The sequence below is a fragment of the Erpetoichthys calabaricus genome, chromosome 5 (assembly GCF_900747795.2).
Source record: "Erpetoichthys calabaricus chromosome 5, fErpCal1.3, whole genome shotgun sequence".
In the NCBI taxonomy this organism is placed as follows: domain Eukaryota; kingdom Metazoa; phylum Chordata; class Cladistia; order Polypteriformes; family Polypteridae; genus Erpetoichthys; species Erpetoichthys calabaricus.
In genome coordinates this window covers 28,812,461-28,884,549 of record NC_041398.2, presented here as the reverse complement: position 1 = coordinate 28,884,549, position 72,089 = coordinate 28,812,461, and the positions used below count along the sequence as shown (strand labels likewise).

The following is a 72,089-nucleotide window of genomic DNA, read 5'->3' as shown; positions in this document are numbered from 1 at the left end:
TGCAGTTTGCATGTTCTCCCCATGTTGTTTTTATTATGTGGTAAGTGTATCGGTGACTCACATGAAAATGTCCTATTTTGTTGTCTTTTCACACAGTCCATCCGGAGACCACTTTTCATGCTGCAAATGGCAGGACTCACTTCGGACTGAGACGTTCAGATTTGGGTGGTGTAAACGTACAGTCTGGCGCAGATCCCGGCTTTAAAACAGAAGAGGAAGACTCTGAGTTGGTTTTGCGTAATACTGTCCAAGAGGATACTCCAGTGGACATCGATGTGGTTTCAGACAATGACGTGGAACAGAAAGCCACCAGCATTAATAAAGAATGTGTGAATGTGAAAGAAGAGAGCTCAGAGGTAGAACTTTCATCAAGGCCAAAAGTTGCTGTGGATTGCATAGTGAAAGATACATTTCCTGTGAGTGCTGTTAAAGAAAGGCATCAGCTTTTGGCCCGACAGAACTGTGGACCTGTTGAAGAGAATTCCCCCTTTAAAATCAGAAAGGACTGTATGCAGATGGGAGGTGTGGAAAGGCTACAACAAGTTCATTTTCTTGACATGCAGCATACCTCTGATGATTGCTCAGACACTATGGGTAATGTATATCTCATCAGGAAACACAGGAGAAGTCACTCAATAGATGAACCATACCAGTGTACTGAATGTGGGAAAATGTTCAGGTGGACTGGCAGCCTTAAAATCCACCAGAGAATTCACACAGGAGAAAAACCGTATAAGTGCGCTGAATGTGGAAAAACGTTTAATCAAGCTGGGCACCTTAGAAGTCACCAGAAAATTCACACTAGGGACAAGCCATTCAATTGCACCGAATGTGGAAAGACTTTCAAGTGGGCTTGTAGCCTTAAAATTCACCAAAGAATTCACACGGGAGAAAAACCGTACCAGTGTATAGAATGTGGCAAGACATTTAACCAGGCTGGGCACCTCAGTAGTCACCAGAAAATTCACACTAGAGACAAGCCATTCAATTGCAGTGAATGTGGAAAGACTTTCAAATGGGCTTGCAGCCTTAAAATGCACCAAAGAATCCACACACAGGAGAAACCTTACCAGTGTACAGAATGTGGGAAGGCATTCAACCAAAACGTGAACCTTAAACACCACCAGAGAGTACACGCGGGGGACAAGCAATACCAGTGCGTTGAATGTGGAGACACTTTCAGAATGTTTCAGCATCTTCGATATCACCAGAAAATTCACATGGGAGAACAACGGTATTAGGAAAGTAAATTTACAAAGACAATGCTCAGACTGAGAAGCCTAAATTTCATTAGACACTACTGCTACTATAAGAGATGCCCCTTTGGTCTCAGCTTTTTAAATCCCGGCTGAAGACTCACTACTTCAGTTTAGCACACCCTGACTAGAGCTGCTGATTAACTGTGCAGACTGCATCTCTGTTGTTAGTTATTAACACTAAAACAAAAGTAATGTGATAGTTAGAATTTGTTACTAACCCTCAACTTTTCTGTTTCTTTTCTTGGTACTCAAATGTGGCACTTGGTGCCACGGCCCACCTGCCAAGTTGTTTTGCCTGCCTAAGGTAAAGTCATCCCTGATGGAGGATCGCAGGAATCGTCGGGTAGAGAGGTCCTTTCATCGGATTGGTTGGCCCAGCGCTGATTCAGCTGTGGAATGGCCAAATGGGGGAGGCAGCTTGATGGCCGAGGTCTCCATGACTCTAAACAATTCCAAATCCTATTCTGTGATATCATCTCCTGTTGAATTCTGCTCTGTGCTTGTAATATTTCTATTGCACTATTATATTGTATTGAGGATTACTTGTGTTCTGTTCTGTGTATTGTATTGTATTGTATTGACCCTCTTTTTTTGACTCCCACTGCATACCCAACCTACCTCTTTGAACTACCTTTACTAAGGTTTCTTACATTTTTTCCCCCTACTAGGGTTTTTTTTTTTGGGAGGCTTTCCTTGTCTTCTTAGAGAGTCAAGGCTGGGTGGCTGTCAAAAGGCAGGGCCTGTTAAAACCCATTGCGACACTCCTTGTGTGATTTTCGGCTATAGAAAAATACATTGTATTGTAAAAAGGAGAAAGAAATTGTAGACATGTCACAACAAATGCAGTCTCACTGATGGGAAACTTTACAAATGTATTGCAGTGTTTCATCAAGAAAGTGATGCTTATTGGCGGGGTGGGGGGTGTTCATTACTTCTTGTTTGGAAGGGTCCTGGAGTTCCTTATTAGAAAACTGGCACAGATAAATAATTTAATATTAGTAGTAGTAAAAATAATTAAACAATAATTAAACAATCTCTTTACAACAAACACATGCACATTTTTAAATGAAGTGTACCCATAGAGAAGGCAGGCATACATACTTTTAATTATATTCACTTCATCAAGGGGTACATACTGTCACCTATTTAGCCTGCCTGAGACAAGTACATACAGGACATAAATATATAAATACAGAATACAGTCACAGCTTTGAAACTTAAAATGGCCTCATAGTGATTTTGTGTATGGAACAGTTTATTGTGTATGGAATAGTTTTGAATTCCATACAATACAATTTATTTTTATACAGCCCAAAATCACACAAGAAGTGCTACAATGGGCTTTAACAGGCCCTGCCTTTTGACAGCCCCCCCAGCCTTGACTCTCTAAAAAGAATAGAAAAACAATGGAAGAAACCTTAGGAAAGTCAGTTCAGTGAAAGACCCCTTTCCAGGTAGGTCGGGGTGTCAAAAAAAGGGGGTCAATACAATATAATACACAGAACAGAACACAAGTAACCCTCAATACAATATACAAATACTGCAAGTACCAAGCAGAATTCAACAGTAAATGATATTACATATTTATAATAATAATAGTAATTCTATTATTTTAACAGAATGGCATTTAAAAAACATGTGCAGCATTTCATATGCTCTATTAATACATGCAGTGCATTCTGTTGTTACTGTTATTTAAAAAAATAAGTTAATGTTACAGAAATATTTAACACAAAAAATGTCTTCACTCTTTAATGACGTAAATACAAATGAAAAATACACCTACTTTCAGAATAGCTACAGTGCCTATAAAAACAACACTGAATGACAGCGGACTGAATTTGGCTTTTTTGACGCTTTCAATCGAAAAAGACTCAATAATGTCAAAGTGAAAACAGATCTCTAGTGTCTAAATTAATTACAAATATAAAACCCAAAATAAATGAGCTCATAAGTGTTCACCCCTTTGGAAATTTTCACATTTTATTGTTAATATAACTCAAAATCATAATGGATTTCTCTACATAGAGTTATTTAAGGTTTGTGGGAAAAAATAACAGAATTATCAGAAGGTAACTGCACTCAGAATAACCATCTAAAGCAATAATGAAGCTAGACTTGTTAAGCAAATATAAGACCAACATATAAAAAAAGGATTTTTTCCTGTTCATATAAAGTGCCTATAAAAAGTATTTATTTCCTTAGAAGTTTTGCCATTTGATATTTGACACTGATCAAGAGAGGAAGACTGTTTAATGTCAACGTAAAAACTGACCTCTACAAAGTGAAGTAAATACAGTAATCCCTCCTCCATCGCGGGGGTTGCGTTCCAGAGCCACCCGCGAAATAAGAAAATCCGCGAAGTAGAAGCCATATGTTTATATGGTTATTTTTATATTGTCATGCTTGGGTCACAGATTTGCGCAGAAACACAGGAGGTTGTAGAGAGACAGGAACGTTATTCAAACACTGCAAACAAACATTTGTCTCTTTTTCAAAAGTTTAAACTGTGCTCCATGACAAGACAGAGATGACAGTTCAGTCTCACAATTAAAAGAATGCAAACATATCTTCCTCTTCAAAGGAGTGCGTGTCAGGAGCAGTGACTGTCGCAGAGATAGAGAGAAAAGCAAACAAATCAATAGGGCTGTTTGGCTTTTAAGTATGTGAAGCACCGCGGCACAAAACTGTTGAAGGCGGCAGCTCACACCCCCTCCGTCAGGATCAGACAAAGTGAGACAGAGTTTGTTTTTCAATCAAAAATCAATACGTGCCCTTCGAGCTTTTAAGTATGCGAAGCACCGTGCAGCATGTCGTTTCAGGAAGCAGCTGCACAAAAGATAGCAACGTGAAGATAATCTTTCAGCATTTTTAGACGAGCGTCCGTATCGTCTAGGTGTGCGAACAGCCCCCCTGCTCAATCCCCCTACGTCAGGATCAGAGAAAGTCAGCGCAAGAGAGGGAGAAAAGTAAGCTGGGTAGCTTCTCAGCCATCTGCCAATAGCGTCCCTTGTATGAAATCAACTGGGCAAACCAACTGAGGAAGCATGTACCAGAAATTAAAAGACCCATTGTCCGCAGAAACCCGCGAAGCAGCGAAAAATCCGCGATATATATTTAAATATGCTTACATATAAAATCCGCGATGGAGTGAAGCCGTGAAAGGCGAAGCGCGATATAGCGAGGGATTACTGTAATTCCAAATATTAAACACAAAATAAATGATTACATACATATTCACCCCCTTCAAATCAGCGTTAATGTTGCATTTTATTTGATGTGGGAAGTTAGAATTTTCAACTGGAGCAGCACCTTAAGTCAGATTTCCAACTAAGAAACTTGGGTCTGTATGTCCATCCATCCATCCATCCGTCCATTATCCAACCCGCTATATCCTAACTACAGGGTCACGGGGGTCTGCTGCAGCCAGTCCCAGCAAACACAGGGCGCAAGGCAGGAAACAAACCCTGGGCAGGGCGCCAGTCCACTGCAGGGTCTGTATGTCAAGTCTGAATTTGTCCAACTTCAGATCATGATGTCAATCCAAAATGGCGACATACACGGCAAACTTTCATGAGAGCTGTAGCATTAAAAGTGTTTATTAGCACTTCTGTCTGTTTGAGTCTGGGTCAATCTGTTGTACACACAGTATTGTCCAACTATTGTCCATCAACTGCTATTTAATTTGATGTAACAAGCACAACAAAGGGTTTTCCTGGACACATCCACATTGGTTTTCCAAATGTTATACTGGAACATGGTTCAACTTGGGTGTGACGTCATTCCCAAATCCAATTTCTGAGGTAAATGGAAAGCAGCATAAGTATTTGCCAGCCATGTCTGTCTTGAGTCTGTTCTCACAGGTCTATCTCTCTCTCCCTCAGCTTGACCGTTTTCCCCCCTATACTTGTTTGTAGAACTGCTCAAGCTCTGTCGGGTGTCATGTTCATCGTGAGTACACAGCCTTTTGCAAGACCTGTCATAAATTCTCCATTGGGACTCCGACTCGTCCACTCTTCACGTTTTCTTTTAAAGCCATTCCTTTGTATTATTTGCTTCATGTTTGGGGTCGTGGTCTTGATGGTAAACAAATCTTCTTCCAAAGTGCAAGTTTCTTGCAGATTGCATCTGGTTGTCCTCCATGATTTCCCCATATTTTGCTGCATTCATTTTACCCTCACAAGCCTTACAGGGCTTTCTCCAGAGAAATATCCCCGCTGCCTGATGTTGCCACCACCATGCTTCACAGTGTGGATGGTATGTTTGTGATAATGCAAAGTGTTCAAACATTGTGTTTAGACCAATGGCCAAAAAGATCAATTTTGGTCTCATCAAACCACAAAACCATCTTCCAGTTTATTTCAGAGTCTCCCATGTGCCTTCTGTCAAGATATACTGTGCATTGTTTTTCTTTGCTACTCTGCTATAAAGCGGTGACTGTTGAAGCACCTGAGCACAGTCCCTTCAGTCTAAGCCAACTCCTTCAAAGTTCTCAGAGGTCTCTCAGTGATACAAATATAATAGAAATCTTCAATAGTGGATATAAAATGCTCCACAGGTAAGTTTCAACAATATTTTTTCCACAGATTATTTCAGAACGTTCTGTTCAAATTCAACTGGTTCCTTTACTGACATTAATTGGTGCAATTGTACTGATTTATCAACAATGATATGTCTTTGCTTGTACATTTGGAGTGTCACTTTAAACAAACAAAAGCCACAATAATCCAGTGGTGCTCTGTGACAAATCTGGAGCTGCAGTTCTCGTTTCTTCCATAACTAATTGTAATTGAGTATTTCATTAATTAAAGGGGTTGAAAGAGCTGAGCCTTTTCAGTTTAAACAAAAGGAGATTTAGAGGAGACATGATTGAAGTGTTTAAAAGTATGAAGGGAATTAGTGCAGTGGATCGAGACGGTGACTTTAAAATGAGTTCATCAAGAACATGGCGGGGTCAAAGTTGGAAACCGGTTAAGGGGAAATTCTGCACAAACATTAGAAAATTTTTGTTCCCACAGTGAACCACAGACACTTGGAATGAGTTTCCAAGTAGTGTAATAGATAGATAGATAGATAGATAGATAGATAGATAGATAGATAGATAGATAGATAGATAGATAGATAGATAGATAGATAGATAGATAGACTAGAAAGTCACTATACAGAATAAAGATAGATAGATAGATAGATAGATAGATAGATAGATAGATAGATAGATAGATAGATAGATAGATAGATAGATAGATAGATAGATAGATAGATAGATAGATAGATAGATAGATAGACTAGAAAGTCACTATACAGAATAAAGATAGATAGATAGATAGATAGATAGATAGATAGATAGATAGATAGATAGATAGATAGATAGATAGATAGACTAGAAAGTCACTATACAGAATAAAGATAGATAGATAGATAGATAGATAGATAGATAGATAGATAGATAGATAGATAGATAGATAGATAGATAGATAGATAGATAGACTAGAAAGTCACTATACAGAATAAAGATAGATAGATAGATAGATAGATAGATAGATAGATAGATAGATAGATAGATAGATAGATAGATAGATAGATAGACAAGAAAGTAACTAAACAGAATAAAGATAGATAGATAGATAGATAGATAGATAGATAGATAGATAGATAGATAGATAGATAGATAGATAGATAGATAGATAGATAGATAGACTAGAAAGTCACTATACAGAATAAAGATAGATAGATAGATAGATAGATAGATAGATAGATAGATAGATAGATAGATAGATAGATAGATAGATAGATAGATAGATAGATAGACTAGAAAGTCACTATACAGAATAAAGATAGATAGATAGATAGATAGATAGATAGATAGATAGATAGATAGATAGATAGATAGATAGATAGATAGATAGATAGATAGATAGATAATTTATTCATTCCCTCAGGGAAATTCAGGTGACCTACATGCAAGCTTTGTGTGGCTGGGTCTTTCAGAAATTTTTTTTCAAAAAAATTAACTGATCCATATGCTCTGGAAACAGAACACTTCGTTGTGAATTCAAAATGTCCCCTGCAGTGCTGAATACCCACTCTGAGGGCACACTTGTTCCAGGAATACAAAGATATGTTTTGGCTAGCTTGGCCAGCAGTGGGAAATCAGACTGGTGGCCTTTCCACCAGTACAGTGCATTACCATCCAGAATCAGAGATTTGGTCTCTCTATACTTTAGAACCTCTGCATGGGCCATTTGCCTGCAGGACATGATAGACTGGTAGGGGTCAGCAGTACAGAAATCATCACCAAAGAGGTCTGCTAGTGTCTTTGTCTTCTTTGGAGGAGAAACATATTCTAAAATGAGTAAAAAAAAAATTAATTGTTAAAATGCAGAATGGCTTTTCACCCTTTGGAACACCTCTGAAATCCGGCCATATCCAAAAAATAACAATCCAATCCAATTAAATGATAATTGTCCAGTGGCCCTCATATCACACTTGGTAAAATGCTAGGAGCGGCAGGTTCTTATTCACCTTATTTTAGAGGTCAGCTCTTCTTTGGAACCATTGCAGTTTGCATACAGACCGCACCATACACTGGAGGATATGGTTGTTACTGATCTGCATACTGGTTATATACATTTGGGGAACCCCCCAATCTTTTTGTGAGAATATTGTTTATTGATTTTACTTCAGCCTTAACTGCATGAACCCTGATATCCTTAATAATAAACTGCAGGTGTTACAGGTGGACCCCCATCCCATCTCACACTATGGATTATGGGTTTTTTTCTCCTTAACGGGGAGCAGGTTCTTAAGATAATTACATTTCTACAGTCCACTGTAAGTTGATAGCAGCTCCACAAGGCACAGTGATCACCCCTATGCTCTTCACTATCTATAACTTCTATAACCTGAGAGGATCTAACAGCAATTATTTAGCTGCCAAGTCTGCAGATGGTACAGCACTGACTGACACCTCTAACAATGAGGGCATTTATACACACAAATCTGGGTTACGTGGAGTAACCTGGTTATGACCAAAACCTGTTTCCCTAAAAACATCCATTTACATGTGCATGAACATGTAATAATAAAAATTATTATTCTTTGCATTTATATAGCGCTTTTCTCACTACTCAAACTGCACAGCAATTGCAGGTTAAGGGCCTTGCTCAAGGGCCCAAAAGAGCAGAATCTCTTTTGGCATTTACATGTATGGAGTTCTTCAGCAAAATGCTCGGATGTCATTAAACTGCACAAAATAAATAAATAAATAAAAAGTTAATATTATCATCTGCCGCCATGAATCTGAAAACAAACGTGTTTTTTTATAAATATGTTTAGTCCTTCATGTACTATGAAATAAATAACATCCATCCCTGTGTCCAGCAGGGGGCACATGCTTCCTGGAATTGTGTTCGTTTATGCAACTCATGCTTTGAACATGTACAGTACATATAACCCTTCAGCAACCACACCAGGGAAGATAAGGGAAATATCGTACAAAAGAAAGGATATATTTAAATTGCTTTAAAATGCAGCTTTCACTCCTAATAGATAGATAGAGATAGATAGATACTTTATTAATCCCAAGGGGAAATTCACATTTTTTTTTTTTAGATAGATTTTTAAATTTGCTCAATACTTTGTCGATGCACCTTTGGCAACAATTACAGCCTCAATTCTTTTTGAATATGATGCCACAAGCTTGGCACACCTGTCCTTGGCCGGTTTCGCCCATTCCTTTTTGCAGCACCTCTCAAGCTCCATCAGGTTGGATGGGAAGTGTCGGTGCACAGCCATTTTAAGATCTCTCCAGAGATGTTGAATCGGATTCAAGTCTGGGCTCTGGCTGGGCCACTCAAGGACATTCACAGAGTTGTCCTGAAGCCACTCCTTCAATATCTTGGCTGTGTGCTTAGGGTCGTTGTCCTGCTGAAAGATGAATCGTCACCCCAGTCTGAGGTCAAGCACGCTCTGGAGCAGGTTTTCATCCAGGATGTCTCTGTACATTGCTGCAGTCATCTTTCCCTTTATCCTGACTAGTCTCCCAGTCCCTGCCGCTGAAAAACATCCCCACAGCATGATGCTGCCACCACCATGCTTCACTGTAGGGTTGGTATTGGCCTGGTGACGAGCGGTGCCTGGTTTCCTCCAAACGTGATGCCTGGCATTCACACCAAAGAGTTCAAACTTTGTCTCATCACACCAGAGAATTTTCTTTCTCATGGTCTGAGAGTCCTTCAGGTGCCTTTTGGCAAACTCCAGGTGGGCTGCCATGTGTCTTTTACTAAGGAGTGGCTTTGGTCTGGCCACTCTACCATACAAGCCTGATTGGTGGATTGCTGCAGAGATGGTTGTCCTTCTGGAAGGTTGGTCACCTCCCTGACTAAGGCCCTTCTCCCCCGATCGCTCAGTTTAGATGGCCGGCCAGCTCTAGGAAGAGTCCTGGTGGTTTCGAACTTCTTCCACTTATGGATGATGGAGACCACTGTGCTCATTGGGACCTTCAAAGCAGCAGAATTTTTTCTGTAACCTTCCCCAGATATGTGCCTTGAGACAATCCTTTCTCAGAGGTCTACAGACAATTCCTTTGACTTCATGCTTGGTTTGTGCTCTGACATGAACTGTCAACCGTGGGACCTTATATAGACAGGTGTGTGCCTTTCCAAATCCTGTCCAGTCAACTGAATTTACCACAGGTGGACTCCAATTAAGCTGCAGAAACATCTCAAGGATGATCAGGAGAAACAGGATGCACCTGAGCTCAATTTTTAGCTTCATGGCAAAGGCTGTGAATACTTATGTACATGTGCTTTCTCAATTTTTTTATTTTTAATAAATTTGCAAAAACCTCAAGTAAACTTTTTTCACGTCATTATGGGGTGTATACTGAGGAAAAAAATAAATTTAATCCATTTTGGAATAAGGCTGTAACATAACAAAATGTGGAAAAAGTGATGCGATGTGAATACTTTCTGGATGCACACTATATATATATATATATATATATATATATATATATATATATATATATATATATATATATATATATATATATTTACATACAGTCATATGAAAAAGTTTGTGAACCCCTCTCAGCCTGCATAATAATTGACTCTTCTTTCAACAAAAAAGATAACAGTGGTATGTCTTTCATTTCCTAGGAGCATCCGAGTACTGGGGTGTTTTCCAAACAAAGATTTTAGTGAAGCAGTATTTAGTTGTATGAAATTAAATCAAATGTGATAAACTGGCTGTGCAAAAATGTGGGTCCCCTTGTAATTTTGCTGATTTGAATGCCTGTCACTGCTCAATGCTGATTACTTGTGACACCAAATTGGTTGGATTAGCTCGTTAAGCCTTGAACTTCATAGACAGGTGTGTCCAATCATGAGATATAAAGGTATTTAAGGAGGTCAAATGCAAGTTGTGCTTCCATCCCTTTGACTCTCCTCTGAAGAGTGACAGCATGGGATCCTCAAAGCAACTCTCCAAAGATCTGAAAACAAAGATTGTTCACTCTCATGGTTTAGGGGAAGGCTACAAAAAGCCATCTCAGAGGTTTAAACTGTCAGTTTCATCTGTAAGGAATGGAATCAGGAAATGGAAGGCCACAGGCACAGTTGCTGTTAAACCCAACAGGTCTGGCAGGCCAAGAAAAATACAGGAGTGGCATACGCGCAGGATTGTGAGAATGGTTACAGACAACCCACAGATCACCTCCAAAGACCTGCAAGAACATCTTGCTGCAGATGGTGTATCTGTACATTGTTCAGCGCAATTTGCATAAAGAACATCTGTATGGCAGGGTGATGAGAACGAAGTCCTTTCTGCACTCAGGCCACAAACAGAGTCGCTTGTTGTATGCAAATGCTCATTTAGACAAGCCAGATTCATTTTGGAACAAAGTGCTTGGGACTAATGAGACAAAAATTGAGTTACTTGGTCAGAACAAAAAGCGCTTTGCATGGAGGAAGAAGAACATCGCATTCCAAGAAAAACACCTGCTACCTACTGTCAAATTTGGTGGAGGTTCCATCATGCTGTGGGGCTGTGTGGCTAGTTCAGGGACTGGGGCTCTTGTTAAAGTCGAGGGTCAGATGAATTCAACTCATTATCAACAAATTCTTCAGGATAATGTTCAAGCATCAGTCACAAACTTGAAGTTATGCAGGGGTTGGATATTTCAACCAGACAATGACCCAAAACACAGTTCAGAATCTACAAAGGCATTCAAGGCATCTACAAAGGCAGAGGGAGGAGTACAATGTTCTGGAATGGCTGTCACAGTCCCCTGACTTGAATATCATCGAAAATCTATGGGATGATTTGAAGCAGGCTGTCCATGCTCAGCAGCCATCAAATTGAACTGAACTGGAGATTTTGTATAAAGAATGGTCAACAATACCTCCATCCAGAATCCAGACACTCATCAGAGGCTATAGGAGGACAGCATCTAGAGGCTGTTAGATTTGCAAAAGGAGGCTCAACTAAGTATTGATGTCATATCTCTGTTGGGGTGCCCACATTTATGCACCTGTCTAATTTTGTTATGATGCATATTGCATATTTTCTGTTAATCCAATAAACTTAATGTCATTGCTGAAATACTACTGCTTCCATAAGGCATGTCATATACTAAAAGGAAGTTTGTATTTTGAAAGCTCAGCCAATGATAAACAAAAATTAAAAGAATTAGGAGGGGTTCCCAAACTTTTTCATATGACTGTATATATATCTTGCGACAAGACGTGATCTTTTAAAGAGAGACAGAGAGATGGACAAGTCACATCAGACTTACAACCTTTGGAAGCAAGTCCCATGATACATATGCAGAGTTAGTGATAATGGGAGTAGGAAAATTCGAGTAAAGATTGCATTAGCACAAACAAACGGAAAATATTACTCGGTGAAATAACGGAACAGCAATAAGAGATAAAATACTGTTTGAGGATGTTTGGGGGACAAGACAGACAAGGCAGTACAGGCGTTTAAATGTTTGATAATTTATACGCTTCTTATATGTTGTTCAAATTCTTTTATCAAAATACCACTGACAGCGCAATGCACGATAACATGGAGTGAATACACCATACCCATCCGCCCACGGCTGCCCTGCTGTGCGCAGATAGGAGTTGATTCTACAATAAAATAAAATAAAGATAAAAAGACTAAAACAATTATCACCCATAAAGCGGATAGTAGACGTGACGTACTATATGTGTACCACATTTCAAGTGTATAGGTGAAACGGTTTGCGAGCTACAGGTCATTTTAAATCCTGGACAGACACACAAATTGCCACGGTAGCAAATTACAGAAGAAGATTTTACTGTTTAATAATTTATATTTATATGAAATGTGCTTCTTATATATTACTTCATATTCTCATATGATAATGATGTTAATGTTTATATTGATTTCTGTGTTATTAAAACTGCATGTATGTGTGTATATGTATATATATATATATATATATATATATATATATATATATATATATATATATATATACTAGCAAAATACCCGCGCTTCGCAGCGGAGAAGTAGTGTGTTAAAGAGGTTATGAAAAAAAAAGGAAACATTTTAAAAATAACGTAACATGATTGTCAATGAAAGCCCGTTTCACTCAGTAAGTCTTATGTGTGTGTTTATGTATGTGTGTATATATATGTAGATGTGTATATGTAGATATGTATATATATGTATATGTATATAAATGTTTATGTGTGTGTGTATATTATATATATAATATATATATATATATATATATATATATATATATATATATATATATATATATATATATATAAAACAGCAACAGTTATAACAATGACAACACAATTACATTGACAATCATGTTACGTTATTTTTAAAATGTTTCCTTTTTTTTTCATAACCTCTTTAACACACTACTTCTCCGCTGCGAAGCACGGGTATTTTGCTAGTTTATTATAATAGTAAAGTGTACAAAGCACCCTCCACTCCACAATACTCCAATAATAATTCAATAAACACAATAATCAATCAATACACAATCCTCCACTCCCAGCAGCTCAGTCACTCTTCCTCCCAACTCGGCTCACTGCTGGGATCTCCCAGAGTCCTTTTATATTCTCTGACCCGGAAGTGCTTCTGATCCCCCAGTCCATGTGATTTCCCAGCGCTTCTGGATCAGATGAAAACTCCTTCTTTTCTTTAACCTGGACGTACTTTATTTCTTCCGTCCTTGTACTTCTGGGTTATAGTGAAAATATAAATCATTGAGCCTCCCTGCAGCGTTCCCTGGAGTCCCCCATGGTATCCAGCAGGGCTGTGATGTAAAACTCCACTGTCCATGATGCACTGCTGGAACTTGGGGCACCTCCATGTTGCAAGAAGGGCTCCACCTGGCGGCATGGGGGTATTGGCCTGGATAAACTGCTAGCCATATACCACAATATATATATATATATATATATATATATATATATATATATATATATATATATATATATATATACTTATACAGTATACTGTGCACACACACTACTGTAGGAGCAATTAAATTATATATCGACCACAAGATTTTATTTGCCAGCGTCTAATCATCTTAGCTTAAAATTGAATCAAATTAATAAAAAAATCGATTCACTCAAACGGGTAGTTCGAAAGAATCGATTCACTGTCCGCGAAATACACATCCTGATTTGCTTCTGCTACTTCTGTGTACTCACCTGAATGGATAAGAGTGTTGCTCTCTTCACCGCACTAACCTAATACGTTGGCTAACGATTGCCTAATGAAAAGTACATTAAGTCGAACGTGGAGATGCGGAAGCTTTCAGCAGAGGGCGCCGTTAGCAGATGTCCGCAGCTACACACAGATAATCCAACACCTGAGTACCACAGGAATTTATACATTTGCATTCTTAAACAAATTCTGACAAACACATAATTTTAAACAATTAAATGTATTTATTGGATATAAAAGTAAGTATTCACTTTCAAGTAAATGTTGATTCTAAGTTTTTATGAGGTGGGACAATGCCGTAGCGACCGTAGTAGATTAAAAACTACGTGGGTGGTTTAATACTGGTTTAATTTTAGAATACATTTGTCTTTTAAATGTCAGATTTACATACGTTTGTTGAAATCAGCTGAAAGTGAAGTGAGCGCAGACAGAATTATATAGTACGTCATAGTTTGCAGGCGGCTGACTCGTCTAGAATTTCAACGCAGATTTCTATTGACAAGACGAGCTGTTCATCCATTGCGTTCGCTAGCTTTCCTATGTTTGGCAATTCGATACATAACGAGACGATACACAGAGTGTCTGATAACTTCTTATACAACCACGTAGAATGTTTACGTAAATGCGCAAGATTGAATTATTTTTCATTTAAAAATGCCGAACGATTTACTCCTGTAAGCCGATTGACTCGTTTCCAAATGTCTTTGGAAGATAACGCCGTAGCTCGCCACATTCAACTTTAAACGTATATCTGTTTCTTAGAATATCTGAGTTTATGAGCTTTTAACATTGTTGTTTGTTTCAGGTTTTTGGGATGAATCTTGCCAATATGCAGGAGCAAAAAGATTCTTGGATTAGGTGTAGGACTGAAGTCTGCAATTACCAGCCCTCTGAAACGTTAAAGCGATTGATGGTTTGTTTATTTATTTATTTTAACTTAAACTGACGACACCATGTAAAGTGTCCAGTGGGAGAGACGCACACTGATGACGTAACATAACACATCAAACAGAGTAGGGAAATATAACAGGACCACAACAGAAAACATACAACACAATGAATGTTAGCAGGATTTGGTGAAGCTCCAAACTAAACTTTTTATGTTATACACCTGTTACACCTCTTCGCTGAGATTGGTGGGACATTCGCAATAGCTCTCTCATAGACTTCTCGAACAGTGTCTGAATCTGTATCACTTTCAACAAGTCTCAAGTAATCAAACTAGGCATCGTAATTGTGAGGATTTGCCTTAACTTCCTCTTCATACTGAAAGCGTCTCTTGCTAACTATTACATCTTCAATTCCCCTCCTGTCTCCAAATTTCTTCTCAAATATCGTATAGTTCTTGAAGAGCTCCTGAGCTTGTTGTTTAGGAATCTTGTCCAAAGCATATTTGTAGATTACTCTGACTCTTTCAGACTCCTTTTGTTTTTCCTCAAACTTTGCAAACAAATTTCTCGTAAATATTGCGGGCTTTTTCCACTTCTTTGTATCTTAATTCAAAATTGATGTAGGAGTGCCAGGCCTGCTCATCTGGCTGCCATTCCATTCATTGCTCAAACACCTGGTGACAACCAGCAACATTTCTTCCATATATGTATACTGTACTTGTACCAAAACTGGTTGACCCAAGGGAGGATAGTGATAGCTCTGTCCCATATATTTCTGGCATGGTTCACCTGTCGATTCTTCATTTTCATCTCTGCATACTTGAGCCAAAGAGCAACATTTCTGTGATCTATATCTAATGCACGTTCATAAATTGAACGTGCCCTTTGTACTTTATTCAAACTTTTCTCCCATTGTGCATACTTTATCCAATTACTAATAACCGTACGATTTTTTCGGATATCATCTTCAAATCCTTTTCTTTTTCTCAGCGTGTAATTGTTTAATTCTTGTCCTTCTATTATCTTCTGCTTTGGGGAGGAGGCAGCTGAAGTTTCCTTTCCTTAGTCTCCTTCAATAGCTACTTTGTTGTTTTTTGTACTTCTGTTGGTGATTTGTTCTTCACTTTAGCAGCCTTAAGTGTTCTCTGTTTTCCAGCAGCAGTCGAAGCTGTCTTTGTCGTTATATACAAATATACAACACCTAGCAACCATAACTCTTTTAAAAACGTGTTTATGTTTTAGTTAGTAATATGGATATTATGTCCCTGCCAGGTAAGTATGAGTTTTGCACCCCGGCGGTCAACCTCCCTCTTTTTCGGCTTCATCGCTCGCCGGCGGGAGGCATTCCCCACAGTCCTAGGTCCTTCGGGGTACTTCGGGCTCCTTCGGCCTCCGAACGCCCGTGTGCTCCGTGACCCGGATGATGGGGTTGCACGGACCTCACCACCTTGATTAGACAGATTTCGCCAGCAAACCCAAGGTGCATCTCGCTCTTATGCAAACCAGCCACCCATCGCTGGAGCTTATTGGCTGGAAGAGAAACAGAAGGGATAGGCATGGGCGGGACGCTGAATGAGAAACTGTCGCCCAACAACTTAGACAGGCTGCAAGTGGCAAAGCTGCGAAAGAGGAAAGCGACCCTGCGCTCCGGAGAGAGAGACAGAACCCCTCGGTGAGGGCGCTCGTAATTAGTCATCGCATTTTGATGGCGATTCTAAGTGGGGATGATTCCTGAACAGATCTCTTATGCGATCCTTCCACAGTATCTCTCAAAATTATTTAGTTCAAATTGGTTATAAAGATTTCACTCCAGATCCTTTTTTTATTTTTAATAATTCTGATGAGTCTTTAATTCGGATCGAACTCAGGCTAGTACTATGCTCAGAATTTGAAAAGCAACCACCTTAGTTAGTTGAGCCACTGACGGCATCTTTTCTTTGTAGAGAATTCGTTACTTTTGTGCTCCACAAAATATTGTAAAGTATTAATAAATGAAATATTTCAATACTTGATCGAATAATAACATCTGTGATTTAAGGATTTCACCTTTTCTTTCTCAAAATGTGCTTATCTATATCATGGCATAGTACAGGGATAAACCTTTATTTTCCGTCTAATCCGTTTTAATTAAGTCAGACCAACATTTAAGGCTATTAAATGTGATCTCACGTAAGGATGAGGGTTAATTCTAATACTAATAACAGGAGCGATTATAATGATACAGTGCAAAAGTAAATACTAATTGAAAGAGCCGGGAATCCATGAGTGAGGCGTCGAAAGACATCAATCGTTTGCAGTTAGTGCAGAATGCAGCTGCTAGAATCCTTACCAGGAAAAGAAAATCCGAACACATTTCTCCAGTTTTGATGTCACTACACTGGTTACCTGTGTCATTCAGAATTGACTTTAAAATTCTGCTTATGGTTTATAAAGCTTTAAATAATCTCGCCCCGTCTTATATATCGGAATGTCTGACACCTTATATTCCAAATCGCAACCTCAGATCCTCAACTGAGTGTCTCCTTAGAATTCCAAGAGCAAAACTGAAAAGAAGTGGTGAGGCGGCCTTCTGCTGTTATGCACCTAAAATCTGGAATAGCCTGCCAGTAGGAATTCGCCAGGCTAATACAGTGGAGCACTTTAAAAAACTACTGAAAACACATTACTTTAACATGGCCTTCTCATAACTTCACTGTAATTTAATCCTGACACTCTGTATATCCAATTCATTATAATAACTATTCATTCAAAATTTGTACTAACCCCTACTCTCTCTTCTGTTTTCTTTTCCGGTGTCCTATTGGTGGTGGCTTGTGCCACCACCATCTACCCAAAGCACCATGATGTTCCAACAATGATGGATGGATTAAAAGCCAGAAGTCTGTATAACCATCAGCATCAAGTGACTCCGTGAGAACCCTAACTACAAAGAGGACTATTTCATTTATGTGAGGTAGAATGCCCAAAGGGGACTGGGCGATCTCGTGGCCTGGAACCCCTACAGATTTTATTTTTTCTCCAGCCTTCTGGAGTTTTTTTTTGTTTTTTTCTGTCCACCCTGGCCATCGGACCTTACTCCTTTCTATGTTAACTAATGTTGTCTTATTTTAATTTCTTATTTGTCTTTTATTCTTCTTTTCTTCATTATGTAAAGCACTTTGAGCTACTTTTTGTATGAAAATGTGCTATATAAATAAATGTTGTTGTTGTTGTTGTTGTTTTGTTTAACTCTTGCTATCGTATAGTGCATTCTGCCTGTCGGCGTTAGTTGGAAATCTGTTTACAGGAGTTGCCTATGGGATAGATGCAAATGTCCCTTTCGGCTGGCGTTTCGCCATCTCCTCCGACAAAAATCGCTGCAATGTCGGGGCATTGTATCGTCGTAAATCCTGCCCAGGGTTTTCCATGAAATCCATTCGTACAGATGGTGTTGGATTGGACTGAGCGATTTCATGCATGTGTTTGTATGATTTAGCGAAGGGGTTGATAGTTCTGAGCATGGAATCTAGCTGGAGAAGTACATTTTCGCTGCACGCAGAGTTTGCTTTATTTTGTAAGACTATCTCAGTAGCTTGCGCTGTGTCAAAAACATACAACTGCCCATATCAAGGAGAGGTAGAAGTGTTATCGTATAGTGGAGAGATCTGGTGATAAATTTGCCCGTGTATTTTAAAACAGTATGGTCCGTGGCCAGGAGGTTGAGTTATTTGTGCGCCCATGAAAGCAAACGCTAGAGAAGAGTTGTATTCTCAAATGTGTTCACGATCATTTTTAGCTTCTGATGTTTGCTGTGTAAGAAGCTGTTGTAAAGGCACAGGTGGCTCCCGCAAAGGTGGTAAAGCTACTTTATCGTTGTGGCAGCACCTCGAGTACTTGTTGGATGTATTACGCTCAGCAGGCCAGTATAGTGCATGACATGGAAGACGACGAATAGGAATCGAGAACTGCGTGTGGGCTGGACCGGTTTTGAAGTGGAAGCAGGACGAACCAGAAGAGAAATATATATAAGAGATTGCTTCAAACGTTTTGATGCTTCGTGAGGCTTCACTCCGCCCATCACTAGACAGTTACTGCCAGGCTGCTATTGTTCTCTTGGTGATCTGCCTGACAAGCTAACTCTGTGAATGGCCATCAATTCTAGAGGGATATTGCAACTTTCCAATGTTGCTGGCTTCACCTCTGACAGCTCTATTCAGTCAACTTCTTTAAAATGCAACTTTCCTATGTCCCATGGAACCCAAAAACTTTATTCATGGTTCATTTATGGTTTAGAAATCTCCAAATTGTGTTTCCTATTTTGTGTGACGGTAGTAGAACCGTTGGTTTCGTTGAGGGGAACCGGAAGAACCAGCAGAAGCCAATATTTAACAAAATAAGGTATGGTAAAGAGCTGACAGGAGCAGTGCTGAAAGGTTCGTAAAGTGAAGACGTCCCCCCTAAGACACTTAATGTTGGCACATCATTCCGATAGATATCAGATTTTTATTTTGATTTTAGATAATGCCTTCACTTACCGGCTTGGTGGACTCCTCCTCTTAAGCGGACTAGCCGCTATAGTGGTCAGCTGACGAGCAGTTTTCATTCTAAGCGCGCGTGGCTGCGCACTCTCATTATGCTGCTAAAAGCTGGCAAGCTGCTGATTTCGCAACATTCGGGAAGCACAAAACAGGAAAGGAGGAAGGCATTTGCATTTGCAGTAAAGGTATAGTGATAGTTTTACTTCATTCATTCATGTATATTATGTCTTCTTCTTGTTTAAGAATTTAGATGTAATCCCTGGGGATATGTAAGATGGTATTTATGTAGGCGTAAAATATGGATAAGGAGGTGTTCCTCCCCCTCTATCTCATTGCCTTTCAGCGACTAAGAAATACTTAAAAGGACTCAGTGCCATTATTAAGGAGGGTTGGCGAGGATAGGTGTCGCTATTCTGCGTATTACAATGGTTCATTTTCCCCCATGCTCAAGGTTGTCTTAAAAGTATTTTTCCAACCTTTTTTAACCAGTAAGTCTCCTAGATTTTGGGGAGAACTTCAGCACATGGGGAGAGATACAGAGCCACTGGAACAGTTATTCGACCCTTTCTTTCTACGGTTTTATTTTCTTTGGCAGCTTTGGACTACAAACACTTTATGAGCCCTTGCCTAGAACTACAATACACAATTTTTTTCAGTAATTTATTGAACTCGTCCTGTTTGTTGGATACAACTGTTTTTGTTCTGCTGGATTGTTTATATATATATATATATATATATATATATATATATATATATATATATATATATATATATATATATAGGCCTATATATATTGTAGCGATTCCCGTGCCAGGCTCGAAATGAAGTAAAAAAAAAACCAGACAGATGTAGTAAAGTCTCACCAAAAAGTTTTTACTTGAACAATTAAGAAAAAGAACACTGAACTTGTAACCCCAAACAACCCCCCTTTTTAAGCACCCTCTCCAATCCCTCCTCCCATCCCGGGTCGGGTCCCACCCCGCCTCCCCTTACCGCCTCAATTAATACCCCTCTGTCAGCTTTCCATGCTGTACTCCACCCTCCCTCAATCAGATGTAACGGTTAGTCAAAAAAGAAAAAAAAAAAAGGCTTCAACCTGCAGCTGAGATGCTACACTTTATATCTATACTTATAAAAGGCAAAGCCCTCACTGACTCACTCACTCATCACTAATTCTCCAACTTCCCGTGTAGGTGGAAGGCTGAAATTTGGCAGGCTCATTCCTTACAGCTTATTTACAAAAGTTAGGCAGGTTTCATTTCGAAATTCTACGCGTAATGGTCATAACTAAAACCTCTTTTTTGTCCATATACTGTAATGGAGGAGGCGGAGTTGCATATCGCGTCATCACGCCTCCTACGTAATCACGTGAACTGAAAACAAGGAAGAGCCCCAAAGAGCGCTGAAGAAAACATTCATTACACAATTGAGAAGGCACAAGAGAGCGGCTCACGTGAATTGACTGAATGCAGCACGAGTGATCACTTCGATACTGCGGAAACAAAGCACAGTGTAAAACGTAAGTTTAAATTAAGTTTATAGAAACACTACCGCTGCCGTTTGCAATACCATATTCGCAAGATACAAGTTTAATGAGAAGACACGAGGTATAAACGAGACTTTGGATGACTTTGTAACGGATTAAAAATTGCTGTAGCAAGAAACTTTTAAGTGCCGGGTCTTAGGTAACATTAAATAAAGCCGTGGACATCGCAACATCACACAAGACAGCGGCTCACGAGAACTGACTGAACGCAGCACGTCGGAAACAAAGCGCCGTGTAAACCTAAAGTTTAAATTAAGTTCATAGACCTACAAAAGGTTGCCATTGATTTGAGGCAACATTGCTTTTCACCTGTACAACTATACGTTGCATTCTCAAGAATGTGCTTGCACAGCTTGGTCATATTACAACCGGAGTGCTGAACTGAAAACGTGGTATACAAACAGAACTATAACAATCATAATAAACGAACAAAAAAACAGCGGACAACCCGTGGATTAAATAAAAAGGCTGCTTCCGTTGGCGAAGCAACGAAAAAGGAAGACCTTATATGGCGTTCGTTTATAAAACAGTGGAGAGGCTGTGTGAAGGCAGCTTCACAAAAAAACAGATCCTTAACAAATTGTTATTGGTATATTTTCCCTCAATTTAAAAAGGTTTTCTTTTCTTCTTAATAAAAATTTAAAAGCAGTACTTCGCGGGGATTTAGATATAGATATAGGTATATATAGAGATAGATAGATATATATGTATATATATATATATATATATATATATATATATATATATATATATATATATATATATGTGTATGTATGTATGTAGATATGTATATATATGTGTATATATATGTAGATATGTATATATATATGTGTCTGTATGTGTATATAGATATATATGTGTGTGTATGTATGTATGTGTATATGTATATATGTATGTGTGTATATGTATGTGTATATATATGTTGATATGTGAATATATATGTATATATATGTGGATGTGTATATGTATATATATATGTACTGTATATGTAGATATGTATATATATGTATATATGTTAATGTATATATATGTTTACATAACCTCTTTAACACACTACTTCTCTGCTGCGAAGCGCGGGTATTTTGCTAGTTATATTTATATATATATATATATATATATATATATATATATATATATATATATATATATATATATGATTTTTTTTTTTCATTTTTGTTGTTGTGGATTTTGTCCTTTATCTCTCCCACCAATACTGGTTTACCATTTTTTGCAATAAACATGGATGACTTTATTTTCAAGAGACTTTGTACTTTATCTGGGTTTTGGGGTACCTTGAGCGCCATCCGGCTTTGAACAACTAGCAGACACTAATCGAAGACAGCATTTTGTGACATTTTGTTCATCACATTTCATCTCTGAACTAAAGGAATACTCTAACCAAAAATTATATTTTTTATGCTATGTATCCCATGTAGTTAGAAATAATGACCAAGAAAAAAAATCTCTTGTTTTCATGAAGGATGGAGATAACAAGGTTTCTGACAGAATAAAGAGTCAATGCTTAACAACAGCAAACAATATCAAAAGCATCCATGAATAAAAATCTTGCATTACTTGTGTCACATAATCCACATGTCAAGTAATCCAGTTAAAGGCCCACAAAGTCCCAAACACATGTATTTGTATTAGAGTATTGTTAATTAAATCTAGTATATAGTGCCTTTCATATCTCTCATTATTACAATAATGTCTCATAAATACAGAAGGTATGTGTTCCTAAATGGACACTTTTGCTGCTCTCTCTCTCTATCTAACTATATGGGCACGAGGAGGAACAACAACTGGCACACACGCTGTCATGCTCAATCCCATTCACACTAACCTGGAATCACCAATTCAGATTATGTTTATGGCTTTGTATATGTGTTGGAGGAACACTACACTACGTCTGGGAGAACATGCAAACTCCACATGGATGAAAACCAACCACCTGATTCAAACCCATGACATTAGATCCGTGAAGCTGCACCAGTAACAACTGTTCTGCAGTACATATTCATCTACAAAGTATTCAGTTTGCTAGTGAAAGAAATTGCCATGGTTAAAACTCTATTGTTCTACATTTAGATGCAGTGCAATGACTCACCTCAAATACATTGTAACAAAGGTGCTATGTTATGCCTGACCCGACACAGATTGGACACGGGAGGCACATATAAAAAAACCAAACTTTTATTTTCTTCAGCTGGAGGGCATGTCTTCCTCGCAATACCCCCAGCCACAACATAGTCCCAAGCACAAAAACCACACTACAACACTCCTTTCTCTCTTTCACCACCAGTCCTCCACAAACTTTGTCCTCCTCCTCCCAACTCTGGATGTTGAGTGATGGTTGCTGGCTCCTTTTATGGCCCACCTGGAAGTGCTCCAGGTGCTTGATCACCTTGTTTCCGGTTGCACTCCCGGGTGGGGCTGAAGATTCATCCAGCTGGGCTCAGGGACCCCATGCCACACCCCCTTGTGGCCACCCCAGATCCCAACAGGACAGTGGAGAACTCCATCTCCCATGAAGCCCTGCGAGAGACTGAGGCACCGCTCCAACCCAGGGGCGCGGCCATCCAGCAATTGGCTTCAATAATTGGTGATCAGGTACAAGATTTCTTTTCCTCGTTGGCTGCATGTAGTCACCAATGGAGAAATGAGTGCTACAAACTCATAGGTTTGCTTTCAGTAGATCCTCCATTTGAGTGTTCACATACAACCAATGCGCTACAAGCCATAAATATAAGGTATCATGAGAACCACAAGGAAGTCGCTACAAACTGTAAATTCTTTCTTTTTAAAGTTTTTCTATACATCCCAGGTGTACACATTTTAAAAACATTTTCTCAATGACAAAATTGCTCCACACAGCTTCAGACACAGTAGGTATTTGGTGTTATGCTGATCAACTTCCTTATTTATGACAAAACTGTACTCACGAAGGTGGCTTTACGCAGACAAGCAAACAGGAAACATAGAAGAATCTGCAATAAAATGATTATTTCTAGCTTTCTTTCATTATTACAATAATGCCTCATACATACAGAAGGCATGTGTTCCTAAATAAAAACTTTTGCTGCTCCAAAACCAGACATATTCAGTAAGTTTTAAGTCTTTCCATTTACTTATGGGCCCCGGTACCCTTGAGCCCCATGGTAAGCTGCAAAAGCAGAAAGGGAATTTTTAAAATTTATGAAAAAAACCCAGTTTATTTTAGAATACAAATTTATGAGGCAAACTAAAATATACCATGACTGCAAATAAATAACTTTATCTTGAAAAAATATCAAAATTATCCTTTAAGTAAAGATCAAGCATCAATGAAGAAGAAAAAAAGGTTAAAAAACAGAAAGAGATGTGAAGAATCATAGGATGCTGCTTTTTTTTTCTTAAAAGGATTTTTAATTGACATTAAACTCTTATTGTGATTAAAACAGTGATCACCACATTCTTTTTATTTTACAACAGCACCGTAGTCTGGCAAATGCATGAAAGTTTGATAAATATATTATTGTGAAAACAACACATTAAACAAAGTGACAGAGAATCAGCCTAAATATGATAGGCATACGAGGAGAAGTGCTTATCTAAAACGGCTCTGTGTCAACCTAGGCACGTTATTAACATTAAATTATAGGACTATACAACCCGTAGCATAACATTTAAAATTAAAAAAACAATATGGCAAAATGACAAATGTTTAAAATATTGGAAACTTTACAGACAAAAATACTCATAAGTTCAAGTTCTGAGACATTAAAGTCAAATGTGTGCCCAGTGTGCCTTTTACAGTACAATACTGAGCATTCTGAAGGAATATTGCAAATTTAAATAAATAAATAATTGCAATAATAACCGTGTAATGAAATATGCACATAAATTAATAAATCTCCTGAAACGTGAGCATAAATAAATGTGTCACGAAATATATTTTTTGTTTCCTATTTAATTTTGTCCATAATAATTGTAAATGAGTGGCCACTAGGGGTCACTGTTGCCCCCTTTAACCCTAACAGACCGATGCAGGACACAGGTTAAAAACACCAAGAAGTCATTTATTTTCTTCTTTTCCCTAAATAGTACTCTCCAAGGACCACAGCCACCAACAGACAATTAAACAGCCACAATAATATTCTCAATTCTCTCCTCCACACCTCCCAGCAAACTTCATCCACCTCCATCCCCGTCCTTTATATAGTTCTTGACCCGGAAGTGCTTCTGCTCTTCTTCCCACATGATTTCCCAGCACTTCCGGGTCAGACGAAAAATTCAGGTTTTAATCAGCTCAGAAGTACTTTGGGGCTTCCATCGTCGTAATCCATTAGTACTTCCGGGCTACAAGGGAAGCATGACTCCCCAGGTCCTTTCGCAGCTCCCCCTAGGCACACCCATGGCACTCAACAGGGCTGGAAAAATGAACTCCAAGTCCAAGGATGCCCTGCGGGAATCTGGGGCACCACTGCATTCCAAGGGGAGCTGCCCTCTAGCATTATGGGGGAAGGCAGGGTCCACAAATAGCTGCCTTCCCCCATCCTTCTTTTTCTGGGGCGTCCCGACCGGGCTGAGCTGCCGGCCATCTCTCACATAATCCTCCACATGCATCATGAAATATGGCTTGAAATAAAACTGTCACTTTCATTCATCAAAGTTGAGAGGGAGGGCTCTAGCACATACCGTGCTTTGATTGGTGAATCATCTTGTGTAGAATACTCATGTCTAATTCAATATGTCTGACGGAAATGAGACAGCACATGAATTAATAAAAAAAAAAAGGCTTATTACTGCTGATGAAATGGATCCTGCTGAAGGCATCAGGCATTTCTGCGAGAAAATTGAAGATTTGTCATAAGAAATTACAATGTTGGTGGCCCTTTTAGACTATGATATTAATAAAACTATTTTTGAAAACATCAAAGAACTGGTGCAACGGATCAGTCAACACGTCAGTTCAGATGACAAAGTTACCTGCCCTGGACGCCATTCTTTTGACATTTCAGCTGAGTCAATAGAAAGCTTTCTTTTATGTGGTTTAAAAGTACGACAGATTGCAGATCTATATGGTGTATCAGAAAAAACAATCCCAAGGTGAATGAGCCAGTGTGAGATATGGGGAGGTGAACCTGTATACGCAATCCACAATCAAAACACAGTACAGTATGTGCTACAGTCCACCCTCTCTACTCTGAGGAGCGAAAGTGACAGTTTTATTTCAGATGTGTTTCATGATGTGTTTGGAGGAATATTACGGACTTGAGCAACAAAAAACATATTTTGTGACAAATTATGCACACATTTCATGCTCACATTTCACAGTAATTTTATTTATTTGCAAATTTATTTATTAATTTAATTTTGTCCAAAATATTCCTCCATAGTAGAGTGTTACCTGTTATGATAAACAATAATTTAGATTACTCTTTTAATCTATCTCATTTTGTAATTAATCGACTGCAAAATATTAAAGTCTGGACGTTGTGACAGATGGCTGGGGTCCTTTCCCGGTCAGGGCATCCTTTTGAGGAGAGGACCAGGGGAACAGACATTTCAACAGCAGTACCTCCCCCGGGACACAAGAGGGCAGCCCCCCTGGGTTGCATTGGGGCGCCTAGACAGCCCTGGAGCCTTGGCATGCAGCACTTCTGTCACACCTGGAAGTGCTACTGGAAGTTGATCAGGGAGCACCTGGAGCACTTCTGGGTACAGCATAAAAGAGACCACCCCACTCCATTCGGGGAGCCGGAGTCGGGAGGAGGAAGACACAGCTTGCGAGAGAGGAGTGGAGGCGGCAATAATAAAAGAGAAGCGGAAAGGAAAAGGACTGAGCATTGTGGGGTTTGTGCATTGTGTTGTGCTGAAGACTGGAAAGAATAATAAACGTGTGTATTTTAGGGACATATGAGTCTGTGTGTATCTGTCTGTATCAGGGCTGATCTTCCACAAGTTACAATGTTAGTTTGAATTAAAGACACTTGTATAAAGCAAGCTGTTTTCAGCTAGTATACTCAGAGGCATCTTTTGGCAGATGTTCCCCAGAACTGTTCCATCACTTGGTCTTTACTCAACAGCACAGAAAAAGCTGTTTTAACAACATTAGAAGTAACTTTTACTTCAGTTCTTTCCTAGAGATGCATTTACAGGTAAAAAATACTGTATGGCCCAGAAGAGCTTATTTAGGTCTCATAAAACCCACACTGTCAGTGTGAAATTTTAACTTTTAGGAAACAGAGCTGCTCCTTTCTAGTGGACATTATAGCTTGAATAGCCGATATTTGTAACACCTATCCTTTACAACACCACTAGTAATATACACTTTAGCATGGCTGGCTATACACATGTGATGACCACGATATTTCCATAAAATGGTTTCCCATTAATTGGCTGATATAGGCACCAATTGGTGGTAGGGCAGCAATAATCTACCACTCTATAATTTACTGTACTCTAATATTAAGTGTATCTCTCACCACTCAGCGTTCTTCTGTGTGAATTTTCTGATGGACTTTAAGATTATCAGCCCGGCTGAAAATCTTCCCACATTGTTTACACCAGTATGGCTTTTCTCCAGTATGAATCTGCTCATGTTCCTTGTAACGTTTAGCTCGACTGAAAGTCTTCCCACATTGAGTACATCTGTACAGTTTGACTCCTGTGTGAATTCTTTCATGCACTTTAAGGTTGTCAATCCGACTGAATGTCTTTCTGCATTCAGTACACTGGTATGGCCTTTCTCCTGTGTGAATTCTCTGGTGCTGCTGAAGGCGTAAATTGTGGCTGAAAGTCTTTCCACATTCACTGCATCGGTATTGGTTTTCTCCTGAGTGTATTCTCTTGTGATACTTAAGTTCAGTGGTCCGTCTAAAAGTTTTGCCACACTCTGTACACTGGAATGGCTTTAACCCTGTATGAATGATCTCATGGTATTTAAGTTGGGCAGCCCACTTAAACGTCTTTCCGCATTCATTACACTGGTTCAGTTTTTCATCATTATGAATTTTCTGGTGGTAGTTAAGGCAGGTCTTCTGGGTAAACGTCTTCCCGCATTCAGTACATTGGTAGAGTTTGTCTCCTGAATCAACTTTCTGGTGGTACTTAAGTCCAGGAACCCCGGTGAAAGCCTTTCCACATTCATTACATTGGTACGGTTTTTCCCCCGTATGAGTTCTTTGGTGGTATTTCAGTTGTGTAGCCCAATTAAAAGTCTTTCCACAGTCCGTACATTGGTATGGCCTTTCTCCAGTATGAATTCTCTGATGGGATTTTAGCTCTGTGGCCCGTTTGAAAGTCTTTTCACATTCAGGACATTGGTAGGGCTTCTCACCTGTATGAATTCTGTGATGGTATTTAAGGTTTTTATTGTGGCTGAATGTCTTTCCACATTCTCTGCAGCTGTAGGGTTTGTCTCCTGTGTGAATTCTCTGGTGGCATTTAAGGTGTTCGGCCTGAAAGAAAGTCTTTTCACATTCAGTACACTGGAAAGGTTTTTCCCCCGAGTGAACTCTTTGGTGATATTTAAGATGGGTCGATTGGATGAATGTCTTGCCACATTCAGAACACTGGTATGGTTTTTCTCCTGTATGAATTTTCTGGTGGCGCTTCAGGGTTGCAGTCTGTGTAAAACTCTTTCCACATTCAGTACACTGGTACAGTTTTTCCCCTTTGTGAATTATCTGATGCCGTTTCAGGCTTTTATTGTAGCCAAATGTTCTCCCACATTCAAGACACTGGCACGGTTTTTCTCCTGTGTGAATTCCCTGGTGGTGCTTAAGGCTTGTAATTTGCCTGAAATTCTTCCCGCACTCAGTACATTTGTATGGTTTTTCTTCACTGTGAATGATCTGGTGCCGTTTAAGGCTTTTGTGATGCCTGAAAGTTTTTCCACATTCCAAACACTGGTTTGGTTTGTCTGCCATATGAGTTCTCTCTTGGCTTTTGGTGCGGGAAATTTTAACAATGGCCTTTGAGAAATTATCATTATCATGTTGTGATTCTTCAAAATTATTCTGTATAAAATTGTTTCTCAGTTTTTCTATATCTGAATGCTTCCATTCAGTTCCAAATACATCTTGGGATGAGAACCCACTGCCATTTAAAGCCCCTAATTGAGGTTCATTATACTTATCTACAATAATCTGTTCCTCAGGTGCAACAGTCTGCATTGGTCCGTTAATACTGGAAACAAGTTCCACATCAGAATCCTCCTTTTTAATCTTCATTAACTTCTCTTCTTTAATGCTAACGGATTGCTCCTCCATCCATCCATCTGATACTAAAGAAAAGTTCACTTGAATATCATTTTTCTTACTGTTATAAGAAATCTGCTCTAAGATTTCCACTTCAGTTTTCATAGTGCCAGTGTCTGCAGCTCTCTGCAAAGTCACGCTGCCCAACTTCAAAGGGGTGAGGGGAACTTTAACCTTTTCCACTACTGCATGGAAAGAAACTTCTGGAGATCCTGTGTGAAAAGACAGCAGAGGAACATTTTCACTTATGAACATAGAGATGAAGGTACTTCCATCATTTGAACCAGACTCTAGCACAAAAGGGGACAGGTTCTTTTTGTATACATTATATACGGTAAGTAGTTAAAAAATAAAAATTAAAAAAAAAAAAAAAAAAATTAACAAAATAATAAAATCAGAACATTAATTTATTTACAAATGCATTTAAAGTGGTACTTGTATGTTGCAAGTATATAAATTCATGACATAAGATAAATGTCAGAGCAGTCATATAAGTGCAAGCCAAAGATAAGTTACTGAATGCTCTATACATCTAGTGTAAAAATAGATGTATTCATCCAAGGGTGGTATAATAGAAAGCTTCTGTGTGTTTCACAGTGTAAAAATGTAGTTATGACCTAATCAAATGGTCATGGACAGCAATCAGTAAATTAATTATTATTGGCTGATTGTATGAGAAATGTGGAAGTTATGTGTATACATAGTACTAGGATATTGTCATCTTACTAAGTTAAAACAAGCCAAGATGAGAAAACTGAAAACAGATCTTGACTTCAGTCCAAGCATGTTGAAAAAATGAAAACCTGATTAATATTAGACTGAGGCTTATAAGATTATAATATGTAAGATTAGCGAGATCTGTTGAGCTGAATGGCCTGTTCTCATCTCATGCTCTAATGTTCTAATGCACAATACACAAGAATAAAGAAAGTTGTATTATTGGTAGCCCTGTAAGAGTGCCATCACATGCATCCTTAGCACTATTCCCTTATTAAGGATAATTATAGCATTCCATATACCAACCAAGCCCACTGTGCACAATGGTGAAAATATTAAGTCATCCATGCAGATAACCCTGTTATTCCAATGCTTGTCACATGGACTTGGAAGCCCATCTCTGCATCATTGTGTGCAAGAATCAACCCTAGCTGGACCTCCAGCCCCTCACAGAGCACAATCACATGCATCCACGTTTACTCATTAAAGGCCAAAACAGAGTCAAAAAAGTGCATTCAGGAAGTATTAGGACTTCTTCAATTTTAAAAATAACAATAATTAAAAAATTTGAACTATCCCAGGTGGCACAGTGGCGCAAGTGGTAGTGCTGCTGCCTCGCAGTAAGGAGACCTGGGTTCGCCCCGTGACTGCATGGGTTTCCTCCGGGTGCTCCAGTTTCCACCCACAGTCCAAAGACATGCAGGTTAGGTGCACTGGCGATCCTAAATTGTGCTTGGTGTGTGGGTGTGTGTCTGTGTGTGTGTGTGACCTGCGGTGGGCTGGCACCCTGCCCGGGATTTGTTCCTGCCTTGCACCCTGTGTTGGCTGAGATTGGCTCCAGCAGACCCCCGTGACCCTGTGTTAGGATATAGCGGGTTGGACAATGACTGACTGACTGAACTATCCATTTAGACAAGTATTCAGACTCTTTGCTATGACACTTGAAATTTAGCTCAGGCACATCTCAATATATTGATCATTGTTAAGATGTTTTGAGTCCACCTGTGGTGAATTCAATAGATTGCACATGATTAAGAAAGGCACACATCTGTCTATAGAAGGTCCTACAGTTGAGTAAAAACCAAGCCATGAGGTTGATGGAACTACCTGCAGAGTTTAGAGACAGTATTGTGTTGGGGTACGGATCTGGGGAAGGCTACAGAAAACTTCTTCAGCATTGAAGGTTCTCAAGAGAACAGTGGCCTGTACAATTTATAAATGAAAGAAGTTTACAACAACCATGTTCATTCCTAGAGCTGACTGCCCAATCAACTTGAGCAACTGAGAAAGACTTGGTAAGAGAGGTGACCAAGAACTTGATGGTCACACTGGCTGAGCTCCAGAAAACCAGTGTGGAGATGGGAGAAACTACCAGAAGGACAACCATCACTTTAACACTCCAATAATCAGGGCTTTGTGAAAGAGTGGCCAGGTGATACATGAAAGCCCACTTAGAGCTTTCAAATAGGTACATAAAGGGTTCTCAGACTGTGAGGAACAAGATTCTCTGACCTGATAAAACCAAGCCAAGTGTTAGGAGGAAACCAAGCCTCACTCATCATCTGTGCATCATCAGCGGCAGGGACTGGGATACTAATCAGTGTTCAGGAAAAGCTGAATGGAGTAAAATACAGAGATATCCATAATAAAAACTCCTTCAGAGCACCCTGGACCATAGACTGGGCCGAAGGTTCACCTTCCAACATGACACAAAGCAAAGAAAACACAGGATTGGCTTAGGGAGAACTCTGCGAATGTCTTTTGAGTGGACCAGCTAGAGCCCAGACTTGAACCCAATTGAACATTTCTGGATAATCGCTGCCCACCAATGATCTCCATCCAACTCGACAGTGCCTGAGAAGATCTGTAGAGAAGAATGGCAGAAGATTTCCATATCTAGGTGAGTGAAGCTTGTCGTCTCACACCGTAGAAGACTCCAGTATGGAATCACTGCTACACCTAAGTATGGAGTAAAGGGTCTGAATACTTGTGTCAACTGAATTTCTGTTTTCACTTTTGGCATTCTGGGGTATTGAATGTTTTTTTGATGTTGCGAAAATTTTAGCATAAGGCTGAAACATTACAAAATATGAAAAAAAGTGAAGGGATCTGAATACTTTCTGAATCCCCTGTACTTCTTACCATAATTTAGGTTTTTGATATATAAAACTTTTGACTTTGTCCCACTGGGGAAAAGCAGAGGTGGCTGTAGACCAGAGCATGTGGTCATAAACCTACAGCTGGTTCACCCCTTTGGAATCACTGATCATGAGTCTAAACACCATTATACTATACTATCCCAGTATAGATTTACAGCAAAGTTTGGAGATAGTAATCAGAAAAAGCTGTGAAACGGTGTTGAATTACTACAGTGTGATCTACTGACATAAAAAGGGCACCACACAGATTGTGACTGTGCTGTGATGGTTAGAATCCTTGTCTTTCAACTCAGAAACCCAGGTTTGATTCTGGCCTTACATTTAACTTCTTCTTTTATAAATCTTTCCTCTTACTATGTGTCATGGCCCAAGGCAGTCTATACAGGTGTTTATTGCTATCTGAGGTTCTTTGTACTAGAAGGAAAAACCTAGAATATTGAAAACAGAGAAGCTTCCCAGTATAAAGAACAGTTATGGAGTAAATGCAGCAAGTTTAAGGAGAATAAAGTTTGTTAATGTGTTATGTCCTGCTCCACTGACAGACTGAGGAGATCGTTCCTCCCCCACATTATGTGACTCTTCAGTTCCACTCGGTGGGGGTAAACGTTAACATTATTCAAAGTTATTGTCTGTTATACTTGCATTTTTATCACTCTTTAATTTAATATTGTTTTTTATCAATATGTTGCTGCTGGAGTATGTGAATTTCTCCTTGGGATTAATAAAGTATCTATCTATCTATCTGGAATTACTTTTTCTCTTTCCATCTTTCCAGTTTCTCACTCCAGCTAGTACAAAGTATAATGTTTCTATGCTAATTACAAAATGCAATAAATTCTTTCATAGTTCACATGAATTAATTTTTCCTCTTGCTAAAATACTATGTATTAGTTTACCATAAACAACATAATTCTTCCTGTATGCTTATTTCCAATTGCTAATATATATCATTTTTAAATAGAAATAGAAATATGTTATGGTGTAATATACCTTCACAACATAACTCCTCCACTAAATGTATGTTCCCATTACTTTGATTTACTGAAGAGGTATCATAAGTGAAAGATGATTTAACAAACCTTAAAAGTAGTATAAAATGGACAGAAACTGAACTGGTTAATAAGGTCTAAGGGACAAATTGACATGGGTCAACATTCCGGCATCACACTTTCGGAACATTTTATAGTCCATACCATAAAAAAATCACTCTATGCTGTTGTGAGAAGTCAAGCAAAACGACACCTTTAATTGGCTAACTAAAACGATTACAATATGCAAGCAAGTCATGACATCTTGCCTAAAAGAAGGGTCCTGAGTTGCCTCGAAAGCCTGCATATTGTAATCTTTTCAGTTAGCCAATAAAAGGTGTCATTTTGCTTGACTTCTCACTACATTCATAATGGCTAACACGGTACAACACCCTAGTACTCTATGCTGTTGGAAAGAGTTTCAAACTCTGCATAAGGTCAGTGTGGCGACACAGTGTATACATTTTAATTATGTTAAAGTTATTTGAAAAAGCAGGACTACACAACCTGTGGGAGGAAAAGAGGTTAACAATTTAGAAGAGGGCTGACACTCTGCAATCTAATGTTCTTGACAATGATCGGAAGCAAAATTATGCTAAAGGAAAAAGGGGTGAAATGAATAATAGATTTTTAGACTCACCTTCATGTTCTTCGTCTTGTTGAGTGGATAGCCTTTTGCACTGAACATCTTCACAAGTGGTTTCCTTAACTTTGTTGGCAAAAGTATCTCCAGTTGTGCCCTCAACAGCAATCGACTGTCTTTGACTAACAAAAGAACATTCCAGTTCAGAGAGCTCCTCTTTAATATTGATAGACTGCTCCACTTTGATGTTAATGGACTGCTGCTCAACACCACACCCTGAAACCACAGCAACATTCAGTGGGGTGTCATCATGTTTACTGTAACCAGAACCAGGCTTGAAGATCTCCTCTTCTGTTTTCAAAAGGCCAAAACTAGAATGAGGGGTTTTCTTCACATGATGGAAAAAATCTTTAGGAGTTCCTGTATGGAAAAAAAAATTTAAAAACCCAGTGCAAACAATTATAAATGTAAAGAATTTGCTTTAAAAATGACAAGTCTAAAGTAAACATTCAACATTTTCATGAGTTTTAAATAACAAGAAAAAAATAACCATTTTTACATGGACAACTTTTATTGACTGTAGCTGAGAAAGCTATGACAGACAATACAAAGCAAGTACTGTGGTCGAGGTGCTGGTGGAACAAACAAGAAAGCTGATGTTGGTCATATATAGTAAATAAGCAGTATGTCTGAGTAAATAATTCATCTGTTTACACACATTATGTTACAATGCTTTTATGGCTTTACAATAGAAAGAATGCCAAATTTCCCCCTGGGGACAAATAACATTTGCTTGTTCTATCTATCTATCCATCTATGTAGACCTCTGTTAAAAAATAATCCAAGAAAATTTCAAGAAATCTATTGTATTATAGTGACTGGTTAATTTGATTCTACTTGTGTAAGATTAAGAGGAAATGTCACCTTTGTTTGTAAATTTGGGCATAAACAACAAAAGTGCAAAGACTTTAGACCAGCAATTACTACAAACCACAATTCTGTATTGAGTCTAAAAGCAGAGCTGCCTACTTCATCAAGTTATGAACTTCCAAAATGACTTCTGGTAAGATTTTTTTTTTTTTAAACAAAGAATGTTTTCTATTCATTCCTTAATTCATGATGAAATCCACCTAATCCTCCAGAGCTCATCTTGACACAATCAGATGCAAGGTAGAAATCAAATCCACAGACAAAAAACTTAAAGAAAAGGCTAACAATGGAGAGCAAAGAAAAAAAAAAGGTGTAACCTGTGCTCCTTCAAAGTTGATGTATTCACGAAACCTTAAAGCTTTCAGGACCCTGGCACCTTTCATCACAATTATAAAACACCAGTAACGGCGCACTGCATGATAACGTGCAGTGAATACACTTGACTTGAGCATTCCTAGTTTTCATCCTCTTTCTCTGTACGTTTAGCATTCGTTTGCTCAGAGGTTGATGTGCTTGCTGCTCCTGAACAGCTCTTCTTTTCTCCACCCTAGCGGCCCGCTTCTTCTCTTCTTTCGTCGTCATCTTTTCGCATTAAAACTAATTAAGTGTTGTTTTGCAATTACTTAGTACTTTTTCTTAATTTTTCACTTAAGCTGGCACTTAAGTGTTCAATCTGCGCTTCACTTTAGAATGTATTTTCAAACAGAAAACTAATATATATCATGAAAGTGAAAAAAAAAATAACTTCAGCCTGGAAAATACCAAACATATCTGTTACCTCCATCAGGTCAGGCTGGAGAGCATATATGCCTTACTGTGACTAGGACTCCTTTTTAATATCTTTAACCATGTCAGGCATTCTCTTAACAATCAATATCAACATATTGAAGTACCAGCTGTCCCTCATGGCTCCACCTGTGTAGTAGTAAAACAGGACAAACTTTAAAAATCAGTAAACAAACAAGTAATGCTAGCTAAGTGGAGGCAAGCTCTGCTCCAAAACGAGGCGAGAGATAGAGCGATTCAAATGGAGGGTGCTGCGTGAGTGAGGAGGGCCACACCAAGCTACCCACTCCTGTCGTCATGCTTCCCCCTCTCCCTGGCCTGCAGCCTCTTTCTCAGATTCACACCAATAAATTGCTCCTGCAAGTGAACTATGATACTTAGCACGATGAGAGAAGTCACAAAATCAACCAGAATGTTCAAGCAAATTATAGAAAAAAACCCAATCTAAATCCGTTAAGTAGTTCTCTCGTGAAAAGTAGACAGACAGACAGACAGACAGACATTGGACTTTATACATATATATATATATATATATATATATATATATATACACATACAGTATCTACAGAGATTACTCTGAATATTTCTAAGAACTCAATAGCTCAGAAATTCTAAACACCAAAAATTTATTTTTTCTTCTCCTTATAAAATACTTCAAGGACTAAGTTTCCATTAACTTAATGTGCATTTTATAAGCAATAACAAGGAAATACATTAAATAACTGACTTTTAGTGATAAAATCATTTAGGTAATGACTTAGTTTCTTGATAAAAACTGTTATTACATCAGACTAGGGGGCTTTGCCCCCTGCTCGCTTCGCTCGCCAACCCCCATGTTTGGTTAATCCATCCATCCACCATCCAACCTGCTATATCCTAACTACAGGGTCACTGGGGTCTGCTGGAGCCAATCCCAGCCAAAACAGGGCGCAAGGCAGGAAACAAACCTCAGGCAGGGCGCTAGTCCATCGCAGGGCTCGCACACACACACACACACACACACACACTAGGGACAATTTAGAATCGTCAATAAACCCAACTTGCATGTCTTTAGACTGTGGGAAGAAGCACCCGGAGGAAAGCCATGCAGACACGGGGAGAACATGCACACTCTACACAGGGAGGACCAGGGAAGCGAATCCAGGTCTCCTAACTGCGAGACAGCAGCGCTACCCACTGCTCCACCGTGCCGCTCCACCGTGCTATTTGGTTAATCGAATATACAAATTTTAAAAGCTTTTTTTTTCCTTTGGAATTGTTTCAGTTTCATTAGTTTCATACCTCAGTGCAAGACACATGACAGCCCGCATGGAGTTTGCTAAAAGACACCTGAAGGACTCTGAGATGGTGAGAAATAAGATTCTCTGGTCTGATGAGACCAAGATAGAACTTTTTGGCCTTAATTCTAAGCGGTATGTGTGGAGACAACCAGGCACTGCTCATCACTTGTCAAATACAGTCCCCACAGTGAAGCATGGCGGTGGCAGCATCATGCTGTGGGGGTGTTTTTCAGCTGCAGGGACAGGACGACTGGTTGCAATCGAGGGAAAGATGAATGCGGCCAAGTACAGGGATATCCTGGACAAAAACCTTCTCCAGAGTGCTAAGGACCTCAGACTGGGCCGAAGGTTTACCTTCCAACAAGACAATGACCCTAAGCACACAGCTAAAATAACGAAGGAGTGGCTTCACAACAACTCTGTGACTGTTCTTGAATGGCCCAGCCAGAGCCCTGACTTAAACCCAATTGAGCATCTCTGGAGAGACCTAAAAATGGCTGTCCACCAACGTTTACCATCCAACCTGACAGAACTGGAGAGGATCTGCAAGGAGGAATGGCAGAGGATCCCCAAATCCAGGTGTGAAACACTTGTTGCATCTTTCCCAAGAAGACTCATGGCTGTATTAGCTCAAAAGGGTGCTTCTACTAAATACTGAGCAAAGGGTCTGAATACTTAGGAACATGTGATATTTCAGTTTTTCTTTTTTAATAAATCTGCAACAATTTCAAAAATTCTTTTTTATGTCTGTCAATATGGGGTGCTGTGTGTATATTAATGAGGGAAAAAATTAATTTAAATTATTTTAGCAAATGGCTGCAATATGACAAAGAGTGAAAAATTGAAGGGGGTCTGAATACTTTCCGTACCCACTGTATAAACTATTTTACAATCAGAGTGTAATAGTAAGATGCGGGTCAATACTCGACAACTGTTTTGGCTTGAAAAAATAGATTTATTTGGTAAGTATTTAAGCTTTTCCTCCATGACCCAGAGCCTCCAATGTAAGCACCAGTGCAGGCAAAATATTACTTCTAACTTTAGAACACAATTTTGCATGGCAAATGCATATATACCATGTCTATAAAGAAATAACTTTGACTTGAAAAATACCGAACATACACTTTCAGAAGCAGTACTCCTGTGTTTTCCACCAAAAAAACAAACTTCCTTCGTTTCCCATTTTGCAATTGTGAAATTGCTTGAAAAATGAACATTAGTCCCACTTTCACAAAACTGTATATAAACTGAAACCTGCCTGTTTCATTCATCAATATCTGTAATCCATATGCACGTGTATCAGATATTTCTGAGAGATTGTGATTGAGAGTTACTTTACTGAAAACCTCTACAGCAGAATTTAAGAATTTCAACATCAACAGATAAAATGCTGTTTAATTGCACAAGACCATTTTCAGACTGCTAGGTAGCCACCAACCACCAGTTCCTTACCTGAAAGCACACTGCCATAGCTTTGTACAAATTGCCCGAGCAAGCAATTGTGAGAGATACCTTTTACCTTCCCCTCCTGAGTTCATATGGTGTGCTGTTGGACAAAGTGGGCATTGCCCATTCTTATAGGCTTTAGTGGCTCACCAAGCCTGTTAAGTAAGCAGATTTAGCAGACACCCGGCTGTGAAAACCCCACTTATAACCAAACTAAGTGACAACTCCAACTTGTACCAGCATCAGCCTGTACCTCATCTGATAACAAAGATGTAAACCAGAGTTGAACAGATGTCTTTCCAGAGGCTCCTCTTCAAACCTCTTGAGTCAGAAGGTGCAAAGTGAACTCAATCAAGAATAAAGACCTATATTTCAAGGAATGACAAATGGGACAGGGAGAATAACCCACCTATAATCAGGCACTGATTTTTATAGCTGGAATTGACTTTAATCCAATCATGAGAGGTTCCACTTTTCTTCATAAACTAATTACACTGATCCTATCTGGGGAATTTCTGGACACATTCACTGATCTCTCAGGAGAATTTTGAAGGACCTCTGAGGAAACTCTCAGTGCAACATTCTACTCTCACACTCTCTAAAATGAGCTTCTAAAATCTCTCTCTAAAACCAGAAAGCTGATGAGCTGCTAACCATTTTGGCGGCTGAAAGTGACAATCTCTTTTCACCGAGATCCAGTCACCTGAGAAGCAGTTATTACTTCAAGAAGAGAACTTCAGTATCTAAGTTCTTGCACCTGAAAGAGTAATGCCTTTCCCTAGGAAGTTTTAGATGACGCATCAAAGGGACTGCACACTACAGACAAAGGATCATACAGTGAGAAAGAATTCCCCCCAGTACAAAATGTACAGGATGTATATATTTGTTATATAGAAACAGCATGTGACGAAAATATATTTAAATATATTATACTGTATATGTATAATATAATTATATTGAACAGTCGGTAATTGCGCTTTTACTGTGTATTTTTATGAGCGTACATTTTGTAAATTTGTATTACAGAGGTAAAACTTATTACAGTGATCCGAGCCTGCTCTCTATGAAGATCATATAAAAACAAATTTAATTGAATAGACCTCAAACAGCTCTGCCCAAAAATAAAATATTTAATGTATAAATATTTTTGCAAAAAAAAAAAAAACAAACTTTTTTTCTATTATCTAGTGTTGTTTGCATGTTCTCCCCGTGTCTGCGTGGGTTTCCTCCGGGCGCTCCGGTTTCCTCCCACATTCCAAAGACATGCAGGTTAGGTGGATTGGCAATTCTAAATTGGCCCTAGTGTGTGCTTGGTGTGTGGGTGTGTTTGTGTGTGTCCTGCGGTGGGTTGGCACCCTGCCCAGGATTGGTTCCTGCCTTGTGCCCTGTGTTGGCTGGGATTGGCTCCAGTAGACCCCCGTGACCCTGTGTTCGGATTCAGCGGGTTGGAAAATGGATGGATGGATGCCCTTAACCTGCAGTTGTTTCATCCTGGGTATGACGTAAATCTGCATACAGTTCTGCCAGCAGGTCCCCCAACTTGCAGGGAAAACTTGGGGGTTGGTGGCAGGATTTGCACTCCAGCCACTGTAAAAAAACCTCACACTGTTCTAGTGGGGTGCTGAGGTGTCACTCGCTACATGGCTGCACTCATTTCTCAATCCATTGGTGCGACAATGCTCTGTAATCAGTGCATGCTCCCAACCTCTCTCTCTCTCTCTCTCTCTATTGTTGTAATGTTTGATATTGTATTCACCATTTGTGATTTATTCATTATCTGTTTTTTCTACTAAGTTACTTTCATTAGTATATGAGAGACATGCAAGTAAGAATGTAAATTGCACAACTGAGTTTGAGCAAAGCAGCACAAATCGCTCATCCACAATCCACTCTATGATATAAACTTACAACTGAGCTCAGGATTGTTGTTGTTGTGTTTCAGCAACACCAAAATTAAAAAAAAAGGACTAGCAGGCTTTAAAATAAACAAAAGCCAGAGCAGGACTCCACTATATCTGGGTTTTAGGAGCAGGCCTCAACCCAGGCAGCCTAGCTTCTTCATTTTGAAGCCAGCTATGCCTACTTTAATGGGCACCTAAACATTTGTGTCTGGCTGTTTTGTTGCACCAGCAGGAGTAGAACATTAGAATACTCTAGACGAGATCAGGCCATTCAGCCCAACAAAGCTCGCCAGTCGTATCCACTTATTTCTTCCAAAGAAACATCAAGTTGAGTTTTGAAAGTCCCTAAAGTCTTACTGTCTACCACACTACTTCCTCTTCTTTTGGTTGCTCCCATTAGGGGTTGCCACAGCAGATCATCTTTTTCCATATCTTTCTGTCCTCTGCATCTTGTCCTGTTACAGCCACCACCTGCATGCCCTCTCTCATCACATCCATAAACCTCCTCTTAGGCCTTCCTCTTTTCCTCTTGCCTGGCAGCTCTACCTTTAACATCCTTCTCCCAATATACTCATCATCTCTTCTCTGCACATGTCCAAACCAACGCAATCTCGCCTCTCTGACTTTGTCTCCAATCCTCATTTCTAATCCTGTCCATCCTCGTCACACCCAATGCAAATCTTAGCATCTTTAACTCTGCCACCTCCAGTTCTGTCTCCTGCTTTCTGGTCAGTGCCACCGTCTCCAAACCATATAACATAGCTGGTCTCACTTACATCCTGTAGACCTTCCCTTTCACTCTTGCTCGTACTCGTCTGTCACAAATCACTCCTGTCACGCTTCTCCACCCATTCCACCCTGCCTACACTCTTCTTCACCTCTTTTACACAATCCCCGTTCCTGTGTACTGTTGATTCCAAGTATTTATACTCATCCATCTTCCCCAACTCTACTCCTTGCATCCTCACCATTCCACTGACCTCCCTCTCATTTTTATATTTTATGTATTTTTATAGCCAGGCAGCCTAGCTATAAAACTCAAATGGTAGCCTTTCTGGTCCTTAACAGGCCTCCTCAGTTTCCATTCCCAGAAAACAAGGGATATAACAAAGAAACACATAAACACAATACATCAATACTAAATAATATTTAAAGAAAATTATTAAATACAAAAATTACTAAGTGACAAAAGACATGTAAAATAATAATCCAAAACCAACAGAAATGACCAAAGAAAGGGAAAATATATTTAAGCCAGGGATCACACACTAGCTAAGACATAACGGCTGTACTTGTATAATAATCTAGTGACTAAAACATTAAGTAAACTTAAAAAAAGTAAACAGACTAATCTCTTATTTAAAGTTCATACTCACCTCCAGGTCTACACTCCTCCTTGAATGTTAACGTCTTGCACTGTATATCTACCACAGAGGGTTCATTAACTTTATTGAGGTCAAATGTATCTACAGATAAACACTCCATAGCAAGCATCTGTTTATTAACAGTGAAAAACTTCCAGCCTCTGATATCTCCTCTTTAATACTACAGAATTCTTCCTCTTCTTTAATGTTGGCAATTTCCTGCTACGCATCCCAGTGAGAAGCTACAACAAACTCCTCTTGAGGTTCATTGTGCTTGGTTTAACCAGAAACTGGCTCGGAAATGTCTTCCATTTTCAAGGGGCTGAAATTAAGCCCAGTTCTTCTCTTCTTCACATCAAAGGAGGCTTCTGGTGGTTCTATATAAGTAAACCAGAACAAATACTTATACAAATGAACTTTTGTTCTGAGGTGAAAAAATGAACTTCTGTCTTTAAGCATAAAATGTGTAATGTTACCAGTAGGTACCCTTGAAAAAGTAAATCAAAAATAAAATGTAAAATGTCTTAAGTTTTTAATTAAACAATATGGCAAGTAATGATAAGAGAAACTGACATGTTTCAATTCACGTAAAGTTTTGAGAAACTGCCATTAAAATTTATTTCACAGGAAATTCTGCAATTGTGAAACATAAAACTCATCAAGAAATAAGTCTTTTGGAGAGTATTACATTTTTTGGGATGGAAAACAAGATATATACTCCCTAAAGTCTTATTCACACTCTTGTTTTTACTGGTGTTATTTTCCACAGCTGCATAATCAATTCTATTGATACCTCTCATTCACATCACCTCGGAGGAGCACAGAACATTTTTTTACTGTGACATGCTGCATATTTTCCATTTGAAGACACACCAAAACCCCTGCCATTGATGAGCAACTGCCCTTTCCCGTTTCTCGGTTCCAGCAGCAATTGACAATCTCCCGAGTTGCTTATCTGTCTCTGATACATCTTTAGGATTACAATCACCAAGATTGTCATAACTGGTAAAATGAGGATCGTAACACAGAACACTTCTAGCGGTGCAACAAAATGTCTACAGCTGACAGTATGTGTGTTCAATGATGTTTTTTCCTCGGATCCTTGTTTAAATACTAGGGGGCTCTGCACCCCTGCTCGCTTCACTCGCCAACCCCCATGGGACCCTAAGCGCTAGTCATTTCCCAGATCTGCCACTTGTGACGAATCGTGCTGTGCTTTTGGATAAACACGAATGTCAACTCTGTCTTTGATATTTCTATCTTTCGAAACTATTATTGCTGACAATTCATCACATATTGGTTTATTATATATGCAAGTGTGATCTTTCGAATTCATATAGAAATCCAAGAAAACTTCTTTGTCCGTGTTTTTCAGATAAATTTTGTGTAAAGTGCGATACTTTTGGACGTATGGATTTGTATCCATTATTGGCTGTAGAATTTCTAATACATCAAATCGTTTAAATCTTTTGATTCTTTGTTGCATCACTTCTCCGTGATCATAAATATAAACCTGACCGAATTGTGGTTTCTTTGAAATTAAACTTGAAGTGGCTCTGTCATATCACTTATGTCCATATATTTGATCTCTTTTCGCTGTTCCGTTATTTCACAGAGTAATAATTTCCGCTTTTTAGTGCTAATGCGATCTTTACTATCAGTTTTTTGAGACTTTCGAATTTCAGTACTTTCATAATCTCTAAGCTGCGTATCGCGCCGATGTTTTTGAACCTCTTTACGATGTCCTACTTTGTCTTCTTTCTTTTTCCTTTCTTCTTCTACTGTTTGTCTTTTATTTTCACCCCTGCTTGGACCTGTTAGGTTTTCAATTCATTGTTTGGCACAAAGTCTCATCTCATGGGACGTGAAATTATCACTCTGAAAAAGTTTTGTCTCATCCGAAGATTTTTTTATATAATTGAGAGACTAAATTAAAGAGAGGCAAAAGTAGAATTAATGTATATAAAATTTCCAGACAAGAACTAAACACCTTTGTTCTTGTGTCCATGGCACAAATTTCACTGAAAGCAAAACAGCTTCTTCCTCTAATTTTTAGTAAAGTGAAAGACAGATTTTCACTGCAAATTCAAGTTTGTGGAAATCATTTTGCTTTTCACTAATATGAAACAGTGCACTTGCCACAGTAATTTGCCAACTGATTGGCCCATTGAGACTACTGAGACTCCTCTCATTCTTTTAGTATTTTAAAAAACACACTTTTCTGTTTCTCTTAGAGTTGCATTTGTTCTTGTTGGCTGAAGCATTCGTCTCATTTGGGGTTTCTGACTTTTTAACTGTGCTCTTTTTTAATTGACCATGCACCCACATATAGAAAGCAAAAAAGGATTTAGATTTAAAAGGGCTGGTAAAGTACATGATCAAGCAGTAAATCTAAAAAAGTTCCCTGAGATAGAAAATCAGAAGTCCTATTATTTTATGCATGATGAATATCTGGACTGTTCAAATGGAGGCCATATTTTTAGCTGGGTCTGTGAAGACAGAAATTTTAGCAATTGCTCATCAAAACTTGTATTCCATTAAGTACAAAGTCCAGAAGACTTGGTTCAGTAAGCAACAAAAAAAACTGTGTGAGATCATCAATAAATATTTTGCATTTTTTTCATATTATATAGTGTATATTCTCTGCTAGAAGTATTCTGGTGTGAACCTGGTAGAGGTTCTCACTATAACAATCTCTTCCCAAAGAAGGCAGCCCAGAATGCAGCGGAGGTGTGGGTTGTATCCATTACCTGCATAAGCTCAATAAATAAAACAGGTGGAAATGAAAAATCAAATGAAAACCAAAAATTTCGCAGTGCAACCTTACAAGTGTTCGACGGTGTTTGTGTTTGGTAAGTCGCTGTGTAAAAGGAAATTCTGATTATAACCTGTTACTTTACCACTCTCAGTCACATTATTGATAATCAAACATAATGTGGACTTTATTTCTGTTATTAATGTAATGTATAATAAATGTGTATTAATATAAAATACTGTTTAACCTTTCAGTTATTAGGATGAAACCTCAATATTCACGTTTATTGGCAGCTTCGTTATTAACAACATATACTTCTTAATAAATATCTCCACCTAATCACTTTAATACATGAAAATCCCGTATCTTGTTCATTTGCAGGAAGAAGCGCGCAAAGCATTAACACACCCCGTCCAATGACAAACGTACCTCCAGATCTATCTGCATAGCACCGCCCCTTTGTCAGACTACTCCACTAACTGTTACAACCACGGCCGCGTTTACCTGAAGAAATAGATGTGGCCGTCGCCAGATGGTGTCGGGCACATCGATTTATCCAGGCCTTCCAAACATCGTCTTCGCGTGCAGTATGTCAGGGCCGTACGAGTTGTTTTCCCCGAATCTAGATAGAAGGACTTTTATGTAATATCAGTTATTACCAGGGACCATCGTTTTCAGCTACGTAGAATATGAAGTGTCTTAGCTGATATTGTTACGCGACAGCGTATTATGCAAAGTTTTACCCAATATGATGATTAAAAGCTCCCCGAGAAGCCATGAGTCGAGGTAATTCTTGGTAGCGAAAACCAATCAGATCGCTTTCTGCTACCAAGATTCTACCAAGAATTGAAAGCTCGGGCCAATCGCAGCTCGTATCGGCTACCAAGAATTGGCCAATGACGGCTCGATCGGCTACCAAGAATTGGCGAATCACGGTTCGTGTTGGCTACCAAAACTCGGAAAGGGCAGGCCAGCCTCTTGTCAGTTAATGTATTCTGCAAAAGCTTGTTCGAGTCTGCACACAGACGCTATGCGATTTGCGTTTCATTTTGAACTTTCTACAAATGTTACTCACGAGTGTCAGTTTGTGCAGATATATTTACATTCACATACACATTTTTTGAATGATTTTTTAACCATAGTTTCATTTTTATACTTAACACTAATTTCACAAATCGTTCCTATCAATGCTAATACAGAATAATAATAATTATAGTTATACTCTATATTAACATTGATGTTATAAAATATGCTTATAAAATAGACCTACACCTTTAATACTCAGACGATTCTAATCGTGCTGTAGAATAGCATACAGTATATACTGTATATATATAAGATGATACGCTGTGGCAACCCCTAACGGGAACAGCCGAATGAAGAAGAAGATATATATAATTAACTAAATGGTGTGTGTGCTATTTACTATAAGTATATAAACATTTCCCTTTGCAATATTTCCAAATATTTATTTTTACCTACTTCAAATTAATTAAATGTCAACATCAACTAGAATATATTACTTCCCAAAGTTTATAAATACATATAAACACAAGGCTGTGAACTATTATTTATTCATTCTTATTGTGCTTTCATTTTTATTGTACCCCTCTTGATTATCTGTGCGGCCGTCTGAGACCATGGTAAAGGTGCTATATAAGTAAGTGAAATGCGTTATTATTTGTTATAATTATGATTCAATAGAATTTGCAGGCAGTTTGTTTAATTGTGATTTATGCTTGTTGTCCATGTGTTCCTTAACAAATCAATCATTCATTAAACCAAAAAAGAAAAATAAACAACTAAATCTGCAAAGTAGAATTCAAAGCACCGTTGGTTGAAGAGAAAGTTTTTTTTTTAAAAAAATTTAGAGCTATATTCTTCCATTCAGCAATGTGCCATGAGCAGGATTCGAACCGAACTTTCTGCAATAATTTCTGGTAGATCGTCTCTCAAGAATCGCAGCTATACCGCGATATCCTAAAAGCTGCTAGTGTTCATTTAGACTCCAGGTCACATGCGCCTGCGCTCTCGAACGCGGTTTAAACGCACCTTGACGTTTGCATTCCCAGTCTTACACTCTTATTTTCAATTCCTGCTGGACAGCCAGGACATCTTCGGCTCCAGAGCCCGCAGTTTTACCTTTCTATGCCGTTCTCGTTTAAAAACTCTTGTATGTAAACCCCTCCCCCTTGCACTCAGATATTTGTGGATGACTGATTCAAGCTTTCGAGTCAATTTTTTAGTCAAAATATCTTCAGCTTCAACAGCATCACATCACGTCTTAAAATCAAAAGAGATGAGAAACTAACACTTTTCTCCTAAAGCCATCTCTTCTCCGCTTGCCAGATTTTTCGCAGGACGGTACGGAACGGAGGGGTCACTTCCGCCGAGCATGCATGTCAAGCGTTCGATGGAAAACATGTATACCTTCACTCAAATTAGGAAGGGATTTTTTTTTAACTAAACTACACATGACAGGAAAAATACATAAGAAATAAACTCAATCGGCTCCCGTCAGCCACCATCCTTATGAATCCTTGTTATTCAGAGTAATTTACACAGTTGCAGGGATGGATTTTAATCAAACATGTGCTAAAAAACTTTGCCCGGCCGAACACCAACCGTACTTGCAAACCCCTCACCCAAATCCCGTTACACATGTGTGTAATTTATGAACTCTAGTATAGTTCTGCAGTTTGAGTTTTGATGGATTACTATGTCCACTACTTTTCGTCACAGCTGGTTTCTGCTTTTCATTGGACTTCCTACCTTAATGAAGCTGTTGTTACCTTGTTTTGTTTTGTTTTTTTTCTTTTTAATTAGCCCAAATATTAAAAACCGCTTATGCTAATATTTTATTCTTAATTGAGCAGTTATTTACAGTATATGTGTTAGACTGAAAATAATTCATTCTTTTTATTGTATTTATGAACTTTTTCTTTTTAATACTTACAGCACATTGCTGGACCCACCACATGACGATACAGCTCGGGATCCTAGTTGGCAACCCCAAGGCAGACACTTAGTCCAGTCCCACCTTCCAGAAATGACCCTCTATCTGCCACAGCCAGGTGTTGCGTGGGTGTCCCCTTGGCCTGGTTCAGCCACTCGGGTCCTCAACAATGAGGATCTTGCGATCCGGATCACCCTCGGGGAATGGCGCCACATGGCCCTAGTGCAACTGACTCTCCCTCACAATGTAGGTAATGTGGCTCATCCGAGACTCCACGAGCAACCACTTGACACAAAGTCAAACCAGCGGTACCGAAGGATTCTCCGAAGAGACACACACAATACCAAAGGAGTCCAATCTTTGTCTCAGGTCACTGGATAGTGTCCATGTCTCGCAATCATCTATACTAATAAAAGGCAAAGCCCTCACTGACTGACTGACTCACTCACTGACTCACTCATCACTAATTCTCGAACTTCCCGTGTAGGTAGAAGGCTGAAATTTGGCAGGCTCATTCCTTACAGCTTACTTACAAAAGTTAGGCAGGTTTCATTTCGAAATTCAAAGCGTAATGGTCATAACTGGAACATATTTTTTGTCCATACACTGTAATGGAGGAGGCGGAGTCACGTATCGCGTCATCACGCCTCCTACGTAATCACGTGAACTAAAAACAAGGAAGAGATTTACAGCACGAGTCGCACGCGGGAACGAAGGTAAATGACGTTAATTTTTGACTGTCTTTTAATACTGTGTAAGCATACATATTAACACATGTGCAATTAAACGTGTGCATTTACGGGGTGATTTCTCAGGCTTAAAAGCTCACCTTTTATCAAATGCGGGAACAAAGGTAACTGACGTTGTTCACTGTCTTTTAATACTGTGTAACCATACATATTAACACATGTCCAATTAAACGTGTGCATTTACGGGGTGATTTCTCAGGCTTAAAAGCTCGCCTTTTACTAAAAAGGTAAATGCAAAACTATTTTCAATCAGTTTATTGAAACGCTCCCGTTAAGGATTGCAATAACATATTCGCGAGATAAAAGAACGAAGTAGGGGGAAATGGAGGAACAGCCGCAAACAGCGAAGAGCAAAAAATTAATTAAACAATTGAGAACAGAGCGAGTTAAGCATACAAGCATGTTCATAAGGGAAACAAACCACGGTGTAAAACGTAAGTTTAAATAAAGTTTATAGAAACGCTCCCGCTGCGGATTGCAATAACATATTCGCGAGATAAAAGTTTAATGAGAAGACACGAGGTATAAACGAACCACACGCCGTGGCGCAACATTAGGGGCAACAGTTTCAACCATTCTATGATCTGCTTCTCGCAACTGAAAGACGGCACATGGCGGATGTTAGCCGACTTGCTGACCGCAACGTTAGGGGCTTCAAGTATGGCGCTGACGCCACATCTCAGTGCCAACACTTTGCAGACTGTACTTAAAAGACACGCCCTCCTCACTGGACAGTTAAAAACACCAATCAAACTAACGATGACATCAAGTATTACCCAATCAAAAGTAGGAAAGGAGGCATCTTCATAAAATGCGTGTGGGATGATTTGCATGAGACGCTGCTTTAAAAAAAAAATGATTACAAAAATACGGGATAAATCCCGTCCAGTATTGATTCAAAACGGGACGCGCAATTTCATTGTCAAACGCGGCACGATTCCGTATTTTAAAGTACGGGTGGCAACCCTACAGTGCCAGGTAACCACCCATACAATCAGATTGTGATTCAGACTAGGAATGCAATGAATGCAATTACCCCGATCTACATACAAGGCGAAAGTCTTGCAACATTCAAAGATCATGGTTTGGGATAATTAGTTCTTATTAAGTACACCATGGAACATAAAAGAGCTTATGAAGCCTTGAACCGAAAAAAGCATCATCTCAGAGATCGTACAAAAAAAAAAGGAGGTAATGTCGTTTTACTCGCTGTAGATTTTAGTGAAACATTACCAGTTATTCCACGAGGGAGACCAGCAGATGAACTCAACGCTTCTTTAAAATCCATGCTTCTCCCACGGTCGGTTATATGTCGCGTGTTCTCGGGTAGGTACACCAAAAAATGTATACATTTAAGCATGTAATGGGCAAAGAAAAAATGAGGTATACCCAAAGGCACTGCAGTAGTACTCAATGTAACTTTACTTCTTAAATGTTAATGTTTTACTGTTTAATAATTTATACGCTTCTTATATATTGTTCAAATTCTTTTATCAAAATACCAGTGACAGCGCAATGCACGATAACATGGAGTGAATATACCATACGCATCTGCCCACGGCCGCCCTGGTGTGCGCAGATAGGAGTTGATTCTAAAATAAAATAAACATAAAAAGAGTAATACAATCATCACCCATAAAGCGGATAGCAGACGTGACGTATTATATGTGTACCACATTTCAAGTCAATAGGTGAAACAGTTTGCAAGCTACAGGTGATTTAAATATCCTGGACAGACCAACGAAAAGCCACGGTAGCAAATTATACAAGAAGATTTTACTGTTTAATTATTTATATTTATATGAAATGTGCTTCTTATATATTACTTCATATTCTCATATGATAATGATGTTAATGTTGTTTATATTGATTTCTATGTTATTGTAAGTGCATCTATGTGTGTATATGTATGTATGTATGTATGTATGTATGTGTATATATATATATATATATATATAAAAAATATATATATAAAAAATATATGTGTATATGTATATATAATATATCTGTATATGTGTGTATATATGTGTGTATATGTGTATATGTATATATATATGACAGCAACACTCATAACAATGACAACACAATTACATTGACAATCATGTTACGTTATTTTTAAAATGTTTCCTTTACTTTTTCATAACCTCTTTAACACACTACTTCTCCGCTGCGAAGCGCGGGTATTTTGCTAGTATAGCAATAAAACAGCATACAAAAAAATCAGTAAAGTGAGTTTGAGTTTTTGTCAGGCAACCATTTTTTTAAAACTTTTATTGAATTAATTTAAAGCACTTAACCTTCGATACAAGTCAAACTTAACAAAACTAAATTCAGTTTAACTCCCACCCATGAGAAGGAGAGGAAGGCCAACATCCAAAGTAAAACTTTGAGAGTAGTAAAAAGGGAAAAGAGTCCTTCTCTCTGTGGATGAAGACACCAGACAAGACAGCAGGTGTGGTCATATAGCAGCTTTATTTTCTCATCGTCACAGTGAGCAGAGTTTCAGAAAAACAGGCAATCAATATTACATGACAGCGTCAGGGCTCTTCTGAACCCCGTCTGTTGGGTGGGGCAAAGTTTTTATACCCCTAGAATGCGTGATTTAATATCATTATGAAATGCAACAATCGACACTTTTATTATACACAATCCTTGAGCTCCTTCAACGCCCCTTGTGCAACTTGATTTCTTGGCCCCTTTGTTATGGCGTTCAGATGTAAACTAAGGGAAAACATGATAAGGCAGACTCATGTGTGGAATGCTTAGACCTTGAGTCCTTTGGACAAATATTTTTCTGTTTGCTCAGCAAAGCATGTTTTTAAAGCTTACTTCTGCTTAACTTCTTTGACAAGGATTAATACAAGGGAACGAAGAGAACATTCATCTTTCACATTCCCCCCTTTTTGAGCAAATAAAAAATACTTGTGCAGAAGAGAGTTGAGAGGGAAAGGGTAGGAGAGGGGGATGGAGTGGAGTGGGCGGAGGAGTGGCTGTGGTAATCTGAAATGTCCAAGTTCACTGCAGCCGTAACAGGCATATGACGCTGGCGTCTTTTCCGAAGGGTCAGGCATCTGAGCGAAAGGATTATTAGAGTTTGATAATTGGAACCCACATCCTCTTCCGTGCCCTTGCCCTCGACCTCCAAATCTCCAATTTAAGTGCTTATTCTAAAATGTTATTGATTAGATCCTGCCAGGTATTGAAAAAGTTTTGTACAGATCCTCTAAGTGAAAATTTGATTTTTTCCAATTTCAAATAGTATATAACATCAGTTACCCACTGACTTAGAATAGGTGAGCAAGGATAGTTCCAGTTGAGCAAGATAAGTCTATGTGCCAATAGTGAAGTAAAGGCAATTCCAGTTTGTTTGTCCTTTTCCACTTTAAGCCCCTCTGTGAGCCCACCAAACCCAGCTGTTAATGGATTAGGAGGGATTGTGACACCAAGGCTGTCTGAAAAGCATTTAAAAATGTTTGTCCAGAAAACATGTGGCCCAGTGAGGCTGGCACTTGATTGCAACATTGGATCTCGCCCAGGAAACATTTTGAACAATTTTAATGAGACAGATGTGCTCGATAAAGAATTTTAATTTGAATGATTGTATGCTTTGCACATATGGAGCTCGAGTGAATTCTGTGCATTGCTGTCTTCCACTCCTTTTCTGAGATGTTGAGTGAGAGATCCTTTTCCCACTGTACTCTGGGATCTTTAAAAGGGAGGGACTTTAAAATGTTTTTATATATTACGAAGATGCAGTCTGAATCCTCAAGACTGATCAGTATTTCTTCTGGAATAGAATTAGGTGGGAGGTGAGGAAAATAGGGCAGATTTCATTGAGCAAGGTTTGTGATTTGGAGATAGTGGAACAATTGCGTTGATGGGAAGCTAAATTTAGAGTGCAATTGTTTGTAGGATGCAAAGATGTTATTTACAAACAAATCTCTAAATGATTTAATGTCATACGTGGAAAAAGGTGGTTAACATGTAGAGATGCCACAGATAAAAGCTTCTCTAACTTGAAGTGCTTCCTACATTGGTTCTGTATTCTGAGTGAATGAAGGACAATTGAGTTGTTAGTATATTGGAGATAACTTGTATTTACTGGAGTACAAAGCAAAGAATATTTGTCAGGAAGCTACTAAGTTAACAAACAATACAAAACTAAACATTTAAGCAAACCACAAAAATCTTAGTTTATACTTAGTTCCATGGCTAGGTGAAAACCATTTGTCTTTGTCCTTGCAGATGAAATATCAACCCTTAACAGAGGGCCGGTTGCAGTTATGCAGAGGTCTTCAGAGGACAGTTCAAGCAAAGAGAAAGACAATGTCAGCATAGAGCAGTCCTATTGTTTTACAAAGGACAGGCAAGATACAGGGAACTCTTTGTCCACTAGACAAGGCCATGAAGCACAGATGTATCAAAGGTGAAGAAGAAAACTCTAGTAGGAAATGTTCATATTAAAGAGGAGACATTTGACCCCAGCTATGACCTTGGTGAAAAAGAGTTTTGGGACTATGAAGTTCTTTCACTTCAGTAAGAGGTCTGTTCCTCTAGATGTGTCCCTATTAAACAAGAGACTTGTTACACTGCCTCTGTTACCAGTTTAACATCATGGCATGAGAGTCAGAGAACATTATTTGAAGAGACTCTTAGAACAGGATCACAGCCTGAAATAAAAGACAACCATGTTGTCCATAACATATATATATTAAAAATAGCGGCATCCCCTAGTATTTTGTATTTAATAATGAATGATTCACTGCCATTGTCTCAGGAAAATCACCTTTCCTCTGTTGTTCTCACAGGAAATGCCTTGTAAAGTAACAGTTACTGAAACTAGCCATGGTTATTCTTGTGCTGTTTCGGAAGTCACTTTCACTCCTCCAGTGTTCCCGATCATCTTCTAGAGTCACATGCTGTGTCCTTCTCCATGACCCACCCTTATCTTCTCTGAGGCTCTATTTATCCAGTGCACAGGGGGACTGCTACCTGCCTTCTTGATCCTTCTTGGGCTTGTAAAATGTAACAGGAACATTCCAGGAGTTTCTGGAATCCAGAGCTCAGCGTACCTGTGTGACATTTTGCCATCAATTACCCATCCAGCTGCACTTATCTTCAAGGTAATACATTTTGCAAACATGACCACCAGTGTATTGATACTGTGATATTGCTTATTGTGCTCTGGTGGCTAGGGCATTGAGCTTTAAACCACAGAGCTGCTTGTTCACTTAACATACCTTTGTTCAAACTATAACAGATATACAAACACTTTTTTTTGTATCTTCTAGGTTTCCTTGGATAAAGGCATCAGTCAAATACATTTGTCACTGTATTATTATTATTTTTATTATTATATATGGTTTGAATTTTTCTTACAAACTCCAAAATATTTAGTCAGATGATGTAGTGTATTGGCTAAGGCACTGCACATTAAAACCAGAAGGTTGCAGGTTGCAGTTTACAACTAGTGACCCCAAGTCCTGAGCAAGTCACTTAACTTGCCTAAGCTGTACTCTGATATTGTAAGCTGTTTGTCTAATGATGGCATTTACACAGTATGTGTGCATATAATATATAATAAGGGCGGCGCAGTGGATAGCGCTGCTGCCTTGCAGTTGGGAGACCTGGGGACCTGGGTTCACCTCCTGGGTCCTCCCTGTGTGGAGTTTGCATGTTCTCCCTGTGTCTGTGTGGGTTTCCTCCGGGCACTCCGGTTTCCTCCCACAGTCCAAAGACATGCAGGTTAGGTGGATTGGCGATTCTAAATTGGCCCTAGTGTGTTTGTGTGTGTCCTGTGGTGGGTTGGTTCCTGCCCTGTGTTGGCTGGGATTGGCTCCAGCAGACCCCCGTGACCCTGTGTTCAGATTCAGCGAGTTGGATAATGGATGGATGGATAATATATAATAAAAATGTATCTTCTCTTATTATAGATAGAGCTATATTGTCATTGTCACCTTTACAAAGGAATTATGCTAGAACTATTAAAAGTTCAGTATGTTGAATTCAGTACCTTAAAGTAAAGATGTGGGGATGTGGATAGAATGCATAGAAGTAAATAAACCAAGGGTAATATCCTATTGCAACACCCAAGGGGGGAAATGGGTGTGCCCCCTACACTGTATATATAGATAGAGGAAACCTGTCCTCACTATTTCTGCTACTTCCAATATACGTAGGAAGCCCAAATTTCCCATGCTCATCCTTTACACTGTACTTACAAATGTTAATTATGTTTCATTTCGCACCATGCCCCATAATGAACTTTTGAAAATAACATCTTCTTTTTGGTGGTTCTCACCATTATGCTATAAGAAACTTTCAGAACTGACCTCTTCTTTTGGCAGTTTCATTCCTTATTTCCGTTGACAGAGGATTTATTTCACGGCAGAGGCACACAAGTGTCGTTCCCAGTCCCCCTTCCTTTTTTCGCACAGCCGCTGTCCGCCCACCTACCACATGGTTGGCTCCCTACCTATATACAGTATCTCACAAAAGTGAGTACATCCCTCACATTTTTGTAAATATTTTATATCTTTTCATGGGACAACACTGAAGATATGACACTCTGATACAATGTAAAGTAGTCAGTGTACAGCTTGTATAACAGTGTAAATTTGCTGTCCCCTCAAAATAACTCAACACACAGCCATTAACATCAACAAAAGTGAGTGCACTCCTAAGTGAAAAATGCCCAAATTGTGCCCAAAGTGTCAATATTTTGTGTGGCCACCATTATTTTCCAGCACTGTCTTAACTGTCTTGGGCATGGAGTTCACACGAGCTTCACAGGTTGCCAATGGAATCCTCTTCCACTCCTCCATGATGACATCACAGAGCTGGTGGATGTTAGAGACCTTGCGCTCCTCCACCTTCCGTTTGAGGAGGCCCCACAGATGCTCAATTGGGTTTAGGTCTGGAGACATGCTTGGCCAGTCCAGCACCTTTACCCTCAGTTTCTTTAGCAAGGCAGTGGTCGTCTTGGATGTGTGTTTGGGGTCATTATCATGTTGGAATACTGCCCTGCGGCCCAGTTTCCGAAGGGAGGGGATCATGCTCTGCTTCAGTATGTCACAGTACATGTTGGCATTCATGGTGCCATCAATGAACTGTAGCTCCCCAGTGCCGGCAGCACTTATGCAGCCCCAAAGCATGACACTCCCACCACCATGCTTGACTGTAGGCAAGAAACACTTGTCTTTGTACTCCTCACCTGGTTGCTGCCACACACACTTGACACCATCTGAACCAAATAAGTTTATCTTGGTCTCATCAGACCACAGGACATGGTTCCAGTAATCCATGTCCTTAGTCTGCTTGTCTTTCTTGTGCATCACCTTTAGAAGAGGCTTCCTTCTGGGACGACAGCCATGCAGACCAATTTGATGCAGTGTGCGGCGGGCGTATGGTCTGAGCACTGACAGGCTGACCCCCCACCCCTTCAACCTCTGCAGCAATGCTGGCAACACTCATACGTCTATTTTCAAAAGACAACCTCTGAATATGACGCTGAGCACAGGCACTCAGCTTCTTTGGCTGACCGTGGTGAGGCCTGTTCTGAGTAGAACCTGTCCTGTTAAACCTGTCGCTGTATGGTCTTGGCCACCATGCTGCAGCTCAGTTTCAGGGTGTTGGCAATCTTCTTATCACCTATGTAGAGCAGCAATCCTTTTTTTCAGATCCTCTGAGAGTTCTTTGCCATGAGGTGCCATGCTGAACATCCAGTGACCAGTATGAAAGAGTGTGAGAGCGATAACACTAAATTTAACACACCTGAGACCATGTAACACGAACGAGTCACATGACACCGGGGACGGAAAATGGCTAATTGGGCACAATTTGGACATTTTTTACTTAGGGGTGTACTCACTTTTGTTGCCAGCGGTTTGGACATTAATGGCTGTGTGTTGAGTTATTTTGAGGGGACAATAAATTTACACAAGCTGTACACGGATTACTTTACATTGGAGCAAAGTGTCACATCTTCAGTGTTGTCCCATGAAAAGATAGAATGAAATATTTACAAAAATGTGAGGGGTGTACTCACTTTTGTGAGATACTGTACATGCTGACTGATTTGTGAAACACCAGTGTGTTCATTATTTGAAAAAGTGAAGGCTACATTCCGTTTTAGTTTTTGATCTTTTAGTGTACAATACAACTTATTTTTGTATAGCCCTATTGACTGAGTGCAGACACAGAGCACTGTGAACAAATTCTCAAGTAAAATGCATGTATAGACTATACAAATTATTTGTATATACTGTCAGGTATTGAAATCCAAAAAATCAATCATAAAATCAGACTCCGACTTATAGGACACTTCATTTTCTTTTTTCTTTTACATCTTCTTGCCTCCTCCAATCTCACATCAGTTTCTCAGACACATCGAATTTTGTTGCAGCAGCACAGTTACCAATTTCTTTTGCCACTTCAACGACTTTTAATTTAAAACCAGCTTTATATTTTCTTCTGATCGTAGATAAGGGATGCTCTTACGATAAAGGTGTATGAGGGTGTGAGATACAAAAAACACAAAACAGTGCAAATGTCGCTTCAATAATTTGGGTATTACCGTGTGGTCACGTAGGCACAATACATAAAGGCAGTGCGCTCCGTGGTTACTCTCACCTGGGAGTCACCTGAGGGTGTTAGCATATCATAATAGCGTGAGTTTTCCTCATTCGACTTGTATGACCGACATTATAAAATACCGGAAATTATACAATAAAATCAAGCCCCGAGGAGAACTTAAAGCGCGAGAATACCGTATATGGGATATATAAAAATACCACAAGTTTGTTAAAACACACAGAAAACAAAATAAACTGATTAACATAAATGGAAACCGTCAACATCTGTCCATAATTAATTCCTGTACTGCAGTCAATTGGCAACAGAAGGTAACAGAGGTAAATATTGTAAAAGAGGAAGCCGGACACAATCAAAGCCATGCAGACCTCAGCCAACAAGCCGCCTACCCTCTCCTGCTAGTTAGGCTAGCATACGTACTGTACGTATAACTACAATGCAGTAGAAATTTATGTTTTGCCAAGATATTAGGAATCTTCTCAAAGCCCACTTTAAAAGAAAAGAACCCTTCCCAGAATGAAACGGTTAGATGAGAAAGCACACAACCTATCAAAGGGCCATTACAGAACAGTTAATTATCCCTTTAATTGAGTTGATTTACTAGGGGGTATTTACTTTTCCCCATAGTACCAGCTGGTATTAGACAACTTTGCTAATTTCATACATAATATTAAAACATGGTATTTTTTCATACAGGTGCCCTTAAGCTAACATTATTTTGTGGTTGAAGATTTGGAGACATTAAGAGTTAAAAATCTGCAATAACAGAGGAAATCAGGAAGGGGGTCGATATATGTTTTCACAGCACTGTACATTCGATTGTGTCTTTTTTTACTGACATATGTCTTATCTATATCCTAAAGTGTAGCATTAAAGTTTCTTACTTCATTAAAATGTCAGTTAAATAATCGTAACGGACAATTTATAAGGAAATCATTCGACTCTCAAAGAGATGAGCTGTGCTGTTGAAGGAATTCTTCCAAGATCTTTCAAATTCCAGCCCTCTTCACCTTGGTAACCACATTCCAGCAAAATGAAGGATAACATCATCCAATCCTGCCCGTTTCCGCACATACAACACTGAGGAGGGCTATAGGACTGACCTTTACAAAAATAACCACCTCTACGGCCAAATTACGACCTTGAATCATTTCATGTCATGCGATGCCAGACGTTGCAGCATGCAGCATGTAGCAGTGGTAACTGCTTGCAAAGAGTCTGCTTTCAATTTTTTAACTTGTAAATTTCTTTGGATGTTTATTCCCGTCACTCAAAACAATTAATTGCTATATTTCGCAAAAATTACCCCTGCTTGCCAAGGATATTGTCGTACAGGCGCAAATTTTTGTGTTGTTTTCTTGTGACAGCAATTCAGTACAAGTATATGGGACAATCAAGGGACAACAACTGACAATGTATGTACATATTTAGTTTTAATCTGGTTAAACTTTAGTGAGTGCAGTAACATGGTTGAGCCAAAATGACATTTGAAAATTCATGTTTCAAGATATCTGAAATGCATCTTATGATATCCAAAGCAGATTTTAAGATATTATGAAACAGTGTCGTGCGGTGAGGTTCATGGCTGGTGAGGCACTGAGTCCTACAGAGTCAGATTTACAATTATACAAACCCAAAAGAATAGGTTATTGACTATTCAGTTGGCAGCAGGCACATTGGTTATGTTTCACATCTCACCAGAATTCTTTACACACATATTGGTAAGGCACATATTTGGCTAAGAAAGAACTTTACATTTATAGCGGCGGGAGAGCGGGCATTTGCTCTGCACCCTCCATGTGTTCTAAATTTGCCGTTGGAATTCCATAATTCATACTCATTAACTACCAATGAAAGTATTGAGTAATATACAAAAACAAAACGGATTTCAATTTGACCTTAATTGAAATATTTAGTTTTTTTTTTTAAGCTTTTTATTCTTATGCTTTAATCGATTTTAATAGAGACTGATCAACAAAATTATAACAATAAAAACAAAAGAAAATTTTATTTAAGGTCAAAATGTGGTTTTTAAATATTAGATTGTTTTCTGCTTAGTCTGATCCATTTTTTATAAAACTGAAAACCGCTTATGGTCTTACCTTTACTTGTAAATAAAATCCAAGTGCCTGTGCCAATGTTAATTTGTCTTGCAGCCAACACGTGATTCAACTTGGAGCTTCACTTATACGGCATCATTATATGCAAACGTGTCATGTTTACATCAAGAATTCAGAATGACATAACCTTATGCCGGGGTTTAGATTAGTTGACCTTCGTTCCTGAAAGTATTACATGATTACCTACATTAGAAATATTACATTTTGATACGTTAAGAAAATATTACTGCGTTGGCCGGGAATCGAACCCGGGTCAACTGCTTGGAAGGCAGCTATGCTAACCACTATACCACCAACGCAATACAATACTATCTCTTATATGTCGATTATTATCTAACTTATTTTGTATTCCTGGTATATTTAGAAATCAATGCTTACACATTTTTAATAGATCAGAAATGGCTAAATGCGTCCCTCACATCTTTCATCAGCGGATTACTTACCAGCTGCTCAAAGCATTCTTCCTTCTGCTAAGCTTTTGTAATGCGCATGCGTCTTTCTCACTCAGACGGCGTGCGGATTTCTGGGAAGTTCAAATCTCTGAAGTGTGATTTCACGGTATTGCCGCGCTCTTTCTGCAAGTGGAATTCCTCGTATTGTTACAAAGACTGGGCTTAATTTTCGCGTTGAGTGTTTTGCTTTACGTGTTTATATTGTAGGTAATAATTTGTGACTCGATGCAATGAGAATGTTATACAGGTGAAATCGTGTTTATAGGTTTACTCACACGTTACTAAAGTAATATTTTCTGAAAAATAAGTTGTGCGAATCCTGTTTTACATTTGCGTTCAAATGACAGAAGGTTTTGTTGTGAGCAGTTTATGTATAAAAACTTGTCGTTTGAAAGATGACAGTTTATTTTTAAACCGTAAACCCGTTTTTAACAAGGAGCTTTGTTTTAGTGGTTTAGTTATAGTCGGACTGTAAGAGCAATTCGTTTTAAGATAAGTTAATTGTATTTGTAATTACTTATGTTATTAATTGAGTTGTATATGGTCCATATTTTGAAGAACTATGTCCATCTATTATCCAACCCGCTATATACAGGGTCACGGGGGTATGCTGGAGCCAATCCCAGCCAACACAGGGCGCAAGGCAGGCAACAAGACCGCAGGGCACACACTAGGGACAATTTAGGATCGCCAATGCATAATTTATATTAAGGAATGATAGGAAGTCTAATTAGTTGGAAATAGTTTTTTTTTTATTTGTCATTCCTTTAAATACAATTGATATGTACTCCATTAATCTGTCCTGCAAAAAACTTTAATTCTGTGAAATGGAGTAGGGCTAAAACTATTACTGTGGAGTAGTTTAATTTGTTTTGTACATAGGCATTTGAAACAGTTTAGGTTAAATATATTTATGCTATTTTTTTTTTTTTTTTTTAAGTTTTGCAATACAGTTCTTTTGAATTTAAGAAACAATTTAGAATAACTTGATTCATCAAAATCTTCTGTCCATGCTCTCTGTACCCCTCTCCCTGGGTCAATGTGTTTGGATTTAAACATATTACTGTAATGTATCATGCAGAGCCACCGTGACTGCAGGTTTTCACTCCCACCTCTTTCCAATTTGGACAGTTATTGCTTCAAATGCAACCGACTTGTTTTGTCTTCATTTTAATTGACTTGTTTAATTTACTTTTTAAAATTCTGAACCCTTCATTGTTCCATTTTTTTCCATTAACCTGTAGCCAAGTAATAATAAGATGCAAAGGAAGTCAACCAAATAACTTGATCCCATTTGCACCATACATACATCATATAACATCTGTATCAATAAAATATTTGAAAAGAAAAACAAAGGTCTGTAAAATATTGATGTGCCCTGGCCAACAAAATATTTGGATGGTGTTCTAAGAAAAACAAACCACTGTAGTTTTTGAATTGTCTGGTTTTAGCCAAATGAGAACATTAATAGGCCACCAATTAAATAATGTGAACTAGCAGGAAGAATCATAGTACATTCTAATTAAGGAACTTGTTGGAGTGAAAATGGTGGCCTTCTAGGAAGTGAGTTTTTCCCACAATGGACTGATCACCTGTTGACTAACTTTGCATCTCTTTATTGTTTAGCTGCTATAGTTGGTGCGGGGTGGGGCAATTCAGGGTTAAAAATCTTTAAAAAGAAAGTTATAATGAGAGGGTCTGGTTTCAGACCTGCAGTGACAGAGCCCTCTGTGGACCCTGTTACATTATTCAGGGGAATGTTGTTAGAAATGTGAAGTGCCGTTCAGTAAGTTCATGGACTGAGAGGTTGATTTTTGGTGCATGGATTCTCAAACTCAGTCCTAGGGACAAATGTGGCCACAGATTTTTACTCTAACTGACTTCTGTTTTTAATAGGGATGCTAGCCTAATTAACCAAGCTGGTATTTCCAGGTTTCTATGTTTTGGGGTCAGTCAGACCTGGATTAATGCACATGGATTTTAAGGCGGGGGAACATGACTATATGACAAAAAAAAAGACTTCTAAGTTTTTCAATACATTTTCAAGTGCTTATAATAATAATTTATTATTATTGTATTTATAATAACGCAGTGATTTTATTTAAAAGAATCAATAGACACGTGTGGACCGTGCAGTCTAATAGGTGTGCTTGGTTCACTTTCTAGAAATTTATTTATTCAAATTTGTGTGCTCATTCATTCTCATAAAAATTCTTTTATAGATAGATACTTCTTAATGCTGCCTCCCCAGCACACCACTGCGTAGAAGAGGGCACTCGCCACAACCATCTGATAGAACATCTGCAGCATCTTACTGCAGATGTTGAAGGATGCCAGTCTTCTAAGGACGTACAGGCGGCTCTGTCCTTTCTTGCACAGAGAATCAGTATTGGCAGTCCAGTCCAATTTATCGTCCAGCTGCACTCCCAGGTATTTATAGGTCTGCACCCTCTGCACACAGTCACCTCTGATGATCACGGGGTCCATGAGGGGCCTGGGTCTCCTAAAATCCACCACCAGTTCCTTGGTTTTGCTGGTGTTTAGTTGTAGGTGGTTTAAGTCGCACCATTTAACAAAGTCCTTGATGAGGTTTCTATACTCCTCCTCCTGCCCACTCCTGATGCAGCCCACGATAGCAGTGTCGTCAGCAAACTTTTGCACGTGGCAGGACTCAGAGTTATATTGGAAGTCTGATGTATATAGGCTGAACAGGACCGGAGAAAGTACAGTCCCCTGCGGCGCTCCTGTGTTGCTGACCACAATGTCAGATCTGCAATTCCCGATTTTTCCTAATTTTTTTTTTTTTCCTAATTTTTCCTAATTAAGACTGAAAACTGCCTCCTTAAAAAATATAATAGGTGGATTTAAAATGGTTTATTCTAAATGATAAACGTAAGGGAAGAGACAAGTGAAAATGCGCAAACGTCAAACTGATTTTGTGTAGAATGAATTTATACAATTGCTTATTGAAAATAACTCCAGTCCACTGTTTTCTTCTTTTTGTGTGTTTGTGTTTTGAATTCCTCACCCTGCTCAACTTAAAATCTAATAAACTTTACATTTATTTCTAATAAAGCACAAATGGCTTACTTAAACACCCAGTTAAACAACTAGCCTGAGCCTCACTCACCCAGCTACTGTTGCAATTAGTGAAGTCATGCAAGGTTGTGAGTTTATTCAACAGGCTGAAGAAGCAAATCCCTTTTTCAGTAATCAGTACTATAGTTGGGCTATGTATGTATCTATGGTCTGATGGAAGACATTAAAGGTCAGTTTATTGAACGAGTTCTCAAAATTAAAAAAAAAAAAACTGCAGTTCAGATTAATCAACTAAAATAGGTGGGCCTGATCATATATTTTTATCTGTGAAATCGTGCTTTAATAAATGTCAATTCAGTCAGTTCTGTCCTTTATGTTATAGGGCAGGGAAAAAAGTTTGAGCACGGATGGTCTAACTGACTAGTTTCAGACAAGCCCCTAAAAATAAGTTATGTACTTTATAGCAACCTGTGATGTTTTTACGAATACTTTCTCTCCTTTGAGTGTCTGGAAATTGTGTGACCATATGTATCGTTCAAAGTGCAATTTGTTACATTTCATTTAAGTTTGGGCTCAATGATTCGGGTTCGTTTGCGATGTCACTGTTTTGTGCACATGATGAGCTCCCCCTCCCCACCACTAACCTGTCACGTTTTTCTTCTCCACTTTTGTGTTTTGCTAAACGATAGGTTAATCTGGTCCCGGGTTAATGTAAATGTTCTTTTTTTAAAGACCATCCAAGTATTTATGAATATTACGTGGAGAATAATTTTTAATTTTCCATTCGTTCAGTGTGCATTTCCAGGTGTTCTGTTTATTTAGTCAGTTTACTAATGCATACACCCTTCAGGATTTACTATTGTTTGCCAAGGTGTCAGCTCTGCTCGTTGCTAATTCTAATTTTTAAGATACAATTAAGGAAGCATACTCCACAGAACAAAGGAGGAAATTAATAGGAAACCCACAAGAATGTTAAACATTTAAATTTCTAAATACTGTACAAGTGTTAAAACAGCACTGTTGTGCTTACTCGCGGAAAGAGGGGGGGGGGGGGGGGGGAGCTAGCTAATTTAAAGGAAATCAGATAAAGTGGAAATAACTTTGTGATTGTGAAACTGGGTGGAATAAAGCCCTGCAGCGAGTGAGAACCACTGGTTTAATGGATAGCCGTTAAGTGTGCACGTGAAAGCAGCCGACATGGATGTATCGAGAATAAATAAATGTAATGCACTTTGCTAATAAAAACTAATAAGGTAATGTGTTCGACTTCAATAGCAAAACAGAGTTTACTTTTTTATATTTGTACTTTGTGGGCATTTTTCTCTCTTTTTTTGTTATTTATTTTTTTTTTGTTTTAAGCTCTTTTTAAGAACTCCGCTAGGTGGCAAATGTAGTAAGCATTCTCTCTCTCGAAGTGTCCTGTCCGATGCAGACTTTAGCGATCATGGTCTTCCACCGGTCTCTCCTTCCTTGCCATATTGTAATTTATGATATTGGCCTTTATTTATACTCTGTATGCATACATGTCTTTACACGTGCACATGTTTATACACTGTAATAAGAATGAGTCTCCAGACATTATAAAGGTGTGGGGCAGGCACCCATATATTATTTCCCAGCTGCAAAAGTTTTTGAAATATTTGAACAGAGATATTCACAAGACTGAGTCCAAAACAAAACTGAATATTTGAAGTAAGATTGCGGTTTTAAGGGCTGTGGAAGGAAATTATATCATCTAGGCCGGAAACAGAAGCGAAGTCATCAGAGGTACCAGGGTCGGAAGTGACGTCATCAGAGGTGCCGGAACCTGGTGAGATTTCCTGGGAAAGGTCTGCAAGAAACTGAGAGAGACAGTCAGCACACTCTGCCACTCCCTGGTCTGGTGTAGTATTATAGTTACCCAGGCCGTTTAGCTGTCTCCTAATCGCACGTGTGTGACAAGCCCCCCCCTTAGCCCAGACCCACCGGGTTGGGCAAACTGCACCGAGAGGTCGTGAGAACGAGAAAGGGCATTGGCGTTGGAGTGAAAAGAGCCCTTACAATGAAGAAGTGAATACTTAAATGGTTGAAGTTCAAGAAACCACCTAGTGACCCGAGGATTCAACTCTTTGTGTAGGGCCATCCACTGTAAGGATGCATGATCCGTCACAAGAGTGAACTCCCGACCCAACAGGTAGTACTTCAACTGTGTAATTGGCCATTTAATCGCAAGCGCCTTCCGTTGTACTGCTGCATACCTGGTCACCCGATCCACCTGTTTCCAGCTGAGGTACATGACGGGGTGTTCTACACCATCGACGTTTTGGCTCAACACGGAACCAAGACCTGTGTCTGAAGAATGAAAGGTAGAGAGAAATCAGGAGCTTTCAAAATTGGTTTAGAGGTAAGGGCCTGTTTTAAGTCACTAAATGCAGCCTCCGTCGTATCATCCCATACCACATTGTTAGGAGCCCTCTTCTTTGTTAAGTCAGTCAATGGGTGCCGCTCTCCATGAAAACCGGGGTACAAACTGGTGGTATCCCTCCTCCTTGAAATATTTGAACAGAGATATTCACAAGACTGAGTCCAAAACAGTACTGAATATTTAGAGGTAAGATGGCGGTTTTAAGGGCTGGGGAAGGAAATGATGTCAACAGAGGTACCAGGGCCGGAAGTGACGTCATCAGAGGTGCCGGAACCTGGTGAGATTTCCTGGGAAAGGTCTGCAAGAAACTGAGAGAGACAGTCAGCACACTCTACCACCCCCTGGTCTGGTGTATTACAGTTACCCAGGCCATTTAGCTGTCTCCTAATCACACGTGTGTGACAACATGCAACCAGTGTTGTCTTGGGGACCCACTGAACAGCACATTTTCCAGATGTCCAGAACACTCTGCATCTCGTCCCCAACAGCAGGTCCCTGAATAAATGTCACGGAATTCTGTGGCTGTAGTAGCCACAGAGGGTCTGCCACTGGTGGCATGCAGTCAGACATAAAAGATCCATCATCTGCTGTAGGTGCAAAAGGGGCTGGAATAAAATACCCATGGCCCTCCAGGATTCGAGTATGGCATCCTTTCTGTAAAACTAACATTGTTGGTTACATATTTGATACTTGATCATATACGCCTCAATGCAAACCTGCATCCTGATTACTGTTAACACTCTCCAACAGCCCCAAACACTGCAAGGTCTAATCTCATAACTACACAGAGCAGGTAACTGTTACCATATTCAGTGGTAGCAGCTGGCACTAGATAGTCTAGGGGTTCACTTCAGTTCATAACCCTTAGTTTTTTTTTTCAGTCTGTACAAGACAGGGTTAAAAATTACAGAAACTGAGCTCTACTCAATAGCCTCTCACCTTGGAGGATTGTGGGATATGTGACACAAGCACATTATACAAATTTTTAGTGCTTTGTGTAGCACTGTGGGAAGATGATAACTTTTCTGAAGCAGTGCTCACTACTTTGCCGAGCTGCAGGTCATGGACCTGTAGGAAACGGTCATTGCCTTCTGTGATACTCCAAACATTATTACATTTTTCAGGGAGAACAATCTCTGGTGAGCTTTCTTGACCATGACAAATTTACTATCCTTGCCAGCAATCCCATGCCAAAGAAACTGAAATCTTTTACAGCTGGCTATTGACTTCTAAAGGTGGGCATAACCTTTTTGCTTATCGACAACCACCATAATGGTGGGCATACAGTAATGTTTTTGATTATAGACAACCACCATTCTTTTGTTAAAATTTAAATTCAGATTCTTAAAATTTTATCATTTGATCAAATGAATGGAACGCTGGACAGAACTGCCATTATTTGATGGGACCCATGTCTGTGTCATCAGCAGACTTTACCATTCTTATAGAATCCAAATGTGAAGTGCAGTCATATAGGTACATCAAATAAGATGGTAACAATACATAGTCCTGTACAGCACCCATTCTTGGGGTGAAAGGTTTAGATATCTTGTCCCATAGTGTTTACATGCTGTTCTGCTTGTGTCCCCTCTCAGCTCACACCTACATTGGTGATAGCCAGCAGAGATGATCTGTGGACTTGTGGAATTCTGCCTCATCCTGGTCTTCCCATCAGTGTGACTCAGCAAGAAGTGGCATTTAGCAGACCAAGTGACATTTTCAGTATTCTCGTATTCTTATTTAATGTACCACTGGAACCACAATTTTTCTGTCTCACAAGAGAGACTTGATTGCATGATCAGATGTCATTCTCTGTTGGAGACAAGGTAAGATGAAAAATGTTCTGATATGCTGCTTTTTTGGCATTACTTTTATACTGTGCTGTTAGGTGAGAGACCATAGACCATTTCTTACTCTGTAAGTCATGGCCCCTTTCATTAACAGTTTTTGTTTCTCCTTTGTGTTTAAAAAATCCTTTAAGATGGTGGACCATTCTTGATTCACCTGTCACAATGTTGTGTGTGGAAATGTCTGGGGTGTGTTGCTATTCCTGATGTGCTTATTTCTGTCCATCTGACACCCTTTATCAGGCAGCGTGTAAAGCCACTTAAATCTTTATTCTTGTACAAGGGGGCTCCGCCCCCTGCTCGCTTCGCTCGCCTACCCCCGGTGTTGGGTAACCCGAAATACATTGATGAATGTATGAGATATGTGCCTGCATTGCTTGCGGCATTTCAGATGCGCAGTGTAGGCGCCTGCGTTCATTGATTATATCCAGGCGGGCTCGTGTTTGTATCTCTGTCAGTTGTGGTCTTTCGTTTTGAACCCGTGCCTGCTTTGCTTCCGCAGTTTCTGACGCGCGTTGTAGGCGTCTATGTAAATTGTATTTGTCCACGCGGAGCAGTTTGGTTTTGGAGCCGAGACAGTTTTTCTTCCGCGGTTTCAGACGCGCGTTGTAGGCGCCCACGACTATTGTTTTTATCCATGCGGGCTCGCTTTTGTAGCTCCGTTAGTTGAGCTGGATCGTTTTGGAGCTGTGACCGTGACTCCATTAGTTATCCGTTGTCTACCGTTAGTAATATGGATAATTGCACTTACTGTTAATACGGAGCGTTTTCTGTGGTTGTACCGTTAATAATGCATCACTGTAATATGATTCACATATGCTATATGGTTTGGACATGTGAGGATGCCGTACGTTTAATACGGAGAGTTCGTTTATTCTCATTACCCGGACCATGCTGTGTAGTGTGGACGTTTAGTTCAGAAGCGCTTTGTAGGCGCCTGGGCCTTTCGTACTTTCTTGCGCCTTCCGTACTATCTTTATGGACCTTTGCGGACGCCGTAGTGTGTCTTACGTGTGACTCTGGGGTGCAGTGCAGAATCCTCTTTTCTGTGTGGCTGTGTCGTTAGTCGTTAGCTATGGGCGCGTTGTTGCTTCATGTCCTATTCAGAAGCGCATTGTAGGCGCCTGCACCTTTCGTACTTTCCCACGCCTTCCATACTATCTTTATGGACCTGTGGAGCCTCTGTAGCCTCTTCCGTTTGACTCTGGGGTGCAGCGCAGAATCCTCTGTTTTCTGTGGCTGTGTCGTTAGTCGTTAGCTATGGGCGCGTTGTTGCTTCATTTCTCATTCACGTTAGTTGAGCTCTTTCGTTTTTGGGCCGTGACTCCTTCGTTTGCGGTGGATAAGACTTTGCTTGCGGTTTATGAGACGCGCGCTGTAGGCGCCTACGCAGTATGTCTCATGGTCCCATCGCCGTGTACCTGCGTCCATGCCTTCCGGTTTAGCATTCTCGGTTAGTAATATGGATCTTCATTTTTTTCCCTTTTACTTGCAGTCCAACATCCCAATGGCACCTGCCCACCCTACCTTTATTAGCATTACCTGCACATATGATGCTGTCACATTTTTGTGCAGTCAATTATACAGTAAGGTCAAGCACACCTAATAAAGGGTCCATTTAATGTAGATCATAAGAACTATTTTTCAAAGAGTGTTCAGTGGCCTTAAATGTAACAGGCAGAAAAAAAAACAAATGGTGATCATAACAGGCAAAGATGAGTGTTCATGAGGGATAGATATACTGTGAGGATGGAATAGAATGGAGAACGCATTGTCCATATTTTTAAGAACCTTCATTTGGACTTGGAGGTGGATAAAAGGAAATAATTATTGATGCATTGTGGAATACCCAATAAATTAGAGTGCAACAAAACTTTAAGCTGTATCTGCAAAATTCTGGCAAAGTGAAATTTGCATTTCTAAAAATGTCCTCCTTGGCACTCTGTAGTACAATGGAGGGATGTGGATTTAAAATCTATTAATTAAGAGTTGTCAAGAAGTGTGTGCTCTCTGACCTTGCCATTTAAATGTTGATGAACAGGGGTAGGGGCGGTTCTGAGCTGTCCCAAACTCAAATATCAGAAGGTGGAACAAGTATAAAAATACCAATTGATTTTAATCTCTCTAGGAGAATATCATGATTGTGTCAAAGCCAGAGCTCAGATCAAGGAGGACAAGTATGGTTAACAGCCCAGAGACGGCTGCCATCAGCAGATCATTGGTGATTTTGACCAGGGCTGTCTCTGTACTGTGAAATGGATAAGAGCCACACTGAAATTGTTCCAATGGGTGTTATTAAGGTAAGAGTGAACCTGCACAGCAACAGTTTTTTTGAGTGTTTTTGAAAGTAATGGTAAATTTGAAATCGGACAATAATTTATTCTGTAGGGATCTGCACCAGATTTCTTGCATTGGAGTTCTCACAGCTATTTTGAAAGATAAAGGAACCAGACTTGAGAGAAGGGAAGAATGCATGATGTTAGTTATTAAAGAAGAAAGATGGCAAACTGAATTTAAACACATGAGTTGGAAGTGGATTTAACTGTCAGGGGATTTAGATTTTCTAATACCAGGTATGTTATCCATAGTGGAGAGTTTAAAACTAGAAAGAAAAGATGGGGGCTCAAAGTTCCACGTGCAGAGTTTCCTGAAGAGGTCAACCTTTAGTCTACCTACAACCACACGATCATTCAGGAAGTGGACCCCGGAGGCTGAGAATACTCTGAGAGAACTTTTTGGAACTACAGACTGGGATGTCCTGCAGGGATCTCATAATGAGAACATTGAGGAAGTTGTTGACTGCACTACTGACTACATCAACTTCTGTATGGACATTGTAGTTCCAGTAAGAACAGTACGCTGCTATGCTAACAACAAGCCATGGATTACAAGTGACATCAAGGGCCTTTTGAATCAGAAGAAAAGGGCTTTTAAAGACGGTGATCAGCATGAGCTCAAGCGCGTGCAGAAGGAACTCCGAGTCCAACTCAGGGCGGCGAAGGAGCAGTACAGGAGAAAGCTGGAGCAGAAGTTGCAGAATAACAGCATGAAGGAAGTGTGGGATGGGATGAAGATCATCACTGGCTGCAGCTCGAAGCGGGGTACCACCATTGAGAGAGACGTGAAGAGAGCAAACCAAATGAACAACTTTTTTAACAGGTTTGACCACCCTAACCCACTCTCACTCTCACCTCGGAGTATTGCACCCTCCACACATCCTTCTGCTGATACCAGCATAGGAAAAACATCCCCACCCATAATAACAACAGCGCAAGTGAGCAGAGAGCTGAGGAGACTTCGTGCCAGCAAAGCAGCGGGTCCAGATGGAGTATCGCCACGACTGCTGAAGGTCTGTGCATCGGAGCTGGGGGGTCCTCTACAGCGCATCTTCAACCTGAGCCTGGAACAGGGGAGAGTCCCGAGGCTTTGGAAAACATCTTGTATCACCCCAGTCCCAAAGGTATCACGTCCTAGTGAGCTGAATGACTTTCGGCCTGTTGCTCTGACATCACATGTGATGAAGACCATGGAGAGGCTGCTGCTTCACCACCTGAGGCCACAGGTTCAACACGCCCTTGACCCTCTGCAGTTTGCATATCAGGAGAAGGTGGGAGCGGAAGATGCCATCATCTATATGCTACACCGATCCCACTCCCATTTGGACAGAGGCAGTGGTGCTGTAAGAATTATGTTTCTAGACTTCTCTAGCGCCTTCAACACAATCCAACCTCTGCTCCTTAGGGACAAGCTGACAGAGATGGGATTAGATTCATACCTAGTGGCATGGATCGTGGACTATCTTAAAGACAGACCTCAGTATGTGCATCTTGGGAACTGCACGTCTGACATTGTGGTCAGCAACACAGGAGCGCCACAAGGGACTGTACTTTCTCCGGTCCTGTTCAGCCTATATACATCGGACTTCCAATACAACTCGGAGTCCTGCCATGTGCAAAAGTTCGCTGATGACACTGCTATCGTGGGCTGTATCAGGAATGGGCTGGAGGAGGAGTATAGGGACCTAATCAATGACTTTGTTAAATGGTCCGACTCAAACCACCTACACCTGAACACCAGCAAAACCAAGGAGCTGGTGGTGGATTTTAGGAGGCCCAGACCCCTCATAGACCCAGTGATCATCAAAGGTGACTGTGTGCAGATGGTGCAGACCTATAAATATCTGGGAGTGCAGCTGGATGATAAATTAGACTGGACTGCCAATACTGATGCGCTGTGCAAGAAAGGACAAAGCCGGTTATACTTCCTTAGAAGGCTGGCTTCCTTCAACATCTGCAATAAGATGCTGCAGATGTTCTATCCGACGGTTGTGGCGAGTGCCCTCTTCTACGCAGTGGTGTGCTGGGGAGGCAGCATTAAGAGGAAAGACGCCTCACGCCTGGACAAACTGGTGAGGAAGGCAGGCTCTATTGTTGGCATGGAGCTGGACAGTTTAACTCTGTGGCAGAGCGAAGGGCGCTCAGCAGGCTCCTATCAATTATGGAGAATCCACTGCATCCACTAAATAATGTCATCTCCAGACAGAAGAGCAGCTTCAGCGACAGACTGCTGTCACTGTCCTGCTCCACAGACAGATTGAGGAGATCGTTCCTCCCCCAAACTATGCGACTCTTTAATTCCACCAGGGGGGGTAAACGTTAACATTTAACATTATACAAAGTTATTGTCTGTTTTTTTTTTTTTTTTTTTTTTTTTTTTTTTCACCTGTATTATTATCATTCTTTAATTTAATATTATTTATTGTATCAGTATGCTGCTGCTGAAGAATGTGAATTTCCCATTGGGATTAATAAAGTATCTATCTATCTATCTATCTATCTATCTATCTATCTATCTATCTATCTATCTATCTATCTATCTATCTATCTATCTATCTATCTATCTATCTATCTATCTATCTATCTAACTGCTGGTGGATATTTTCAACCTTAGTATTAAAAAAAGTCATAAAGTGACATTGATCTGTGCAATAGAATTGAAATGGAAGATTGTCAGGTGGTTTTAGAATGCTGTTTACAGTATTTAAAGTAGAAAATAAATCCCTAGTATTGCCTTCACCAAACCTAATTAGTGTTGCATAATATGTAGTTTTTGCTGCAGATGGGGCATCCTTATAATAGCACATGAGTTCATCATACGTATTCTTATGGACAACAAGGCCCATCTTTGCATAAAGGCATTCCAAGTGGTGACCTTTAGCTTTATGTTGGTGTAATTCCAGGGCAGACTGGGTGAAAGTCCGGGTTTTCAAAGGAGCAAAGTTATCTAAAAGATTGTATAGTACATTGTAGTGGGAAACTAGCTCATCTGGGGTAAATCAACTGTCTCCGCTGGGCAGGTTGTCAACTCTATTGCAAAAGGCAGCTAAATCAATATTCTTAATGTTGCGAAATAATGGAAAATGAACTGGGTTTGATTTAGATAAGTTGACATTAAAGGCCACCAGTTTGTAGTCAGATATGGATAGGTCAGATGCTGGACAATGATAGGGCGTAACACCAGAGCAACAGAGAAGATTAAGAATGTGGCCTTTAGAGTAATTAGGAAAATCTATAAATTGTTCCATACCAATGCCATCGAGACATGATATAAAATCCCTTGTAACAGTGTCCATATGTATATTAAAATCACCCAACAAAATAACATTGGAGGATATGAAACAAAGGGAACTTTATTCAGCCTGGATGGTTGATCTTTGGGAGTAGGTCCATTGATTTGTAAGACAATGGACTCAAATGAGGCATAGTTTTAGTGGATAGTCTCCACTTCTCACTGTAGAGTA

General features: G+C 39.4%; 2 protein-coding genes and 1 non-coding gene across 3 annotated transcripts in view; 1 reads left to right on the top strand and 2 right to left on the bottom strand.

The window, feature by feature from the left end:
- LOC114651577 (zinc finger protein 570-like) overlaps positions 1 to 1,847 on the top strand; it is a 9,279-nt gene extending 7,432 nt beyond the window's left edge. Inside the window, exon 2 of the mRNA XM_028801402.2 lies at positions 97 to 1,847. Coding sequence (XP_028657235.1) covers positions 97 to 1,241 — 1,145 coding nt within the window. The 3' untranslated portion in view covers positions 1,242 to 1,847. The remainder of the gene's footprint in view (positions 1 to 96) is intronic.
- A 25,291-nt stretch (positions 1,848 to 27,138) lies between these two features.
- On the bottom strand, positions 27,139 to 41,801 carry LOC114652461 (zinc finger protein 345-like). Its single transcript, XM_051927409.1, has 3 exons — positions 41,388 to 41,801; positions 33,726 to 34,088; positions 27,139 to 29,393 (listed from the first exon to the last, which is right to left on the bottom strand). The coding sequence occupies exons 1-3, from the start codon at positions 41,503 to 41,505 to the stop codon at positions 27,409 to 27,411; spliced, it is 2,466 nt and encodes an 821-aa protein (XP_051783369.1). The 5' UTR covers positions 41,506 to 41,801; the 3' UTR covers positions 27,139 to 27,408.
- A 16,973-nt stretch (positions 41,802 to 58,774) lies between these two features.
- Positions 58,775 to 58,846, bottom strand: trnag-ucc (transfer RNA glycine (anticodon UCC)). The gene has a single exon. It is a non-coding gene; the product is annotated as a tRNA-Gly (tRNA).
- Between the last annotated feature and the right edge of the window lie 13,243 nt (positions 58,847 to 72,089).

What these genes read in the sequence shown, in the direction of transcription:
- LOC114652461 (XM_051927409.1), bottom strand. Translation starts at nt 41,505, where the DNA reads ATGCTTGCTATGGAGTGTTTATCTGTAGATACATTTGACCTCAATAAA. An exon ending in GGAGGAGTGTAGACCTGGAG is followed by an intron (nt 34,089 to 41,387) that starts GTGAGTATGAAC and finishes TTTTCCATACAG; the next exon opens with GAACTCCTAAAGATTTTTTC. An exon ending in ACAAGACGAAGAACATGAAG is followed by an intron (nt 29,394 to 33,725) that starts GTGAGTCTAAAA and finishes CTTTTCACACAG; the next exon opens with GATCTCCAGAAGTTTCTTTC.